Source organism: Aquarana catesbeiana, linkage group LG06, assembly GCF_042186555.1.
Source record: "Aquarana catesbeiana isolate 2022-GZ linkage group LG06, ASM4218655v1, whole genome shotgun sequence".
Classification (NCBI taxonomy): Eukaryota; Metazoa; Chordata; class Amphibia; order Anura; family Ranidae; genus Aquarana; species Aquarana catesbeiana.
In genome coordinates this window covers 76,772,059-76,844,147 of record NC_133329.1, presented here as the reverse complement: position 1 = coordinate 76,844,147, position 72,089 = coordinate 76,772,059, and the positions used below count along the sequence as shown (strand labels likewise).

Below are 72,089 nucleotides of genomic sequence, written 5' to 3'. Positions count from 1 at the left end.
TGCCCACTCTTCCAGTCTGACATCCACCCATCAAGGTGTTTTGATTTTTGCATAACTCCTCCCACTGCTTGCATCAGGATTGGGGGATCTTCAGAGAAGTACTGAGGCAGGTTGCTGGGATGTTTCCGGGAAAGCTATGTACAGCTCCCTCCCACTCCTCCTATCAGCCATGATCTGCCTTCATTGCACAGAGAACCACAGAGACCCAGTGATGACATCAATGGGCTTAAAATGAGGTATACAATAAGAATGGAAAGCTTTTATTTTAAAAAGTCATTAGTATGCTGATGAGGAGGGAAGGAGGAAGCGGTAGAGGAAAAATATAACCAGATTAAATTAAATGTAAACTTGAAATTCAGTGATTACTCATAGATGGAAAGTCTTTTTTTTTTTCCCTATAGGTGGAGTTTGTACAATAGATTTTGTCAGATGTTCACAGAGAAATGGCTCAGAGCAGCTTCATCAATAGGTAAAAGTATTGATGGTTGACATTTATAAGACAGATTAAAGATTTATTGCAGTGTTTTATATACAGGCCTCTAAGGGTCGAACCTATTGTATAATACAGTGCCTTGAAAAAGTATTCATACCCCTTGAAATTTTCCACATTTTGTCATGTTACAACCCAAAACATAAATGTATTTTATTGGGATTTTATGTGATAGACCAACACAAAGTGACACATAATTGTGAAGTGGAAAGAAAATGATAAATGGTTTTCAAATTGTTTTACAAATAAAAACTAAAATCTAGTGGAACCAATTGTCTTCATAAGTCACCTAATCAGTAAATAGAGTCCACCTGTGTGTAATTTAATCTCAGTATAAAAACAGCTGTTCTGTGAAGCCCTCAGAGGTTTGTTAGAGAACCTTAGTGAACAAACAGCATCATGAAGGCCAAGGAACACACCAGACAGGTCAGGGATAAAGTTGTGGTGAAGTTTAAAGCAGGGTTAGGCTCCCAAGCTTTGAACATCTCACGGAGCACTGTTCAATCCATCATCTGAAAATGGAAAGCGTATGGCACAACTTCAAACCTATCAAGACATGGCCATCCACCTAAACTGACAGGCCGGGCAAGGAGAGCATGAACACACCATCCCCACCGTGAAACATGGTGGTGGCAGCATCATGTTGTGGGGATGCTTTTCTTCAGCAGGGACAGGGAAGCTGGTCAGAAGAATCTTCTTAGAAGAAAACCTGTTATGCCCTGTACACACGACCGGTTTTCCCATCGGAATAAACTCTGAAGGTTTTTCCGACGGAATTCCGCTCAAGCTGTCTTGCCTACACACGGTCACACCAGATTCCAACCGTCCAGAACGAGGTGACGTACAACACGTACGACGGGACTAGAAAACGGAATTTCAATAGCCAGTAGCCAATAGCTTCCATCTCGTACTTGCTTCAGAGCATGCGTCGTTTTTGGTGCGTCGGAACAGCATACAGACGAGCATTTTTTCCGATAGTAATTAGTTCCGTCGAAAAAATTTAGATCATGTTCTCTATCTAAGTTCGTCTGAATTTTTGACGAAAAAAGTCCGATGAGGCATACACACGGAATATACGATAAAAAGCTCCCAGCAGACTTTTTCTGATGGACATTACGCTCGGGTGTACATGGCATGATAGTCTGCAAAAGACTTGAGACTGGGGTGGGGGTTCACCTTCCAGCAGCACAACAACCCTAAACATACAGCCAGAGCTACAATGGAATGGTTTAGATCAAAGCATATTCATGTGTTAGAATGGTCCAGTCAAAGTCCAGACCTAAATCCAGTTGACAATCTGTGGCAAGACTTGAAAATTGCTGTTCACAGACGCTCTCCATCCAATCTGATGGAGCTTGAGCTATTCTGCAAAGAAAAATGGGCAAAAATGTCCCTCTCTAGATGTGCAAAGCTGGTAGAGACATCCCCAAAAAGACTTGCAGCTGTAATTGGAGCGAAAGGTGGTTCTACAAAGTATTGACTCAGGGGGGCTGAATACACATCACACTTTTCACATATTTATTTGTAAAAAATGTTGAAAACCATTTATCATTTTCCTTCCACTTCACAATTATGTGCCACTTTGTAATGGTCCATCACAAAAAGTCCCAATAAAATACATTTATGTTTTTGGTTGTAACATGAGAAAATGTGGAGAATTTCAAGGGGTCTGAATACTTTTTCAAGGCACTGTACAAGATACATTATACATATTTATATATACAATCTACAATATTATATTATTATACAATATTTTTAATACTAGTACCGATATACTATTATTAACTTTATTATTATTATTATGTATTATTATTATTATTTTATTATTATACAGGATTTATATAGCGCCAACAGTATGTGCAGCGCTTAATAAAATGAAGGCAGACATTACAGTTACATTAGAATTTGGTACAAGAGGAATCAGAGGACCCTGCTCGCTAGAGCTTATGTATTATAACTATTTTCATATTAATGATACTATTATTATTACTATCATTATTAACAATAATACTGTATGTTATACAGTTAGTGGAGTGGGTCACATTGGTGCTCCTCATCCTGTACATCTTCATATAAATGAGATCAAAGCCTTGATGTAGACCTCATCCCATCTCCCACACAGCCAGATGACAATCACTCTACAGACAAGATCAAAGTCACTGTCATCTCGGGGAGGTCACATCCTCCGCCCCCACGTCCTCGCCCGCGTACCGTATCACCACAGCTGCATCAAGGATCTCATTATATACCGGGCTGCAGCTGGCACCCAACCATTCATCTCAGTGTTGAATAATAAGATATACACATCACTATTAAAATCCTAAGTTCTGCCTTAAAGTTTTGAATGGAATGGAGAAGGGTTGGAGCCTCTGTCAGGTTTTTGCTGTCTGTGTCCCCGTTGGCTAGATATATCCTCACTTCCTGTCCCAGTGTCATGGTGTTGTCAGAATAGGAAGTTGTGGGATAGCTCTCTGATGGAGACAGAAACTGCAATAAAAGCTAATTTATTTAGTAGCCGGAAGGGGCTACAGCAACTCTTCTAAATACGCATAGCTCCCAACTGTCCCTGATTTCGAGGGACTGTCCCTGATTTGGAACAAAGTCCCTCTGTCCCTCTTCCGTCCTCATTTGTCCCTCATTTTGGTCTGATCTATATAGATGTATATAAAATGCATTATTTATCTATCAAAAAGTGTTTCCCAGTGCTAAACCTTTCATCTGATTTCTAAATTGCTCCATTTGTAAATTTAAAAAGCCAATATAAAGGAATAGTGAATGGTAAAAAAAACACCTGTGGGTATAACTAATCTTTTTTTTTTTTTTAATTCACCTTTAAGTGGACGTGGCAGGGCGTGTGTCCTATGCCTACACACTTTTGCTAATAGGTGTCCCTCATTCCCTTCTCAAAAAGTTGGGAGGTAAGCATGTAGACAGGTGCAGTCTACTCTCTCCACTGCAGGTGGCGCTCCTCCGCAGCAGCACCGCAGCTGGAGAGGAAGTCAAGAGGAACACAGTTCCTCTAGGGTTTCCTGGGTCACTGGGAAAGCATCCAATTGGATGCTGCCACCCTATGTGACTCTGGCAGCCATCTTGGGTCAAGCAGAGTTTATTTAAGGCTGTGGCTCCCAGGTTTAGTGTGCTTTATGTGAGTCAGCAGTGCAGGGAAAGGCACCCAGCCTGCTGGGAACAGTACAAGCGGGAAGGGTTCCTGACGAGGAGTGAAAAAGTAGGGTCACAACTCCTTTGGACCTCTTGCTTAGGTCAGAGATGGCCAGGCCGCATTCTGGTCTCTTAAGAGATGCTGTGAACCCAGCTGATACTTCACATTACTGGAAACCATGAGTGCACCCGGTTGGGCAGGCGTCCCTCTAGGCTTGTTCTGAACTGTGGTTGCATTACTTCAATACAAGTTTTGTTTGTGAATTACTGTGTGATTTATTGCTACCGCACCACCCTCCACCCCACCGACAAGTAGACATGTGCAGAATGGAAAAATTAGCTTTGTTTTGGTTCTCATAGATTCGTTATGTTACTTATTTTGTTTTGTTAATTCGTTTCAGAATTCGTTTAGTTTAGATTTGTTTTATTTATTCATTTTCTAACAAATTCCAAATTTTAGGATCGATTCAAATTCGAATCGGTTGAAAAATGATCAACCGATTTAAATTCTGTGTGGAGAATAGCTGGTTGTTAAGGAGGGGGCCGGGAAGCCGGCCGCCATGTCCTTAACAACCGATAACTCATCAGTCAGACCTTCGGGTTTGGTATGGATTTTAACCAAACTGTGAGGATCTTGCGAGCTACCTGTTTTAAAAGTGACAAAATATATAGAAAACAAAATATAAAAGTCGAGTGATAATGATCGACAGCTGCTAGCACTGATCACATCCCATAAAGTCATGTGAAGACAATAAAAATAGAAAATTACTATGCTGCGCTTTCTCCTGATATTAGTTCCAACAAATACTTTTAAAGTGCCAACTTTGCAATAATGAGAAAAATAATAATAATAAAAACGCGTGCTAAACTGACAAAAATTATAATATATTCCAAAACTGTATATAGAATTTTATGATTGTTGTGATGATAAATTCTGTGTTAAGTGTCACATTCCACAGACAATATAAAAATAATAAACAAACTTATAAAAGTTATATATATGGTGCCATATAACAGTGACATTATAATCAAATGAAGATCAGCCCAACATAATCGGTATATAGTCCTTATTAAAGGTATTTTTATGACTTCATAAGAACGTGAAAATAACGTGTTGTGGTGTCCACACTCAGGTGCTCCCCACCCTCAGGCAATGGCCGCTCACCTCAGAGCGTGTGACCTCGCAATTAAGTTTCGTCAACCACGCATGTGAATCACCTGAATCACGATACAAGGAAAATTCATATCTTCCTCATCCCCCTGAGGAAGATATAAATCTCCCTTGTATCGTCACGCGTAGGGGAGGGGACAGAACGGTGTAGGAAGCAGTTGGTCTGTTTCACAGAGAACGGACATACGACCTCAACCAAAACCCAGCATTTTAAGGCACGTTACAGATTGGTGTACTTGATGCACCTAACCCGTGTGAGTACCCTGTACTGGGGCTTTTTTGTTTGTACAATAAAATTGTGTTAAATGGTATCACGCTATGGAGTCTCTCTCTACTGTTTACATATGAGGATACAGCATCAGTGTGCAGTTTGGATCCATACAGCTAACTTAGAATCCCTCAGGTGATTCACATGCGTGGTTGACCAAACTTAATTGCGAGGTCACACACTCTGAGGTGAGAGACCATTGCCTGAGGGTGAGGAACACCTGAGTGTTGATACCGCAACACGTTGTTTTCACGTTTTTATGAAGTCGCCATTATACCTTTAATAAGGACTATATACCAATTATGTTGGACTGATCTGCGTTTGATTCGAATGTCACTGTTATATGCACTATAGTACTTTACGATTCACGTTTGTGCCACCATATATATAACTTTTATAAGTTTGTTTATTATTTTTATTTTGTCTGTGGAATGTGACACTTAACACAGAATTTATCATCACAGCAATTATAAAATTCTATATACAGTTTTGGAATATATTATCGTTTTTTGTCAGTTTATCACGAGTTTTTATTATTATTATTTTTCTCATTATTGCAAATTTGGCACTTTAAGACCCCTTTCACACTGCCGACGCCCCCGGGCGTCAGCGGTAAAGCAGTGCTATTTTTAGCGCCTCTTTACCGTCGCTTTAGCGGCGCTATTCGGGGGGTTAAAACTGCCCCGCTAGCGGCCGAAAAGGGGTTAAATCCACCCGCAAAACGCCGCCAGGGTGGCGTTTTGACGGCGGTATTGCAGCGCTGCCCCACTGATTTCAATGAGTTCACCGCTCCAAAGAAGCTGCTGGCAGGACTTTTTTTGACGCCCTGCCAGCGCACCGCTCCAGTGTGAAAGCCCTCGGGCTTTCACACTGGAGTGAATGGAGCTGCTGTTTTGGCTCTTGGGTGCTGCTGCCGCCATCTTCGGTAAGGGAATCAGGACGTGAAGCCTTGCAGCTTCACTTCCCGGTTCCCTACTGCGCATGCGCGAGTCGCGCTGTGCAATCCGGATGGTCCCTGCTGTCTCTGGGACCCGTGTGTTTCCCAGCAGACAGTGGGGGGGGGGACGGGAAGAGGCGCAGACTCCCGCAGGAGTCATTGGAATGTACAGCATTGGAAGAATTTTCCTCTCTTCCTGCTCGGGTGACAACTGTACCATTTTCCATTTCCCATCCCCGATAGCTAGATAAAACAGAGAGGGTCAATCTCCCCAGCGAAAACACAGGCAGCAATAAAAACCTGGCAGGTGTTGTAACCCTTTCCTGAACTATCCAAATCTACAGAAATTTGGGGTTTACGTGTTATTTTTAAAAAAAAATGAATTTTCCTTTTTTTTTGTTTCCTACTTTTCTATGGTAAAAGACTTGACTGAGCCAAAGAGAGCACACAGCTATAAATCCAGGATCAGTCTCTCTCTGTTCTATGTCCTCCTCCCATAGTGATGTTTACACAGCCGGCACACCTGCCAGAGCCGTCATAGAGAAAGTGTCATGTGACCCCCATCCCCGGAATAACGGGCTGATGGCAGAAATAATGGATTTATTTTAGGAAGTGAAGAAGAAATAATCCCTTCCCTTATCTGTCATCACTACGGGAGACCCTCCGACCATCATCATCCCCAATCCTCCCAATTAATTACCTCCATCTATCTATCTGTTTGTCATTGATCGATCAATCTATCTATTTATCCTTGAACTATCTATGTATCGATCTATGTATCTATCTGTCATTGATCGATCAATCTATCTATTTATCTATCTATCTGTCATTGATCGATCAACCTATCTATTTATCTATCTGTCATTGATCTATCTATCTATCTATCTATCTATCTATCTATCTATCTATCTATCTATCTATCTATCTATCTATTTATTTATCCTTGAACTATCTTTCCATCTATCTATCTATCTATCTATCTATCTATCTATCTATCTATCTAGCTATCTATCTATCTATCTATCTCGCTATCTATCTAGCTGTCGTTGATCTATCTATCTATCTATCTATCTATCTATCTATCTATCTATCTATCTATCTATCTATCTATCTATCATCGATCGATCGGTCTATCTATCTATCTATCTATCTATCTATCTATCTATCTATCTATCTATCTATCTATCTATCTATCTACCCATTCATCACCCCAAATTGTTAATTTTCTAGCCTAGCTAAGCAGTAAACTTCTAGACTCTTCCTGCCATGTACCCCTCCTGTAGAGGTAATTTATGGTGTTGGTTGATGGTGAACATTTCAGGGTATTATTGGCAGTGCAATGACTGGACAGTCATAGATGGAGATGTACAGCTCGCTCCCCATGGAGGGTCACTAATAGCCTGTCTTGGCTTTTTCTGGCAATGGCCTTTAAATAACTTATTGTAGAAGCCGGTGGTGATACCACCCAAGAAGGTCTCCACACTGTTCCCAAAATACAGCAGACCTCCAGGAAGACGATGGTCATTTTCAGTGTCAGCAGAAGGACCAGCTGAATACTATAGCCGGCCTCAGCAATATGAAACTAGTAGGTCAAAAATTAAATAAACTGAATGTGCGTATTGATATTTTTTATATGGTATAAGCCAGGACGAAGGCCATCCACCATCTCCAGCCAGAAGCACCGTCATCTTCTCTCGGGGGAGATTGGAACATGTAGAGGGAAATGGTTGTTCCTTTTGATCTAGATTTCTGAACTATTAAAGCAAAGCTTGTAATAAATTGCATGTACACTTATAAGACACCAGCCCCACCTTGAAAACTTGCCAAATTAAATTAAAAAAAAAAAAAACATACTTGAAGATAAAACCAAAAAATGTACAGACGTTTTTCAGGCAAGATCCTTGGAACGCTGAGAAGCTCATGTTCATATGATGTTCCTACTGGAGCATCTTCTTTTTCATTTGGGTTCCTCAGCATTCCCACGATCTTACCTGTGATGTCACCCACACTTATGAGTCATGAAGCAAGATAATATTATTTTATAAGTGTTTTCCTCAATTTTCTTTTCTTGTTCCATTCTGTGGTTTTTCATGGGGAGGTGGGGGTCTATCTAATAAGGGGCTATTCTTTTGATGGAAGGTCCGCTTTAGAGGAAATGTTGGACAACTCTGTAGTCAAGGACTTTGCACTGACCTTACTGATCTGCAATAAGGGTCATTAAATTAAGCTAGGTTTACACTGTTAGTTTTTTTTTGATTGAACAAAACCAACTAACCAATAGATTCCCCCATCCACACAAGCGAGGTGAATGCAGGGATCTCTCCTGCTGTACTATTGTATTCTGACAGGAGGGGAGATCCCCATCAGAATACACAGATCAGTGCTGCAGCCATTGGCTGCAGCTGCTGATCAAATGCCGGTTTTCCAGCATGATCGTTCGGCAGAAGCCGGTATAATGATCAGCTTCTTTTGAACAGACAGGGCTACTCGCAGATCGAAATTCAACCGGTTCCTGCTGAACTGGCCAAAATTTTGATACATGTATAAGTGATGAAGCCAGCTTCACGGTCAGGCAATTAGCACTGTCACACCCCCCCTAGGGCTCATTTACACTTGCAGCAGCTCTTCGTGTTCCTCTGAAAAGCAACCTGTGATGGATCACTTTTTAGTAAGTGGTTGACAGTTGGCTGGGAGGTGATATGTCGCCTCCTCACTGCATTTTTTAACCTGGAAAACCCAACACCACTGTGCCACAGTTCACGCAGTTGCAACGCGGTTGTGGCGTTTTCCCATTCACTACCCGTAGAATGCAGCAAGGGGTATAATTTTTGTCACAGCATCTCTACAACTCCTGCCAGCCGCCATTGCAGCTTTTTTTTAAAGATCACTTTTGCCATTGCAGCTTAAAGAAGTATTAAACCCAAAACCAAACAAAAAATATTTTTACCGCCTCCCCATCCCTAGCCTAGCCATCCTAGCCGCACTGTGAACAGTCCATATGAATAATATTTCAGACAAAAAAAGGAAAAAATTGGGGACACCTGTTCCAGTGACCACAGTCTAAAGCTGACTATACACTAGTGGAATTTCATTCCAATATTTTAGCTTTTGCCATATTTGGTCAGTTTTCCAATCATTTGTTAGATTTTCCAATCAAATCAATCTTCAATTTTTGACTGTAGTGATGAGGAAATTTGAAGGGGCAGGATGGAAGATTTTATTCCAAACTAACATATTTCTTACAGTCTATGTGGTTTTCCTTCGGGAATTTCCATTCTTTCCAAAATTGTATGTTCAAACCAAACAAAACAGTAATCATCAAGTTTCTGTTGGTTTTATCGAATGTACTGATGAAATTTTTCATACAAACTTTTGAATAAAAAATCTACCGGTGTATGGCCAGCATAAGGTGCGATTTTTCACTTTTGAAAGATCTCCTTTAATTCTTGTTGCATCTCCAGGAAGTCTAGGAAAATCTCCCCAAAAGGGACACAGCGAAAAGAAAAAGACGGATGTTTTCACCATACCTACTCTAACCAAACCCAAAAAAAAATTTTGGCTTCAGATATACTTCAAGAATACAATTCTTCTTGTAGAGGACCTTTTGCAGCTCGCACGCCACCACTTGCACAGCTTTCGTGCATTAGCGAGGCGTCCAGTTAAACTGGTTTGACCAGGCAGGGTTTAATGAGCCAGCCTTGAACTAAGAAAAGAGCATCGGCACTCAGTGACTAAATGGTGTCCATCTTCACAAAGAGATCATATCAGATGAATATTTATTAAAAGAAGGTTAAAAACAGGACCTTCCAGTCATGAGGCCACAAGCCTGCACATGTCTACTCTGTCCCTGAATGTCTCTGGCTCAGAGCGCATGGCTTCAGGCGGATCATGGGATAAATAAGTCTTTTGTTCTCAAAAGGGACCTTCAAGGAGCTAAGATGGCCTTAGAGGGGTTGGAATACATTACTAAAAAAAAAAAATTAAAAAAAAAAAAACTTGTGAGTTTATTGGATGCATCATCAATTGAACATCTACAGTTTGGATGAATGGACAGTGGATCAGATGTGTGACCTCTTTTTAGAAATTCTGGAAGAATTACTGTTTGGATACTTGCCCCCTATGTATGTGTCAGGTATAGTACAGTAGGGCTATGGACAAGTGGTTCTCCGGCAAGAAGGTTTGAAAGTTCTGATACCTGCCTCCTATGTCCATATCAGGGAGACAGGACAGTCAAGGGGCAAGAGTCCTTACTCCAGCACAGGTGGTTCTCCAGAGAGAAAGAATGAAGGTTCTTATTCTTGCCCTTTGTGCCCATATCAAGGATACAGGATAGGTAGTCTATAGGTTTCAGACCCCAGCATGAGTGGTTCTCCAGCAAGGAGGAATTAAAGTTTTTTTACATGCCCTCTATGTCCATTTCAGGGACATGATATACGCAATCAATTAGGCTAAGACCTTTCCCCAGCACGAGAGGATCTTTGGCAAGAGGGAATGAAGATTTTTATTCTTACCTTCCATGTCCATATAAAGGACACACAATAGGCAGTCAACTAACTTAAGACCTTGCTCCAGCGATGGTTCTCTGTCCAAAAGGATTGAAGGTTCTTATACTTGCCCTCTATGGCAGTTTTAGTTACACAGGGCCAGCAGTCGATGGCCCAAAGACCTTATTACAGTATAAGTTGTTCTCTGGCACGAAGGAATGAAGCTTCCTTTACTTGCCCTCTAGGTCCATTTCAGAGACACAGAACAGGCAGTCAATTGGCCAGGGACTTTACTCCAGCACAAATAGTCCTTGGGCAAGAAGGAATTAAGATTCTTGTACTTGCCCCCTACATCCGTTATATGGACACAGGACAGGTAGTCTACAGGCCTGAGACCTTACTCCAGCATGAGTGGTTTAAGCAAGAAGGAATGAAGGTTGCTATACCTGCTCACTATATCCATATCAGGGACACAAGATAGCCAGTGAATTGGCCTAGGACCTTACTCCAGCAAAGTGGTTCTCTGGCAAGAAAGAATAAAGGTTCTTATACTTGCCATTAATGTCTATTTCAGGGACACAGGACAGGTGGCACATAGGCTTGAGATCTTAGTCCAGCACAGGTGGTTCTCTGGCAAAAGGAAAGGAAGGTTCTTATACTTGCCCTCTATGTCCATATTAAAGATACAGGACAGGCAGACAATTGCCCAGAGACCTTACTCTAGCACAGGGGTCTACAAAATTTCTAAAGAAAGGACCAGTATACTGTCCTGCAGAGTAAAGGGGGGTCAGATTGTGGCCAGAGGGGGTAGGAAATGTCCTAGATTCATAGCACATTTGGTCACTAGGTTGATATTTCCCATAATTAATACTAGTGTAGGGAATAGTGCCCCATTATTAATATGAATGGGAGAAATAGTGCCCCATTATTGTTATTAGTGAAAGGTATAGTGCCCCATCATTGGTATCAATGGGAGGAATAGTAGCCCATCATTGGTATCAATGGGAGGAATAGTGCCCCCATCATTGGTATCAATGAGAGGAATAGTGCCCCATCATTGGTATCAATGGGAGGAATAGTGCCCCATCATTAATGTCAGTGGGAGGAATAATGCCCCATCATTGGTATCAATGTGAGGAATAGTGCCCCATCATTGGTATTACTGGGAGGAATTGTGCTCCATCGTTAATATCAGTGGGAGGAATAGTGCCCCATCATTGGTATCAATGGGAAGAATAGTGCCCCATCATTGGTATCAGTGGGAGGCATAGCACCCCATCATTGGTATCAATAGGAGGGATAGTGCCCCATCATTGGTGTCAGTGGGAAGAATAAGGGCTGCATCTGGCCCATGGGCTACAGTTGGAAACCTCTGCTCTAGCACATATAGTTCTCCGGCAAGAAGCAATGCAGGTCATTATACTTGCCATCTACTTTACATCTGTACTGGGGACACAGAATAGGCAGTCAATGAGTAAGAGACTTTACTCCAGCACAAGTGGTTCTCTGGGAAGAAGGAATGAAGTTTCTTATACTTGCCCCACTGTCTGTATCAGGGACAAAGTACAGGTAGTCTATGGGCCCAAGACTTAACTTCCAAACCAGAGGTTCCCTGGTAGTCCTTGTTACTGAATCTCATTAGAAACTACTTGTAAAAGTAGCAAAACATCTTCAACATTAAAGTACAAGTGCAAGAGAATGTGACTACTACTATCTAATGGCAAATTTGTAAGGTTTGATCTCTGGTCAGCATCTACTTCCTGGACTGAGATCCAAACCCAGATCATGTCAAGTCTGATGCCTGTGCAGTTCTTGGCTGTGTACACAAATGTACAACACAGATCTCACCTTGTGATCGCCACAAAATTCCAGTATCACAGTCTAATCAATGGGGAAGAAGAGACTGAGGAAATGCTTCCTCCTGCCTTCAGCAGACTGCACCTGACTGCGGATGGCATTATCTCAGTCTAGGAAATCACAAAACTGAAAGACAGCTTTTTCTTATTATTTTTTTTATGAAATTGGTAATGTACACTGCTCAAAAAAATGAAAGGAATCCTTTTCATTCAGAGTATAGCATCAAATCAATTAAACTTCTGGGATATTGATTAAGTAGCAGAGGGGGGTTGTTAATCAGTTTCTGCTGCTTTGGTTTTAATGAAATTAACAACAGGTGCACTAGATGGGCAACAATGAGATGACCTCCAAAACAGGAATGGTTTTACAGGTGAAGGTCACTGACATTTTCTTTTCCCTCACTCATCTTTTCTTACTGTTTTCCACTAGTTTTGCATTTGGCTAATGTCAGTGTCACTACTGGTAGCATGAGGTGATACCTGGACCCTATAGAGATTGCACAGACAGGCCAACTCCTCCAGGATGGCACATCAATATGTGCCTTTGCCAGATTTGTTGTGTCTCCCAGCACAGTCTCAAGAGCATGGAGGATATTCAAGGAGACAGACAGTTACTCTAGGAGAGCTGGACAGCGCCATAGAAGGTCCTTAACCCATCAGCAGGACCAGTATCTGCTCCATTGTGCAAGGAGGAACAGGAGGATCACTGCCAGAGCCCTACAAAATTACCTCCAGCAAGCCACTGGTGTGAATGTCTCTGGTCAAACAATCAGAAATAGACTTCATGAGGGTGGTCTGAGGGCCCGACATCCTCTAGTATGCCCTGTGCTCACTGCCCTGGCATTTGGCATTGAACACCAGAATTGGTAGGTCTGCCACTGTTGCCCTGTGCTTTTCACAGATGAGAGCAGGTTCAACCTGAGCACATGTGATAGACATGAAAGGGTCTGGAGAAACCATGGAGAAGGTTATGCTGCCTGCAACATCGTTCAGCATGACCGATTTGGTGGTGGGTCATTGATGGTCTGGGGAGGCATATCCATGGAGGGACGCACAGTCCTCTACAGGCTAGACAATGGCACCCTGACTGGCATTAGGTATCGGGATGAAATCCTTTGACCCATTGTCAGACTCTACGCTGGTGCAGTGGGTCCTGGGTTCCTCCTGGTGCACCACAATGCCCGGCCTCATGTGGTGAGAGTATGCAGCCAGTTCCTGGAGGATGAAGGAATTAATACCATTCAATGGCCCCCATGGGCACCTGACCTAAATCCAATAGTACACCTCTGGGATATTATGTTTCGGTCCACCCGACGCTGCCAGGTTGCACCTCAGTCTGTTCAGGAACTCAATGATGCCCTGGTCCAGATCTGGGAGGAAATACCCCAGGACACCATCCGTCGTCGATGTTGACAGGCGTGCATACAAGCATGTGGGGACCATACAAACTACTGAGTACCATTTTGAGTTGCTGCAATGAAATTTCAGCAAAATGGACTAGCCTGCTGCATCATTTTTCCACTTTGATTTTTGGGGTGTCCTTGAATTCAGCCCTCTGTATGTCGATAATTTCCATTTCCAACAAACAATGTGGCATCCTTTCCTTCCTAACACATTACCCAGTCCATATCAGTATAAAGATCCAGCATGATACTTTTCCCCATTGAGATCTGATGTGTTTTCAAAGTGTTCCTTTCATTTTTTTGAGCAGTGTATAATGTGGCGTGTCAAGAATTTACTGTATTCATGCAGACTTGTAAAGTTAATGAGATGTCCACTTTAACCCCCTACAAGGTCTCAGTGCTTGCTTTAATCATGCTACGGGGTCACCACAGTCCTTTCTTTTATGTGACTTTATTAAATAAGAGACAGAGGAACCTGTAGGGGTCTGAGGGGTTTGCATAATCCCACCTGCAGAAATGCAGGTGGGAAGTGTGCACATTGTCTCGGGATCTGTGGAGTTTCACACAAACACACCCAGTTTCTGGCAGACACAGCAGGAGTGATAGACACACAATCAATAGGAGAGCCAGGAGTCACAATCTGAATTTGAAATGTCACAATACCTCCCCCAATTACCCAATAATGAGAAATGTGTAGCATTGTTATTCTGGATATGTGGTGTGATCCATTTAAAGTAAATCTATAGCATGATCTTAATGTGCCAGTCCACCCAAATGTCATATTTTATTTTACTTGGCAGACTGGTGACCCCCTCCCACCCTTTTCCTGGGGTCAGTAGTCAGAGGGACCAATACATTAATTGGCAGGTAAGATATTGGGAAGATTGGAAGATAAGACTGCAGGCGATATAAAACTGCCTAGACCCAGGCTAAAGGCTAGGTCTGCTTTATGGTGGCCATAGGCCAATAGGGCACTGGTGGTCAACTTATGTACTATAGGGAACCTGCAGCCGTTGACCTTGCCAAAGGGCCAAGCATAACATTCAGTAAATGTAATGCTACAGAAAGGTGACTGGGAATGCGGACATGCCACATAAATTAGTCATAGACTATAAGCATGCTATAAGAGCTCTTCAGAGATTGCAAACATCCTTCAGAAAATGGTCAAGGAAGGACCATACATGGTCCAACAAGCTATAGAAGTTATGGAGTTGTTGGAGATTGGGGACATGCTTCAGGAGACAGTCATAGACTGGAGACACATAAAATGGTCATAGATGACTTGAAATTTATTTTCCTGAGGTGAACGAACTTTAAGTGCCCTGCAAGCAGGAGAAAAGTCAATTTAACTGAGTCAAATGGTAAATTGTTGGTTGAGCAGTGAGTGCATCCTCTCAGATTCAGTCGCTGTTCATCAGTTCTGTTACATTTAGACAGCCAAGGGTGAGTGAATACAATAGTGTAAAAACAGGAAGTTACCACACTAAGTTTAAAATAAAATATAAAATAGTAAACTAATAAAATATGTTAACAGGACGACGTTATCTTGTGACGAAACGCATCAGGAGGAGGGATGTGCTGACGTCACCGCATTGTTTTATCCCGGAAGGATGGGTGGTTCACTTCAGCTCCGGAAAGTTTACCCCCCTTCATGACCAGGCCAATTTTACCGATACGCCACTGCGTTATTTTAACTGACAATTGCACAGTCGTGCAACGCTGTACCCAACGCTGGTGGTATTTTATCACCTCTGCGGTTTTTATTTTTGCACTATAAATGAAGAACGACCAGCAATTTTGAAAAAAAAACAAAAAAAAACAATATTTTTTACTTTTTGCCATAAAACACATCCAATAAAAAAAATGTAAAAAAAAAATCAAATTTCTTGATTAATTTAGGTCAATAATACATATTTTTGGTAAAAAAAAATCCTACTAAGTGTATATTGATTGGTTTGCGCAAAAGTTATCACGTTTACAAACTATGGAATATTTTATATGGAATTTTTATTTATTTGCTTTTCGTACTAGTAATGACAGCGATCAGCAACTTATAGTGGGACTGTGACATTGCAGCGGAAAAAATGGAACACTAATGCCTCGTACACACGATCGGACTTTCCAGCAGACTTGGTCCGACGGTCTTTCCGCCGGACCACCTGAACGGACGGACTTGCCTACACACGACCGGACTTTCCGGCAGGCTAGATCCGCCCGTCTTTCCGACGGACTTTCGCCGGAGTTACGGCGGACTTTCAGAATGAACGGACTTGCCCACACACAGCCAAGTTCGTTCATTTTGAACGTGACTCGGGTACGACGGGACTAGAAAAGGAAGTGAATCTCGCCGCTCTTATCGGCGAGATGGACACCTTGCGAGCCCCGTCGCGGGGCATACCAGGCCCTTAAGTCTGGTATGGATTATAAAGGGAACCCCCTACGCCAAAAAACCGGCGGGGGGTCCCCCCTAAAATCCATACCAGATCCGAGCGCGCAGCCCAGCCGGTCAGGAAAGGGGGTGGGGACGAGCGAGCGCCCCCCCTCCTGAACTGTACCAGGCCGCATGCCCTCCACATGGGGGGTGGGTGCTTTTGGGGAGGGGGGGCGCCCCCCCAAGGGCCTCTTCCCGACAACCCTGGCCGTTGGTTGTCGAGGTCTGCGAGCGGGGGGCTTATCGGAATCCGGGAGCCCCCTATAATAAGAGGGCCCCCAGATCCCGGCCCCCCACCCTATGTGAATGAGTATGGGGTACATGGTACCCCTACCCATTTACCTAGGGAAAAAGTGTCAATAATAAAACACACTACACAGGTTTTTAAAATAATTTTTTTAGACAGCTCCGGGGGCGGTCTTCCTCCGGCTTCGGGGGTCTTCTTCCGGCTTCGGAGGTCCCTCCGGTTCCTCTTCTCCCGGCGTCCAGTTGGTTCTTCTCCGCTCTCTCTGGCCTCTTCTCCCGGTGTTCCAGTTCTTCTGCCGGCTCCTCCGCTGTCTTCATGCTGCTCTTTTGCCAGCGGAGGCCCGGACTTCTGGCTTCTTGTCTTCTTGGCTTCTTCCCTCTTCTCTTCTCCAGATGTTGACACGACGGTCTCTCCGGCTGGACTGCTCTCTGAGCGCTCTGATGTGACTTATATAGGCAGAGACCCCGCCCCCTTATAACGTCACAGTCCCTGGACATGATGGGACTGTGATGTTTTGGGGGGTGTGGTCACCGGGTGATGTTGATCTATACCAGACCTAAGTGCCTGGGATGCCCCGCGCTTGCCGCAATAGGAAAATTAGTTTTTTCTATTGCAGCGAGCGCGAGATGCAATACCCTGTCGGTCGGACCAGCATACAGACGAACGGACTTTCCGTCAGGAACGGAGTCCGGCAAGTCCGGCAGACTAAGATTTGAAACATGTTTCAAATCTAGGTATGGCGGACTTTTGGGAAAAAAAAGTCCGCCGGAGCCTACACACGATCGGATTGTTTGGCGGACTCTGGTCCGCGCGGCATAAGTGACACTCTTGACCCTTTTTTGGGAACCAGTGACACTAATACAGTGATCAGTGCTAAAAATATGCGCTGTCATTATACTAATGACACTGGCAGGGAAAGGGTTAACCTCAGGGGCGATCAAAGGGTTAAATGTGTTCCTAGGGAGTGCTTGCTAACTGTGGGGGAGGTGCTCGTACTGTGGGAAGGCAGAGATCCGTGTTCCTGCTTAGCAGAAACACAGGATCATTACCTTCCCTTCCCACTTGTTTACATAGGCAGACCGCTATTCTGCTTCTCTCAGGAAAGATTGGCGGGTCCCAGTGGAGAATGAGTATACCGGACACACTGATTGGCTCCTGCTGTGTCCAATCACAGCGGGAGCGGGCCGCCCGCGGCGTGCCCCAGAGCCAGAAGTTGCGGTATATGCTTACCGTCCAACTTTCGGAGATAGGAATAAAGGACACCTCATCAGCAAAAGTATGTCGGCATAGGACACACCCCGTGACACACACCCCCCTAAAGGAGAAGTGTACAAAAAAAAAATATTGGTTAAACCCACAAGTGCTTTTTTTACCACTACTATTCCTTTATACTGGCTTTTGGAGTTTACAAATGCAGCAATTTAGAAATTGAGGGACGAATGAAGAGGAAAGAGGGACTTTGTTCCAAGTCAAGGACAGTCCCTTGAAATCAGGGATAGTTGGGAGCTATGGTATATGTACTGTATATGGTCGGCAAGCTGCTAAACAAAGGTAACAGTCTTTCCCTAAACAAATCCCTGACTCAGGTTTGTTGCTGCCCCAGCATACCTGTACTGGAAAGAGTCCATATCTGGTTGAAGTATCTAGGATTGTCATCTTCAGGGTGGGCTGTAAGTCCCAGCAATCCCCGTGTAGATCAGTGGCGGCTGGTGCTCAAAATTTTTGGGGGGTGCAAACAAACTGAAAAATACTGAACCCCCCCCCCATCAATTGCAGCCTCACTGTGCCCATCAAATGCAGCCATTGTGCCCATCAAATGCAGCTACTGTGCCCATCAAATGCAGCCATTGTGCCCATCAAATGCAGCCATTGTGCCCATCAATTGCAGCAATTGTGCCCATCAAACGCAGCCACTGTGCCCATCATATGCAGCCATTGTGCCCATCAATTGCAGCCATTGTGCCCATCAATTGCAGCCATTGTGCCCATCAAACGCAGCCAATGTGCCCATCTTATGCAGCCACTTGTGCCCATCAAATGGAGCTACTTGTGCCCATCATATGCAGCCATTTTGCCCATCATATGCAGCCACTTGTGCCCATCAAATGCAGCCACTTGTGCCCATCATATGCAGCAGTGCTCTGCACCCCGAGCCCACCCTTTTTAAAGACTATTAGAGTCTCTGGCTCTAATCATGTGCTTCAAAAAAACAAAAAACATTTTAATCCATGCGTCCGGTACCCCGCATGTAGATTAAGGGGCCGGACACATGGATGGGGCGGTGCCCCTGCGCTCTGTATGGACGGGCCACCACTGCTTACTGGCCAGTTCTCCAGGTGTAAATACAAGAAAGAAAGCTTAAAAAAAAAAAGAAAACTAATGCAGAGTATACATCTAAACATTGATAAGCTGCAATATAATAAATGTTTGCTTTTGGGTTTAATGCTGCTTTAAATGGCCTGATGTCTTAAAAAAAAAAGAATAAAACAGCCGCTACTTGTCCTGATGAGAAGTCTCGGCGTTTTCCCACTAAGTGTGAGAATCGGCTCCTCTTGGCTGATTTACTTACCATAATTAAATGGGTCGTGTCACTTTACACACCTTCCTGGTGACTGAAAGAAACGCACAGCTGTCTCAGGCTGTGAAACTCGCAGCGTCCCAGCGAACAGATGAGGTTTCATTGCAAACAGTCCTGGGTAAGGCGTGCGGGCCCTCGGGGTGTGAGGTTTATAGGAGAGAACGCCAGACGCACGCTACAATTTTATTGGGACTTCTGTACTTTATACCGGCTGCGGTTATGTACCAAGATGTCCGCCGAGCACCCGCCACCGAATGAGACCATTGCACCTGTCAGGGATCGATTAAAACCAAAGCTAGCCGCACGCTATCAGATAGACGTTCATTTTCTTTTTCCAAAGACGTTCATTCTCCTTTTATTTCCCGGTCGAAGGATGTTGGGTGGGACAAGGCCACCCACTAAGGGCCCTTTCACACCTGTGCGCTTAAAAACATGGAACGCGTTTTGCAAAAACGCATATTGTATTTTTAAAGGTATATTCACACCAGATGCGCTGGGGTGCGTTTGTGAGTGCATTTCTAACGCACGGCAACCCAAAAAATAATGGTTTCTTGCGAGTGCAATTTACACCAGAGCATTGCATTGCAGTGAATTTGCCCAGCACTGGAAAAAAAAAAGTATGGCGTGCACCACTTTTTTTCAGTGCAGAGCAGCGCAACATGTTAAAATGCACGCAAGCACCCATAAACGCAAAACCCTGAAAACCAAATCAAGGCAAAAAACAAGGTAAAAGAAAACCAAAAACAAATGCAAGGCATGTAAAATACATGCCAATTCATTACAACCCATTACCAAACACACAACGCAACGCCATAGCTCCCAACTGTCCCTGATTTGGAGGGACTGTCCCTGATTTGGAGCAATGTCCCTCTGTCCCTCTTTCCTCCTCATTTGTCCCTCATTTTGGTCTGATATATATAGTTGTATATAAAATGCACTACTTCTCTTTCAAAAAGTGTTTCCCAGTGCTAAACCTTTCATCCAAATTCTAAATTTCTGCTTTTTAACATTTTAAAAGCCAATGTAAATTAATAGTAGTGGTAAAAAAAAGCTCTTGTGGATTTAACTAATCTTTTTTTTTTGGATAATTCTCCTTTAAGGGGGTGTGGCAAGGGGCGTGTCCTATGCCTACATACTTTTGCTAGTAGGTGTCCCTCATTCCCATCTCAAAATGTTGGGAGGTATGCAACGCACATGCGTTAACAGATGCCTTATGGTGTGAATGAGCCCTTACACCAGGGCTGTCAAAACGCCATGTCATCGAGGGCCACATCAGCATTATGTTTGCCCTCAAAGGGCCGGTTGTATCTGCAAGACTAGATGTTCAGAGCACCCAACCCCCCTTACATCAGATGTCAAGAGCCCCCACCATCCCTTACACCACAGTGCATTTCCCCCTTACCATGTGCTGCTGCCAGAAAGAAGCTGGGGTGGAGCTGGGAAGCAGAAAGTGCAGGGTCTGGAGGAGGAGCAGAGGAGGGCTGGAGTCAGCTCGGGGAGACGGAGACAAGGGGGTGCTGTGGCTGCACAGAGAGGCACAGGATCTGTAGGGGGAGTTCTGTCCTTCTCTCTGCCGACTGCTGAGATGGGGGGCAGAGACGAGCCTCCAGCGGCTGCACAGAATTTGGAGAAGGAGCTCTGTCCTCCTCTCTGCTGTCAACTGCTGAGACAAGGTGGGGAGGAGACAAGGGCGGTACCACAGCTGCAGGAGAGGTGTGAGAGCCACATCAAGAGGCCTGGGGGCCAGATTGGGCTTGCAGGCCTTGTGTTTGACACATGTGCCTTACTTGTTTTCAATATGTTTTTGGTGGGTTTTCTGGATTCCTGACTCCTAGCATGCACCTGTGAAACTTGGACATATAGCTCAAAAATGCGCTAAAAACACACCATGAGGGCATTTTCGACGTGCTTTTTATTTTGGTGAGTTCACTATAGAAGTCAACGCGAGGTGCGTTTTTGATGCGTTTTTTTTAAATAGGGCAGCCAAGATGCAGCATGCAGCACTTTTCAAAACGTCCTGCATCCACTGCGCACTGATTTGAGGAGCTCCATAGGATTTAACAATAAATATTTTTATTGCATTTTAGCGCAGCAAAAGCACATTAGTGTGAAAGGGGCCTAAGTGAAATACAACTCTAGGATCTAATGTCAGAATAATTGTCCTGGTAAGACCACTGAGACACGGTTATGCATACTACTTCTGAGATGGGAAAGAAGGACACCTTACATCACAGAATATTCTGGCATGATCACAGCAATAAAGTAAAGCACAAGAACAGTCCCTTGAAGAAGTGGTAGACCTTGAAGTGTATTTATGCTCAGAACTTTTCTTCCAGTTTTGGTAGGGAAGGGGTAAAATATTTTTTGTTGTTTGTGTCCCATTGGAAAGATTTCCTTTGGCTTTCTTTCATGGAGACAGAACAGGAAGTGAGAGTAAACTTCCTTTCATGAAGACAGAAAAGGAAGTGAGAGTACACTTCCTTTTGTGGAGACCGAACAGGAAGTGAGAGTAAACTTCCTTTTGTGGAGACCGAACAGGAAGTGAGAGTAAACTTCCTTTCATGGAGACAGAACAGGAAGTGAGAATAAACTTCCTTTCATGGAGACAGAACAGGAAGTGAAAGTAAACTTCCTTTCATGTACACAGAACAGGAAGTTAGGGTAAACTTCCTTTCCTGGTGCCTCCATGGCAGCATACCTGTGACAAGCTCCGCCTTGGCTCCTCCCACAGGACTAGTGAATATCATAAAGGAAATGGTTAGCACAGCCCCAGCATTCTCCTTTTTTTCCTCATACCTCATGGCAGTGAATTTTGGTTGAACGTCTTTACCTTCTGCATTCGGCAGCTTCCGTCCGGGTTCAGCCTCTCCCGGATGCGGTCCCTTCTCTTGGGCAGCTAAACACGCTTATAAGGTTGGGAGTCCCTCTGTAGGATATTATGGGACAAGCAGTTTGTCTCTTAACTAAGAGCTTCACCTGCACTAGTATTTTTAGGCATTAGCTCAGGCCTGGCAACAGAGGTAGTAGCTACTTTCTGTTTTCTTTTCCTTTTTCCTTTCCAGGTTTCTTTCTACATTCTGTCTCTCTTCCATTTCCCTATATGTTCCTGTTGTACTCACAGTCTCCTTAGGAGCGGCCTTTTCATTTGTCCCCGGCGTCTACCGCTTCGTTCTGCGCATGCGCATTGGCCTCGGAAGCCACGGCGCCCATTCTGAAGAAGGGCAGGACACGTGTCTCTTTGCCCTCATGCACTAGGCTCAGGACAGAGGCGTTCCCACTGCCTCTGCCCCTCCCTACTTATCTCAGCCTCAGTGGGATGCCTCACGCTGCCCGAAGAGGTTGTCCTACTGAGAGCTCCAAGGAGTGGTACATTTCTTTTTATAAAGGTGGGTAAAAAAAAATCCTCAAAAAAAAAAAAAAAAATCCTCAAAAAAAAAAAAATCTTAAAAAAAAAAAAAAAAAAAAAACCTTTCTTTTTTTAAATAGAAAAGGGAAGGGGAAAGGGGGGAATTTTTTTTCAAAAATTACACAATATAGGAAAATATCCCCTTAGTCAAGTCAGAACCTAGCCCATTAACCTTTTCCTATTCTTTCTTAGCTGCTTCTTCTGCTAGCCGCCTAAGATGAGCCATTCGCCATTCCTACTCTACATTTAAGGTAAGGGCCTACGTCCAGGTAAGTTTACACATGTAAAAAAAAAAAAAAAGAGTGCGCTGAGGCTGGTACTCTTATGTATTTCAGCCCTGTACGACAGAAGACGTCCAAGAGGACCTCAAGGCGACATGAAGACTCTGATGATTCTAGTCCCAGCAGAGAAAGGTCATCCAGGCCCGGACATCATAGAAGTGGCAGGAAATCATCGGCCAAAAGACCGACATTCACGTTCTCCGACACCTAGATCCCCAAGATGTCGGGCCTGTGGGGCCTCTCCACTACCAGACAAACTGGTCTGCCGAAATTTTCTCAGGGACTATGCAGCGGACAGAGAGTCCTACTTAAGAAAGCAGTCAAAGATCCTCTTGCAGAGTTGGTAGCGACAATGCCATCGCAACGGCCAGCCTCTCCTCCTCAAGAAGAAACAGCTGATGCATCCCTACCCAGTCCGTCCACAGGTAAAACCTCCCACCCAACGGCTGCTTCGTCCTCTAAACATCTGGAGGAGAATGCCCTTTCGGGGGACTCCTCTGATGACCTAGATGCTTTCTCCATGGTCCAGCCTTATGTGCAGATGATCAAACAAGGATTGGCTGGGAAGAAACTCACACAGAGGCCAAGAAGTCAAAAACGTACTTTCCTTTTCTAAAACATCAGATTTCTTTATTCCCGCTCGTGGACGAGATCAGAGATGTGATTAAGGAGGAATGAAAAAAGACGGAGAAAAGATTCTCCCTTAATCGTCTGGGAAAGCTATACCCACTCTCAGAGACGGGACGGTCCACCAATAGTGGATGCAGCCGTAGTGAGGTTAGCGAACAACGTCACATTACCCAAGGAAGACTCAACTTCATTTAAGGATACACTAGACAGAAGAATAGATCTCAAGCTCAAAATGGCTTACCAGATGGCGGGCAATGCTTGTATACCTGCAATAGCCCTGATTTCAGTGTCCAATGCCCTACGTGTTTGCTCCACACAGTGATGGCCGTACGGGCCTTATGGCTGAAGCCATGGTCGGCTGATGTCGCCTCAAAACAAAACTGATGTAAAATACCATTTGACGGCAAAGCCTTTTTTGGAGATAAATTGGATAAGGCCATCTCTCGTGTCACAGGCGGAAAATCAGGCCTGTTACCCCAAGACAGACGACCCAGGCGCACCAGGGCATTCGGGCCCAGATTTCAACACTTCAAGAATAAGGACTTCTGGCAGTCCAGACAGAGGAAAGGCTTTAGACAGAATTGGAGAAACATGCAGTCCACCTTCCTCAAAACTCGTAGACAGAGACCCTTGCCTACCCCACAGGATCCTACCAAATCCTTTTGATGCCAGGCCTACCCAGGCGATATCAGTGGGTGCCACGCTCAAACTTCTTGAAAATCTGGGAACAAAAGTGCAAAGACCCCTGGGTGATCTTCACAGTCAAATATGGTCACTTTTGGACGTTTCTAGACAAACCCCCCAAGGACTTCTACTCTAACAAGGGTATCAAGATTTCCTCAAAAAGCAGAAGCTCTAAATCAGTTTCTTCTCTCCCTGCAGGAACAACAAGCAGTGGTACCGATGCCTCCATCCGAGAAGTTTTCGGGTTTATACTCTACCCTGTTTCTAGTTCCCAAGAGAAACGGAGGTTGGAGACCCATGATAGACCTAAAAAGACCAAATCGCTACATATTTCTAGAAAAATTCAAGATGGAGTCACTACAAACAATTATTTTTGTAATCCAACCAGGGGACTGAATACTGTTGATAGATCTGCAGGATGCCTACTTGCACATACCTACACTCCCACCATTTCAGAAATATCTGAGGTTTGCGGTGGGGCAAGTACACCTTCAATCCAGAGCCTCCTGTTCAGCCTCTGCACGTCACCCAGAGTCTTCACGAAGACCCTAATCGCTAGTATAGCCCCTCTAGGAGAATTAGGTCTCAGTGTATATCACTACTTGGATGATATTCTCCTACTGGCGAAGGATCCAACCCAGTTAGTGGAGCACAAGAGCGTTTTGTTGTCGACGCTAGCAGAGTTCGGCTGGAAGATAAACCAAGAGAAGAGTCACCTTTCTCTGACCCAGGAGATGCTTTATCTAGGCACATTATTCAATACACGTAAAAGTAGTGTAATTAAATTCAGCGCTGACTGATAAATAAAATGCAAGCAGACACTAAGGTCAATTCAAAAAAATACCTCAAAAGCATAAATGTATAAAAAAGTGCTGCGCAAATAAAAGTCCATAAACAACTGATAAAATTGAAATGGAGAAACAGGAACCACCGGTGACAGTAAATAACAGGATGGTGACTTAATCCCTCCACCGTTCTTGGATGGCCCCTCACCTCAGTTATTCGACCTGAAACAGGTCACACCACTTAAAGGATGGGATGGATCAATCAGTAGAATACTCCTTCACCTCTTCCAATTCACAGGCTCAATTCCCAGTACTCAGTATATGGCAGATGTTAAATATAAAAAATAAAACAACAAACCATAGTGTTCTCCGTGTATAATTTATTAAAATAAATATAGGCTAAAACAAAGCACATTGAAAACGGCACTTCGAAAACACTCACATATCACCGGCACTCCGATCCGAGTGCCGGCCAGCAGGCTTGTGATCGCGTCTGTCGGATGACCGCGGGTGACGTCACACGCTCCTAACCCCCGTACGCGTTACGTCCTATGGGCGGGACTTCATCGGCGTGGGGCGGGATGCGCAGTGACGGCCCGCATTGTTATTATTATAAACCATGGTGACGGCAGCACCAATCAGGAGGGCAGAAGTAGTAATCAGACCTCCTGATTACTACTTCTGCCCTCCTGATTGGTGCTGCCGTCACCATGGTTTATAATAATAACAATGCGGGCCGTCACTGCGCATCCCGCCCCACGCCGATGAAGTCCCGCCCATAGGACGTAACGCGTACGGGGGTTAGGAGCGTGTGACGTCACCCGCGGTCATCCGACAGACGCGATCACAAGCCTGCTGGCCGGCACTCGGATCGGAGTGCCGGTGATATGTGAGTGTTTTCGAAGTGCCGTTTTCAATGTGCTTTGTTTTAGCCTATATTTATTTTAATAAATTATACACGGAGAACACTATGGTTTGTTGTTTTATTTTTTATATTTAACATCTGCCATATACTGAGTACTGGGAATTGAGCCTGTGAATTGGAAGAGGTGAAGGAGTATTCTACTGATTGATCCATCCCATCCTTTAAGTGGTGTGACCTGTTTCAGGTCGAATAACTGAGGTGAGGGGCCATCCAAGAACGGTGGAGGGATTAAGTCACCATCCTGTTATTTACTGTCACCGGTGGTTCCTGTTTCTCCATTTCAATTTTATCAGTTGTTTATGGACTTTTATTTGCGCAGCACTTTTTTATACATTATTCAATACAAATAATGGAATGGTATCCCTCCCGCCTCAGAAGGTGACATGCATTATTCAAAAGATGAAGAAAGTGAGTGTGAGGTCCTGCGTGACAACTTCGAATTGCCTGCCTATTATGTATCCCCATGGTCCCTTGGGCCCATTGGCACCTGAAACATTTTCAGCTGGAATTCTTGAGGCTTTGGAACAGACGACATCTATCCCAACCCATACAGCTAACAAGTCTAATGCTCAGGATTCTACATTGGTGGATGAAGAAACACATGTTTAGGAAATCGCATCCATTAGGGCATATCAACTGGATCACAATTACCACTGACGCCAGTGCAGCAGGCTGGTTGGCACACTGCAACCAGATTTCATTGCAGGGAAGATGGTCATTCCGCACAACAGGCCTGGTATCAAACATCTTGGAAATCCGGGCAGCCTACCTTGTGTTACTAGCCCTAAAATTCGAGATCACGGGGAAGCCAGTACTTTTTCGAATGGACAACAAGTCTGCAGTATCTTACATACACCAACAAGGGGGGGGGACAGCAACTCCCTACTGAGGAAGGTGGAACCCATTCTTCTATGGGCGGAAAGGAATCTAAGAGACCTAAGAGCGGTCTATCTTCCCGGTCGTCTAAACTCAAGAGCCGACCGTCTATTTTGCAGGTTTGTGGATGCCAACAAATGGTCTTTGCACCCAAAGATTTTCGATTGGATTGTAGACCAGTGGGGTCTTCCCGAGCTGGACCTATTTGCAACAGCGATCAATACCAAGAGACCAAGGTTCATCTTGAGCTCACCCTCAGGCGGAAGCGATAAATGCTCTCTCAGCCCCCTGGACATGCGGTCTGGCTTATGCCTTTCCTCCCACTCCCCTTATCCTGAAATTCCTGGCGAGACTTATGATAGAAACCATAATGGTAATAACAGTCCTACCGTACTGGCCGAGACGCCCTTGGTTTCCCATGGCAATGTACCTGAGTATCCAGCCTCCAGTCAAAATTCCAATAATACCTTTTCTCCTGTCACAGGGATGTCACACCCATCCAGATCCCCACAGGTTGAATCCTCACATCTGGCGGCTGAGAGGCAAAGGTTCCACTCCTTAGGGTGCTCTACCAAAGTTATTGCAACCCTGCTCAGGCAATCGACAAACAGTATATATGACAAGATGTGGAACAAATTCAGGGCTTTCGCGGTTGGCAGAAGCTTCAATTCGGATTTGCCATCATCCTCTCAATTTCCTGAATTTTTGCAAGCAGGCCTAGACTGGGCCCAGCTGTTCCTGCCATCTTAATCACTCTTGCGATTGGATAGGTTGTCTCACATGTACCCTTATCTACCTGCACCTAAAGCAATCACTCGATATGCCGAGGAAGTGCAAGGTGGAAGCTGACTTTACTCACTTCAGCATGTTTGCAGGTATTGTAACCCTCTATTCATACCCCCTCTTTTGTTGTTGAGAAAATCAATGCTCTAATTTGTTGCTCAAGTAATCTGAGCAGCTTCATGGATACATGAATATTCTTATTGATTTCCATAATTTTTTGGATTTAGATTTATACAGCTTGTCAGGCCCACCATTAGCATGAAACTTATGTTTCCTAGCTATGAGTCCTTGTAGTGGAGCACTTGATGCCATTTCATTTCGGCCCTCCAGAAATCTTCCTGAGTGTTGAAGTTGTCCAGTTTGCCTTCCAAAGGTTTTCCGTCTTTCCCACTGGCTTTTCAGACATTTGCACTGCTATATGTATGACTTTGTAAGTATAGCTATTCTGTCTGTACCATGTTAAATTTGGTGTTATCGCTCTCACTCTCTCATACTGGTCATTGGAAGTTCAACATATAGTAGGTGAGGTCGAAAAAAGACACAAGTCCATCAAGTCCAACCTATGTGTGTGATAATATGTCAGTATTACATTGTATATCCCTGTATGTTGTGGTCGTTTGGGTGCTTATCTAATAGTTTCTTGAAACTATCGATGCCCCCCGCTGAGACCACCGCCTGTGGAAGGGAATTCCACATCCTTGCCGCTCTTACAGTAAAGAACACTCTACGTAGTTTAAGGTTAAACCTCTTTTCTTCTAGGTTTAATGAGTGGCCACGAGTCTTGTTAAACTCCCTTCTGCAAAAAAGTTTTATCCCTATTGTGGAGTCATAAGTACGGTATTTGTAAATTGAAATGATCCCCTCTCAAGCGTCTCTTCTCCAGAGAGAATAAGCTCAGTGCTCGCAACCTTTCCTCATAACTAATATCCTCCTGACCCTTTATTAGCTTTGTTGCCCTTCTTTGTACTCGCTCCATTTCCAGTACATCCTTCCTAAGGACTGGTGCCCAGAACTGGACAGCATATGCTAGGTGCAGCCAGACCAGAGTCTTGCAGAGCGGGAGAATTATCGTTTTATCTCTGGAATGAATCCCCTTTTTAATGCATGCCAATATTCTGTTTGCTTTGTTAGCAGCAGCTTGGAATTGCATGCCGTTGTTGAGCCTATCATCTACTAGGACCCCTAGGTCCTTTTCCATCCTAGATTGTATACATCCTAGATGTTTAATTCGAACTGTTGACACCACATGTATAGTGTTTAGTTTAATAAACCTTTGTACCTTATGTATAGTAGTTACCTTAATACTAATATGGAATATCTTTTGGTATTTTTTGCATTATAGAAACCCTGTTCTCAACTTGACTTAAATAACCTCTGAAGAAGGACTGTCTTGTCCGTAACATGTAAGGTGTCAACGCCTGTATGCATCACCACTAGCCTGCTTGTTCTTAGGGCAGTGGGTGTACATACCATTGCAACTTTGGGTACTTTGTATCGTTGTTTTTATTGAAGTCACCAGTGTTCTTACCTACTTTTTGTTTATATGTATTTGTAATAAAATTTACTATTTTTAGAACAATACTTGGTCTGTCTATAATAGATCCAATAGGGGTTCTCTCCAGTGCTATAGCACTGGTTATTCCAATTTGTTTCAATTTACCGGATCGGACAGACCAAGTCATTTGGTATACACACATCAAAGCCTTTTTTGCGTGAAAGTTATAGTACCAAAAAACTATGCTATATATACTGTCATTTTTATCTATTTATTTATTTATTTTTTACTGAAAAAACTGAAATGGTTAAGCTGGCCATAAACTGATAGAACGAAAAAACATCAAACAAGTTTCACCACTTACAGTAACAGCGCAGATAGACGAATCCCTCCTGGCAGGTTATTGAATTCTGCCAGCCATCACCTATTGGATGCAGCCACTGTTTGGCGGTCACTTTTCTGCTCTGCCTCTTTGGATTTTCCAATTGAAGAATGTCAGGAGCAAGGGGACTAACAAGGCCACCCACTGAGCAAACATTGACCAGTTCATCAGCAACCCAAAAAAGGGTGTAGTCAGCTTTAGACAGTTGTCCTCAGATCAGGTGTCCCCATTGGAAGACGTCTCCTCTATTTCTGTTCTGGGGACAGCTGTAAGCTTTTGGTTTTCCCATAATTTTCTATTTCAATGGCAAAAGCCAACAAGTCTAATAGAGATGTTCAGGGCCATTCTGTGGCCATGTAAATGTCCATTAAACATGAGTTGCCACAATACACGACACCATAGCTACTCTATGTGTAGTGGATTTGATGTTGTTTATTGTGAATATTACTCTAAAGCTGGGGTAGGCAACCTTGGCTGTCCAGCTGTGGTGAAACTACAAGTTCCATGAGACATTGCAAGACCCTGACAATCACAGGCATGACTAGAGGCAGAGGCATTATGGGATTTGTAGTTTCACCACAGCTGGAGTGCCAAGGTTGCCTAGCCCTGCTCTAAAGCATTACATACAGTAGTAGAGCTCAATTGCCGTGTGTTGTGGTGCACTGCATTGCTAAAAAAGGACCCTTTGCTATTTTTCATCCATTGTGGTGAATTGGTAGCCCATTCATAATGAATGGTCTGCCCTAATGCAACATATGTCGCTCAAAGTGCATTAACACACGCACATTGATGTGTTTTACCATGTGTCAACCTGCATTGTATTTTCTTTTTTTTTCTTTTTAATGAGCCCATGGTGTGCAAAAACAAAACACCATAATTGAACCAAAAAAGTAGAGATGCACTAATACCTTCAGTGTCACTTACAATTCTACTTCCTACTCTCCTCTTCCTTTCTCCATCGGGGTCCCCAAAGGTTCTGTTCTTGGACCCAGTGGTGGTGCGTCCATAAGGGCGTATGGTCGCCACCCCCTCTCTCCTTGGGGTATTTTTGAAGCACATGATTAGAGCCATAGGCTCTAATAGGCGTCAAAAAAAGTGACCTGCGAGCGCCGTGCCATTATGGGGCACAGTGGCTGCATTTGATGGGCACAGTGGCTGCGTTTGATGGGCACAGTGGCTGCATTTTATCGGGCACAGTGGCTGCATTTTATGGGGCACAGTGGCTGCGTTTGATGGCATAGTGGCGGCAATTGATGGGCGCAGTGGCTGCGTTTGATGGGCACAGTGGAGGCAATTGATGGGCACAGTGGCTGCAATTGATGGGCACAGTGGCTGCGTTTGATGGGCACAGTGGCGGCAATTGATGGGCACAGTGGCTGCATTTGATGGGCACAGTGGCGGCAATTGATGGGCACAGTGGCTGCGTTTGATGGGCACAGTGGCGGCAATTGATGGGCACAGTGGCTGCATTTGATGGGCACAGTGGTGGCAATTGATGGGCACAGTGGCTGCGATTGATGGCACAGTGGCTGCGATTGATGGGGTTTTTTTTCAGAATTTTTCAGTTTGTTTGCACCCCCCCCAAAATTTTGAGCACCAGCCGCCACTGCTTGGACCTCTCCCATTTTCAATCTACCTCTCCTCCCTGGCTCAGCTGATAGCCTCCCATGGCTTTCAATATCATTTCTACACTGACGACACCGAAATCTATCTCTCCACCCGTCAGCTCACTCCATCAGTCTCCTCACGTATCACTCATGTACTAACAGACAAATCTGTCTGGATGTCACACCACTTCCTCAAACTCAACTTGTCCAAAACCGAGCTCATAATATTTCATTTCCCATGTGCCTCTTCCAAATCTTGCCACCTCAACCTCCGCAACATCTCCAAACTACGTCCCTTTCTAACCAATGAAACTATAAAGCTCCTCATTCACTCCCTGGTTATCTCTCGCCTCGACTACTGCAACTCCCTCCTCATTGGCTTCCCTTTAAATAGGTTATCCCCCCTTCAGTCCATCATGAATGCTGCTGCCAGACTTATCCACCTTACAAACCGTTCAGCATCTGCTACCCCTCTCTGCCAATCCCTCCATTGGCTGCCACTCGCCCAACGAATAAAATTTAAAATACTAACAATAACTTACGAAGCCATCCACAATTCTGCCCCCAGCTACATCACTAGCCTAGTCTCATAATACCAACCTAATCATCCTCTTCGTTCCTCCCAAGACCTCCTGCTCTCTAGCTCCCCCATCACCTCTTCCTGTGCTCGCCTCCAGGACTTCTCCCGAGCCTCTCCCATCCTCTGGAATTCCCTGCCCCAATCTGTCAGACTATCGCCAACTCTATCCACTTTTAGGATATCCCTGAAAACCTTTCTCTTCAGAGAAGCCTATCCTGCCTCCACCTAACAACTGTACTTTAATTTTCTTCATCAGCTCATCCCCCCACAGTTATTAACTTTTGTGTCACTTGACCCTCCCTCCTAGATTGTAAGCTCTAACAAGCAGGTCCCTCTGATTCCTCCTGTACTGAATTGTATTGTAATTGTAGTGTCTGCCCTAACGTTGTAAAGCGCTGCGCAGACTGTTGGCGCTATATAAATCCTGTATAATAATAATAATACTAGTTTTTTAAGACCCAGTACCAATTACCGAATTACCGATATCTATTTTGCCCTTGGATGCATCCCTGGTTCACACCAGTGCGGCTGTGAAATTGTGCTACTTCAGTGTGATTTCAAAGCTGCAGATCAGTGCAATTTAGACCTCTGATTTCATTGCGGATTGTGACTTAACAGAACTCAATGCAAGTCGCAATGAAATCGCAAAAAAGTAGTACAGGAACCAGTTTCAATGTCGCTGCGACTTGAGTCGCAACAATTTGAACAGTTCCATTGCCGGCAATGGGTTGTGACTTGTCATGCGATTTTGAACTGTCAAATCTCATGGCAAATTGCATGGGTGTGAACCAGGGCTTACAGTCTGTAGACTTGAAGGTATCGTTTTCAGAATTGGAGCATTTGCACGAGTACAAGTACTCGTGCAAATTCTTAGTATCGGCACCGATACCGCTATCAGTGCAAAGCTACAAAAAAGCGTGATATGAACACAAAAAAGTGCAGTTAGGGCTTGTCAAATGCATAGGTGTGTGCAGGGAGTGTGCCAGGTGTGCCTGGGCACGCCCTGATCACTATGTGCAGTGCTGATTCCTCCTACTGCCCGGGTTTTCCTCTGTATTGGCCACACCCCATAGTGCTGCTAGCTTCCCTCCTTTCCACTCCGCCCAGGTGCTGCGAGGGTTTCAGGATAGAGAGCGGGGGAACCAGACCAAAAGGCCATGTGTCCTCCCCCCAAGAAGACTTTCAGGGCAAGTCCAAGGACCTACACCCCACTAGTCAGGGTGAATACGTTTTTTTAATCTGTCGTGGTGCACAATAACCCCTTAGTGTACCAAAAAAGTGCATGTGAAAAATATACATAAAAAGTGCACTTAAAGCGGAAGTAAACCCATCCATAAAACTGTTTCATTTCCGGTACGTGCCGGAAATATAACATTCCCATTGGTTGTGCTCTCAACCAAACTGTCAAACAGGGCCGGACTGGCCTACAGGGATACCGGGAAATATCCCGGTAGGCTGGCTGCACAAAGTACCGCTGGGGCCGCTCACTGCCTGTGTCAGCAATCTAAAGGGCAGCAGCCGCTGCTGCACTATGCAATGGCTGTGTCACTGGGTCACTCACTGCTGTCTGTGTCTCCTCCGTTCAGGCGCCGGCGCGCCGCCCACCACACTCATCATGCCTCTGTCTCTGTGCCTGTGTGCCTGTGGGGAGGAGCAGGAGAACGCCGTGCTGCTTCATTTTTGCCTTCATGACTCGTCCCATGCGGCGCCAGCCAGCACTGCCCACTATCTGCACGAGGAGAGAATAGAAGTGAATGGCCGGCCGTGCAGCTGCTGCAGCACAAGAACTAAGGTATTAAAAATATCTCTCTCTCTCTCTCTCTCTCTCTCTCTCTCTCTCTCTCTCTCCCCCTCCCTCCCTCTCTCTCCCCCCCCCCTCTCTCTCTCTCTCTCTCCCCCATGTTTTGTTCAAGTGCCAGATTATCTTTGAAAAGCTGTATACCATCAAACGCTGCCACTGTGCCCATAGATTGCCAACACTGTGCCCTGCCCATCAAATGCAGCCACTGTACCCATAAATTGCTGCCACTGTGCCCCATCAATTGCAGCCACTGTACCCATCAATTGCAGCCACTGTGCCCATTAAACGCTGCCACTGTACCATCAAACGCAGCCACTGTACCATCAAACGCAGCCACTGTACCCATAAATTGCCACCACTGTGCCCATTAAACGCTGCCACTGTACCATCAAACGCAGCCACTGTACCATCAAATGCAGCCACTGTACCCATAAATTGCCAACACTGTGCCCATTAAACGCTGCCACTGTACCATCAAACGCAGCCACTGTACCATCAAACGCAGCCACTGTACCCATAAATTGCCACCACTGTGCCCATTAAACACAGCCACTGTGCCCATCAAACGCAGCCACTGTACCATCAAACGCAGCCACTGTACCCATAAATTGCTATGGGGCTGGTATGACATTTTTTCCAGGGCTGGTTTTCATTCCCAGTCCGGCCCTGCTGTCAAACCATCCAATGGCTGGTGTCATAACTGATCACATGTGTAGCATCATGGCAGTTGTAGATTAAACAGAGGCAAAGATGGCAGCTTCCTTGGCTGAAAATGATAGGGAGGTTTACTTACACTTTAAGGGTGTGTCTCTTGTTTACCCCCTGAAGAAGTAGGACCTTACCCTGTGCCCCCTGGGTGCTAGGCTCCTGACAAGGGCAAAGCTCATCTTGGTCCACCTAGCCAAAAGGCCTGGCAGACTCCTCTTTTCATGGTCAGCCAGAGCCAACCCACAAGTACTAGGTGAGAGGCTCTCCTTAAAAGAGAACCTTAGCCTGCCTCACTCTCCAACCCCCCCCCCCCCCCCCCAGGTTAGGTGAGAAAGAAACCTAATGGATACACATCCTCCCCCTAGACTTCAGGGTAGGCCACGAAACCCAGACAAAAGTACAGTGACAAATGTGAAGAAAAATATAATCAAATGAATAAGTACCCATGCTAGTGCATAGGCTAGGCCCTGAGGTCTGGTAACAAAAATTGCACCAGACTTAGCCAAAAGGCCTAGCCCAAAGAGGCACAGTGTAGAAAAAGCTTTAGTGCCGTAGCCATCAGCTTGTTCTCACAATGGGGTTCCCATGCCTAAGTGATACAAAGAGCACCCCATGGGGCGACCAACTCCCAGGGGGCACCGAAACCATGGATTCTCTGCCAGCCCATGCCAGACAAGGTAGACCCATTGAAATCAGGAGGCACTAGGCCCCTCTAGGGAATTACTCTCATGTCCTGCATCCTGTGGGCACCCAGGTTTCAGTTCCAGCTGGTACTAGCCTTCACAGCCTCCATCATACAAACAGGGATACTATACAGCCAGCCATTCCTACCAAAAGGCCAAAATGATGGTGGGCACCCCTACTGGACGTTGATAAGAACAGATACTACACTTGATCTTAACCAAAAGACAGAGAAGTTGGGTTAAATAAATGCCAAAGTATATGTGCAAAATAATTAAAAAACTATTACTAACACGTAAAAGCTTATGTTAGCTAATTTGCTACTTTGTTAATTAGCTCATGGTGCATTATTTGTCATTTTGGTTGACTTGTGTGGTGTCATCTACTTTACGGGGCAAACAAAAACTTTGTCTGCTATTGAGAACCTCATCACACCTTTCTCCGCACATCTGAAAAGCAGCTGGTTAAAAAAAAGGAAACTTTAGCAAAACTGCTTGTTAAATGGGCCCATAATGGAAGAAAAAAGGAGAAAGCAATGAGACAAAAGCTGATGTATGTAAATAGAACACAAGTCAGCCATTGACGGTATGACCTGACTGTCCCCCCCTCCCCACCACCAACAACCTTATAGTACCTCCACCCTCCATTCCTCCTTTGTTGTTGGCCAGGAATGCGATGCAATTGTGTCTTGAGCTGCTTGCAAGCCCTTTTGGTGGGCTGTCACTCAGGGTAATGGAGGCCTAATTAATGATGGATAAGGTTTGCCCTCTCTGGACAATGCAGTCTGCAAAAATAAAATGATTAGGTGTTAGTTTCTGTGGCCTTAACAATAGAAAAGGGCTTTGGGGTGGGGGATAGTTTCATTAGAGGAGAGGGATCAATCTTCCCAAACACGGCCTCATCCAGACACTGTTGCTATAGAACACACTTGAGTCATTAAGATTTTTTTTTTTGTGTCACCTGAGAGGTAAAGTAAATATCAAGACTATGGAGGCCATGATAAGGGTCATCTTCTACAGGTTCAAATCATCTTTGACTAGTAATTACACATGCCTATAAAGACAATAGTGCGCTTAAAATGACCCTATGACCAATTTAGAAGATTGCAGGTAAAAGCACAGAAATGTCAAGTATTCCAAGTATTTACTTCCAGCATTTTTGCATCTGAACTTGCTACATTTGACTACTTCGGAATAGTCAATGGTCTAGTACAGCCTTCTAGTTCTGTGCACATCATAGTCCTCTCCTCTTCAAGGGTCTTATTATTCTCTGCGCTAGCCCAGCTCCTTTGCACCGCCGCTCACCTCCCTACATAATCTTTTTTGTAGTAGTCGGAGAAGAAGCGAAGAGGAATACTATTGAGCAGCCTTTCCTACCCAGGGTTCCTCTAAAGATTGCTAGAGGTTCCTTGAGCAATAAGTAGTAGACTGACTTCCCACTTGATAGGTCAAGGGCCAAAATCAATGGGCAAAGGCAGTGGCCCGGGATCTGTGGAGCCCCTCATCTTTTCTCACACATAAGTAACAACTGACAGAAATGGTCTTTTGGCTGTCTGAGGCTAGCTTTCTTTATGACCGCCAACGTAAGGTAATTTATCCCAATGACCACCAATGTAAGAGGAGCATTCTTCATACTGACCACCAATATATGGGGTATTCTTCCCTATGACCACCAATATAAGGAACATTCTTACCCCTGGCCACCAATGTAAGGAGCATTCTTCCCACTGGTCACCAATGTAAGGGGCATTCTTCCCACTGACCACCAATGTAAGGAACATTCTTCCCACTGACCACCAATGTAAGGAACATTCTTCCCAGTGACCACCAACGTAAGGAGCATTCTTCCCACTGATCACCAATGTAAGGAACATTTTTCTCACTGACCACCAACGTAAAGAACATTCTTCCCACTGATCACCAATGTAAGGAACATTCTTCCCACTGACCACCAATGTAAGGGGCATTTTTCCCACTGACCACCAATGTAAGGGGCATTCTTCCCACTAACCACCAATGTAAGGACCATTCTTCCCACTGAACACCAATGTAAGGAACATTCTTCCCACTGATCACCAATGTAAGGAACATTCTTCCCACTGAACACCAATGTAAGGGACATTCTTCCCACTGACCACCAACGTAAGGAGCATTCTACCCACTGACCACTAATGTAATACTTAAATAATATGAATTATCTCTATAATATATACACGTTTATTTTATAATAATAATAATTATTATATTAATAATTTTATATTAATAATTTATACACTTTACATACATGTTTTTGTTTTATTATAATAGCAATGATGGTACAAACAAATAAAATAATACTTGTATTAATAATTTATATACATTTTTATATAATAATAATAATTGACATACCATTTTTATTTTATTTTGTTATATTTTGTCAGGGATGGTGCCCCATAAACAGAATTACTCTGTAGAATGGATATACAATATATGCATGATCTTTTTAATAAGGATCAGTTCTGCAGCTGCCACCTATTTTATTTTTATTTTTTCCTTTACAAATCCTAGAAGGGGACCGAGCTGCACTAATTACACACTATATAAGACCTCTTCTCTCTCTCCCCTCCATCCTCTGACTCTCCCACCACCTTCATTATAGCAGAAATGTCAGAGCAATAAAAAAAAAAGTCAGCCTGGCAGGAGGAACAAAATTCCTCTCCAATTCCACAATCCCACTTCAATGCTGCTGAACATCTGGACAAGGATACTTTTAACATGTTTCCCCCCTTTCTCTCTCTCTCTCCCTGCTTTGCTCTTTAATTGCATTGTTCTCTGGTTACCCCTGTGAAGGGGGAAGGGACCGAAACTTCTGCACTCTCTCCTTCACTTCTGATTGGTCAGTCTGCTGCTTTGCTCTGGTTGGCCGCCTGCAAATTCCACACTAGCCCCTCTATGGTTACTTTTCAAACCCCCCCTCCACTCTGAATGTCCTGTCCAAGGATTTCCCAGAGCTAGGACTAGAGTGAAGGTATTCTGGACATGTAGGGGGTCCCATCACTCTAGGAACTAGCTTTTCCCATGGCTGGTGGACATTTAAAGGGACTGTTTAGAGGAAAGTCATACTAAGTCACCAGAACTGCTGGCCATGAGCTTCATTTACTGAGCTAGGAGAAGTTTTGAAGATGCTCAACCTTCTTCTGTGGATCTCCTTACTTGGGACCCTCAACTCTGTCCACTGCAACCCCCCTGAAAATCAGTGTAACTGGAGAGGAAGGTTAGTCACTGCCATTAACTGACTTACCCTACTAACTGGCTAAGCCAGAGACAGAAAAAATGACTAGCTGTAAATTATACTGTTATTTTTATTTTTAAAAGTATATATATTTTATATATATATATATATATATATATATATATATATATATATATATATATATATATATATATATATATATATATATATATATGCCCTATAACAATGGTTTGCTTTTTTTTGGGGGGGGGGGGGGGGTCAACTGCGTTTAAAATAATTACATGTAGTATTATGTTACTGCTGTTAAGTTATGTGTGGGGATTAAGTTACTTGTTGTTGTTGTTACATAAATGCTTTTGCTTGTTGTCAGTAACAGCTTATTTTATACAACAAAATCCTCTCGAGGTTACCTTTTTGCTTTTATCTTTTGATTATTTTGTTTTACATATATATATATATATATATATATATATATATATATATATATATATATATATATATATATATATATATAGTTTTTTTTTTTTTATCTTTCTTGCTTTTTGTTTGTACCTTTTTGTCAATTTGATTTATTTGTTGCTACTTTTTTTTTATATATAGATGGATATATATCTATCTATATATAGATAGATCTATCTATCTATATATATAGATATAGATATATCTATATGTATATCTATATCTATATATTTTTAGTTAGACATTCGTTTCCAACTTTCTCTATTTTTATGTTTCATTATTTGTTGCTGCATCATTTTTTAATGTATAATTTTTTTTTATTCTTTAGAGTTTCAGAACTCTGCTCAACAACAAGTTTTACAACCTTTGCTTTTCATTTGTAACTTTTTTCTTAATTTAATTTACTTGTTATTGTTGTCTAAAGTGTTTGCTGTATATTACACAGTGCAGATGCTTTGTCTTCCTTGCTGTATAAACAGCTTTTTTTTTGTTATGGCTGTAAAAAATGCGGTTTTGTTTTGCAACAAAACATTTTGAAGTTTATTGAAGACTACAGTCTTGGGGGGATCTTTTCTGTGGTTGGCCAATTGGCACAGTTTAGTTAAGGCAAAACATTCCAATGATTTTTTTTTTTTAGTTACATAAACTTTACATTTATTTTTTTTTTACATATGTCTTTGGAAATGAACACAGTATTGGACTTATTGTTTTGAAACATATTTTGGTGGCTTTTAGGTGCATTTTTTCTTTAAATTATTATTATTTTTGATCTGCAATACATGCAGGATTCTACATTTTTAAATGCTGATTCCTGTAGTATGTTTTGGAAATATTCTCCTGACCTTTTTTTTTCTTGTTGGTTTGCTATTGATTTTTTTTTTTTTTAAGTTGTAGTGATTTTTTTTTTTCTTACTTTCAGGAAAGGGTGAGTTAAATTGCTTTGCTATCTGGAAGCCAAGTTGTCTGACTCAATAGCCACCTAATGACCTTCTGTAGAACTTTTAAGACTGTAATACATCACTAGAGACAGGCAGACTCCCAGCATGCATCTCTCTGCTGGCCTGTTAACCCTTTCAGTCATGTGATCAGCTGATGCAGAGCTGGATATAGTGTGGGCGCAATTCTGTTGAAGCAAGCAGTGTGAACTTTTTATGTTATTGTCCCTTTTTCTTTATTTTTCTTTTAAGCACTATTTACAGTTATAGCTTTAGTTTGCCATTCCATTTTTTTATACTATAAACCATTTAATAATAATGTGTATATATTTTTGTAATTATATTATAATTAAATCATATTTTTTTTTACTTTTTGTTTTTCGAATATATATATATATATATATATATATATATATATATATATATATATATATATATATATATATATATATCAAATATATTTATATAAGCAGGTTAAGAACAGAATTCCAGGCAAAGATATAGACTAGAAAATAATAATTATATATATATATATACATACATAAAGATGTATCTATAGATAGATATAGAGAACAGAATTCCAGGCAAAGATATAGAATAGATAATAATATATATATAAAATATATATATATATATATAAAGATGTATCTATCTATAGATAGATATAGATATCTATATATAGATATAGATAGATCTATCTATATATAGATCTATATAACTATATATAGATACATATCTATATATCTATATCTATATAGATATAGATATCTATATCTATATCTATATATATCTATAGATATAGATATATATAGTAGAGAACAACCCTTAATTGAGTCATTCTCAGTTGTACTAAAGTTTTTTTTAAACACTGAGAAGCTACACTTTGGCATATCCGTACACATAAGTATGGTGGCACCAGAGGGGGCGGAGCCTAAACAAACTGGCACTGTAGTTCCTTAACAGGGCTTGAAATTATGCTGTCTTCTGCAGACTTGCATTCATTCTTAATGGCACCCCCACGCAGCTAGCAAATGTGGGTGCATTTGCAGCCGCCAAAACGCATGGTTACACCACGCCGTGCGACAGGGGCATTGCTAGGTCTACAAAAGATCTGGGGCTAGAGCTCATAGCAGCGTAGTAAAGAAAGTCATAAGCTTGGGTGGGCATACACATGTATATAAAGTAATATACGTGTGTGTGTATATATATCCCCAGAGAGCCCCCCACTTACACCAGGGTCCCCAGAGAGCCCCCCACTTACACCAGGGTCCCCAGAGAGCCCCCCTTACATCAGGGTCCCCAGAGAGCCCCCCCTTACATCAGGGTCCCCAGAGAGCCCCCCCTTACATCAGGGTCCCCAGAGAGCCTCCTCCTTACATCAGAGTCCTCAGAGAGCCTCCCCCTTTCATCAGGGTACCCAGAGGGCCCCCCACTTACATCAGGGTTCCCAGAGAGCCCCCCTTACATTAGGGTCCCCAGAGAGCCTCCCCCTTAAATCTGGGTCCCTAGAGAGCCTCTGCCTTAAAATCAGGGTCCCCAGAGAGCCTCTCCCTTGCATCAGGGTCCCCAGAGAGCCCCCTACTTACATAAGGGTCCCCAGAGAGCCTCCCTTCCCCTTGGGGACCCCTGCAGAGACTCGGGGCTATTGGCCCCAGATTCGGGGCTATAGCCCCAAAAGCCACCCCCTAGCGACGCCCCTGCCGTGCGATTTGGTGCAGCGCCATTAGAAAAAAAATTGCTCCTGCCCTACTTTTTTTTTTTCATGTTTCCCTGCATTTGGAAGCCTATTAAAATTCATGGGCCGCCCGAAATGCGTCACGTAGAAACGAGCAAAAAAACCGCAACCTCAGATGCGCTTTTATGGTGTGGACGAGCTCTTAAGGTGGACTACAGAACACCTCCCCTATGTTTAGGAGAACAGAATAGGGGAGGTGCTTTGCTTTCCCAGCAAACTTCCTGTCCCAGGGGTGACAACGCTGTTCCTCCAAAGATAAAGAGTGAGTGAGTGTTGTCACGCTAGGGCAGGAAGTGTGATACTGGCAGGATCACCAGGTGAAAATAAAGAAAAAAAATCTGAAATAAAGCCTAAAATAAAGTTTATAGCAGACATAGAGTTCAGTATGATGATACTCACTAGTCCAGGGTGCAGGGAAGGGGCAAGGCAAGTGCAGAACTGCAGTCTATGAAAGGTGTTGTCACCCCCCCCCCCCCCCCAGCCGTATAGCAGTGCAGCCTTGGGTTCATTGGTGGGTAAAGCAGTTCCTGTATTTGGTGTCAGTTTGGCCGGAGTTGTCCTATATTAGTCCATCAGATAGATCCCTCTTTCCGGAGCAGGAAGTAGAATGTCATCAATAACTCCTGTTGGAGGAATTAAAGACACTGGATGAGGCCCGGGGCCCCTGAGCTGATCTCACTCAGGAAGTCATAAGCGGCTGTTATATCATTTATACATCCGGGGGGGGGGGAGTCGGAGTTTGTTATTTTATCTTCCAGAAAATGGGATGGAGCCATGACGGAGGATGCGTCTGCTCCCTGTGGGACAATGACTGGAAACCTACTGGCCTCCTGCGCCAAACTATTGTCCATAGCATCCCCGCATCTCATGGGAGCACTTTTTTAGGGCTCCTTCACACAGGAAAATGTTTTCTGCACGTAACTCAGGTTCTTGCTGGCGGAAGATCCCACGTAAAATACGCATCTGGACGCATTTAGACACGTACAGTGTTTAGATGTGCGCAGTTCTTTTTTTCAATCAAATGAATGGCTATACATTTACGTGCATACACATTTAGTGACGCCAAGGCTATTCAAACCCAAGAACAAAAATGTAATACTACATTTCAGCTTACCAGTCCTTAGATGTGGTGGCGGCACCATTATTTTTTTTTTTCAGGCTTTCTTTTTAGGTTCACCTGGTGATTCTGCCAATATCACACTTCCTGTTATGTAAGGAAGAGCAGCGTTTTCACCCTGGGACAGAAAAATTTGCTAGAACTAAAAAAAACAATTCTGAAAACATAAGAAGGGGGTGTTCTGTAGCCTACAGCATAGGCATGCACACAGGGTATGCCGGGTGGGCCTGGGCACACCCTAATCGCCTAGTGCGCATTAGCATTATAACTCTGTGCAGCGGCGGGCAAATGAGAAAGATCTCCCTCTTACCGGCTTACCATAAGAGAAGTGCTTATGTACTTCTTTGACTGTGTCGGCTGGAAAATCAATGTGCCGGAGTTATATATATATATATATATATATATATATATATATATATATATATATATACATATAGACACACACACGCACGTGAGTTTGAGTTTTGGGGTGTACACCCTAATGCAAAAGGCTGAACACATCTATGGTCCACAGACATAGTTTGGAACAATGTTGACTGATAGAGGTAGAGATCACAGGAAGGTATCATGATGTTCACAAGATTTCTGGCAGGGTCAACTCCTATTTTTTTGTTTTCATTTTTGCACTTATGGAACAGATATAATAAAACACTTTCTATTGAACAGATTAAAAGGGATCACTATGATGTGTAACGCCAAACATTGCGCATTTCCTTTTTTTTTGCGCACTTTCATGCTACACGCATTGGGCAACCCTATGGCAGCTGATTGGCTGCTTTGGGTAATGCTATGTTTGTAAATGAATAATGGTACCTACAGATAACTGTTGCAGTATACTAAGAGAAAAAATCCTGGCCACACACCAGTCTGAACACCAATAAGCTTACCATACATGGTACAATGGGTTAGTACAATCTCCTTCAGATCTACCTAAAAATATTTAGAGCAAGAGCCTGCCTGATCAAATATATATTAAAGGGATTGTTTGAAAAGTCTTTTTCTGGCTGATAAATCTAATAGCGATTGTACAGAGATTACACAATCAAATTGTAATGTCTACGGGAAGCTTTGATTGTGGTCTGTTTCATTGGCTTTCAACCACTGGGCCATGGCCTCCCTTCTCCTGGGTCAACAGTGAGCTGCAGATCCCCTATCCTACCACAGTGCCTCCCAGCTCCCATAGTGCCACCCAACCTCCCACAATGGTCTGTAGTGCCCCCCATCCTCACAAAGTGCCCCTAGGCCCCCTAAGAGCCCTCAGTTCCCTCAGTGCCACCCGACTTCTCATAGTGGCCCGAAGCACCCCTCAAAATCACATAGTGCCCCCAGGCCACCTAAGAGCCCTCAGTTCCATTAGTGCCACCCAACCTCCAATAGTGGTCCACAGTACCCCTTAACCTCACACAGAGTCCCTAGGCCCCCTAACAGCCCTCAATGCCACCCAACCTCCCATAGTGACCCGCAGTACCCCTTAAACTCACACAGTGTCCATAGGCCCCCACAACATCCCTCAGTTCTCTTGGTGCCACCCAACTTTCCATAGTGGCCTGCAGTGCCTCTCAACCTCACACAATGCCCCCAGGTCCCTCAAAAGCCTTCAGTAGATGCAGTGGCTACCAGCCACCCACAGTACCCCTTAGCTCTCTAAAGTGTCCCCTAGCTTGCCGCAGAGCCTCTAGCCACCCCCCCCCCCTTCATAGTGCCCCAACAGTGTCTCACAGTGCCCTCCAGTCTCCCACATTGCCCCTGCAAAACCCTCACCCACCTGGAGAGATCCCCAGCCCCCTCCAGAGATCCCATTCCCCCACAGCTGCCAGTGGTTCCTTCCAGAAACCTCAACCCCTACATGGCCACCAAGTCCGCTGTAAAGTCCTCTAACCCCCTTCAGATACCCCATTCCCCACAGTTGTCTCCAGCTTCCTCCAGAAAACTCAAGCCCTTTAGGGCCACCAAGTCTGCTGCAAAGTCCACTAGCCCCCTCTAAGTACCCCATCCCCTAAGAGGTTTCTCAAAAACCTAGTGTACCACCAAGTCCCCTAAAAAGTCATCTTACCCCCTTCAGATACTCCACCCTCCTCATTTGCCCCCAGCTCCCTCCAGAAACCTCAACTCCTACTAGGCCACCAAGTCTTCTACAAAGTCAAATAACCCCCTCCACAACCCCTATCCTCCCACAATGATACCCAGCCCCATCCAGAACCTTCCAGAATTTCAGTACATATCTTGTGTTCCCATATATTTATTGTCTGAGTATTAACCTTTTTGTTACTGCTGGGGCATGGAAAGTTTTTGAAGAAATTATTGGGGCAATGGTCTCCTTGAGGTTGGGAACCACAGGTCTGTGTTACCAGTAAAGTCAGCCATGCATATCAGCGGGCATTCCGGATGCCACCATAATTTACAGAATAACTGATTGGGCACGGTCGGTTGCAGAATTTTATTTTTTTTTATCAACCAATCAGATTCCAGAGGCCATTTTGGATCTGTTGCTAGGGGTAATGTGTTTGTGGTCTTTAGCGGCAGTCTCTATCACTGGGGCCTATTGCCTCTTTTAAAGTAGATCTGGCATGAAGAAATACAGGGGTTTCCTCAACTGGCCTTTTTAAAAAAACAAAATGCTTCTTCCCTGGCTCTTACGCTCAGTCCGCTGCTTTCAGTTTTGACTCAGAATAAAAATGCAAATCCATCATGGAAAAGCCAGGAATACTTATTGTTTGAGGGGTCAGTTATGAAACTAGAGGCTCAGAATGACAGCCAGGCAGTTGGCATTTTCTGGAAAGCAGTGGTAGCATCCGCACTTCTCTGATGGCCAATTTCTTTTAATGCAGCATGTTGACTCCAGTGGTTATTTGCACCCTAGTTAATGTTTTCACACACAGCTAAAGCCTTTCACCCTAAATCAACTCCAACATCTGTCACGCTGCACCTTTAAGGATGTTGCCAGCTGCTGTGCATGTCTTTCATTGAAGACTGCGGCCAATTTCTGAGCTGACAACTCTGCGGGACCTGGGTTACACGCCAAGGGTCAATTGCTTTTCCCAGAACGCCAGGCAGCTCATCAGTAACCCCTTAGCGGCTAAAACCGCCCGCAGCTGTGAAAGTGATCGCAATATATATAGTATGTATAAAAAACAATACAAGTATCCCTTTGGGCCCATTCACTCTGTGGCCCTTTGGGGCATATACACTGTATTGTCAAAAGTATTGGGACACCTGCCTTTACATGCACATGAGCTTTATGGCATCCCAGTCTTAGTCTGTAGGGTTCAATATTGAGTTGGCCCACCATTTGCAGCTATAACAGCTTCAACTCTTCTGGGAAGGCAGTCCACAAGGTTTAGGAGTGTGTCTATGGGAATGTGTGACCATTCTTCTAGAAGCATATTTGTGAGGTCAGACACTGATGTGGACGAGAAGGCCTCTTCTTTAATTCATCCCAAAGGTGTTCTATCAGGTTAAGGTCAGAACTCTGTGTAGGCCAGTCAAGTTCCTCCACCCCAAACTCACTCATCCATGTCTTTATGGACCTTGCTTTGTGCTCGGGTCCAAATCATTTGGTGGAGGGGGATTATGGTGTGGGGTTGTTCTTCCGGGATTCCAGTGAAGGGAACTCTTAAGGGTATCAGCATACCAAGACATTTTGGACAATTTCATGCTCCCAACTTTGTGGGATGCATTTGGGGATGGCCCCTTTGTGCACTGGTGCACAGTCATGTTGGAACAGGAAGAGGCCATCCCCAAACTGTTCCCACAAATTTGGGAGCATGAAATTGTCCAATATGTCTTGAAATTGACGCCTTAAGAGTTCCCTTCGCTGGAACTAAAGGGGCAAACCCAACCCCTGAAAAACAACCCCACACCTTATCCCCCCCTCCACCAAATGATTTGGACACGTGCACAAAGCAAGCTCCATAAAGACATGGATGAGCCCCCCAATACTTTTGACAATATAGTATATATAATGCAGTGAATCTGACGTTCACCAAACATTCAGGGCCCATTAGTGCATGTGCGTAGAGGGGCATTATTTGTAGCATTGGCAGGTGTACTGTCAAAGTGCCTTTTCCTTCTTACGTTGACATGCTTTGTTGATGCACGTTGACACAATGTACAAAAATGCAAATAGTAAAAAAAAAAAAAAAATGATATTTTTCAGGACTTACTATACTGCTACAGAGAGATCGGAACAGCCACTATTTTTATTATAGGGAACCTGGGCATGTGGGTTTTAGCATACTCTAGTGCAACAGTGTAAAAAGGACTCCTGGATTCACATCTTTACATTTTTGCTTGATGCATTTTCCATTGAAATAAATGAAAATGCTTCAAAATGCATGCGTTATAATGTGTGTTGACACACCATAACACACCATGATGCACTAATGTGCATCATGGCGCTCGTGGACATTCAATATAAAGCACATAAATACGGGTTGACCTGTACGACTAAGCCCCTGTCACAGTGAAATGCATTAGAAGAAAAGGAGCAGGGACTGGCGGAGATCTACATTATTTGTTTTGACATGGTTTTGTGAATGTCTCCTAGTTGCAATAAAGCCTTTTGAAGAAATAAGAAGAAGAACATGGCTGATGTGTGGCTTATTCCATTTAAATTTAACCTGGGTTGTACATGTGTCTTAGAGGGGTAGGGTTGCCATTGCAAATCCTAAGGCCCCATACAGCCTGAAAAGGCCCCCATCTTCCATACAGCCTTCTTGACAGAGCCCCCCCCATACAGCCTGTCTGAGAAGGCTTCCCCCATGCAGTCTGCCTGAGGCCTGGTAAAGGAGGGTCAACTACAACCTCCCTATCGGTGGCCCTGTAGAGAGGTATCCCATTTGTTCCCTCTGGGCCCAACACATCAACACAGTAAACATCATGCCTAACCTTTCAATGTGCGCCATGTGCTTTGTGGTGTATTGGCCAAAAAATAAGTCATGCACTCACATTGAAGCTCATTAAAGTATACAGTGCCTAAAGGCCAAACTTTTTTTTTCATTTTTGATAGAGTAAGGAATGATTGAAACCCCTGTCAGGTTTTTGGACACCTATGTCCAGTTGGGGATATTTCCCTTTATTTTCTGTCATACAAACACAACAGGAAGTTAGAAGGAATCCCTCTAAAGGGCCACAGGAACAAGTGTCCCCATTGGAAGGTTTCTTTCATTCTGTTGACAACTCAGATTTCGGATTTCCCATCATCCAGACAAGAACAAAGAGTAATGCCGCGTACACACGAGCAGACTTTTCGACCGGACTGGTCCGATGGTCTATCCGACGGACTTTCGGCGGACTTCCAACGGACTTTCCCAACGAACGGACTTGCCTACACATGATCACATCAAAGTCCGACGGATTCGTACGTGATGACGTATGACCGGACTAAAATAAGGAAGTTGATAGCCAGTAGCCAATAGCTGCCCTAACGTCGTTTTTCATCCGTTGGACTAGCATACAGACGAGCGGACTTTTCGATAGGAACTGGGTCCGGCGGAGTTCCAACGTAAAGATTTGAAACATGTTCCAAATCTAAAGTCCGTCAGATTTTCGACCGAAAAAGTGCGCTGCAGGTCCGATGAAGCCCACACACGGTCGGATTGTCCGACGGACCAGTCCGGTTGAAAAGTCCGCTCGTGTGTACGCGGCAATAATCTTCCCAATGATGACAGAGACAGCAATAGAAACCTAATAGAGATTGTAACCCTTTCCTACTCTATCCAAAAAATAATAATGGTTTAGATAGACTTTAAAGGTCAATAAGAAATGAATGAACAGCTCCAACGCAACATGCGTCAATTTTAATTTTTTTTTAGATCTTCCATTTATTTTATACTGTAAGGAAGGCAACAGGAGTTAAAAAAAGTTCCTCCTGTAGTAAAAACAAGGTAGGCTGACCCACTGGGACTTTATGAAGCAGAGAAGCTTCCACCCAGACCCCAGTGTTGACTGACCCATTGATGTAGGAGTGCTGCAAACATCATTTAGGCCATAATTTCTCAACCTTTTTACCCCAGAGGAACCTTTGAAACCTTTGAAATCTTTTCAGATCTTGAAGAAACCTTGCTAAAACTAATTCTTTGGGGGTCAGTGGGAAAACACGCCTCTTACATTTGTGGTCAATGATAAGAATGTTCCTTGTATTGGAGGTCAATGGGAAGATTGCCACCCTTGGTGGTCAGTGTGAGGAATGCTCCTTACATTGGTGATCAGTGGAAAGAATGCTCCTTACATTGGTGATCAGTGGGAAGAATGCCCCTTACATTGGTGATCAGTGAGAAGAATGCCCCTTACATTGGTGATCAGTGAGAAGAATGCCCCTTACATTGGTGATCAGTGAGAAGAGCGCCCCGTGCATTGGTGATCAGTGAGAAGAGTACTCTTTACATTGGTGGTCAGTGGGAAGAGTGCTCCTTACATTGATGGTCAGTGGAAAGAATAAACTAATTATCATGGTGGCCAGAATGCCACTCTTACAGGCAGATAAAAAGATACAGTGCCTTGCAAAAGTATTCACCCCCTTGGCATTTTTCGCGTTTTGTTGCCTCACAATCTGGAATTAACATGGATTGTTTGAGGATTTGCATCATTTAATTTACAGAACATTTTTTTTATTGTGAAGCAAACAACCAATAGGACAAAATAACAAGAAAATGTGCATAACTATTCACCCCCCTAAAGTCAATACTTTGTAGAGCCACCTTTTGCGGCTATCACAGCTCCAAGTCGCTTTGGATAAGTCTCTATGAGCTTGCCACATCTTACCACTGGGATTTTTGCCCATTCCTCTTTGGAAAACTGCTCCAGCTCCTTCAAGTTGGATGGTTTGCGCTTGCGAACAGCAATCTTTAAGTCTGACCACAGATTTTCTATTGGATTGAGGTCTGGGCTTTGACTAGGCCATTCCAACACATTTACGTTTCCCCTTAAGCCACTCAAGTGTTGCTTTAGCAGTGTGTTTGGAGTCATTGTCCTGCTGGGAGGTGAACCTCCGTCCTAGCCTCAAATCACACACAGAGTGGTACAGGTTTTGCTCAAGAATATCCCTGTATTTAGTACCATCCATCTTTCCCTCGACTATGACCAGTTTCCCAGTCCCCACTGCTGAAAAACATCCCCACAGCATTATGCTGCCACCACCATGCTTCACTGTGGGGATGGTGTTCTTTGGGTGATGTGATGTGTTGGGTTTGCGCCAGACATAGCGTTTTCTTTGATGGCCAAAAAGTTCAATTTTAGTCTCATCAGACCAGAGCACCTTCCTCTATACATTTTGGGAGTCTCCCACATGCCTTTTCGCAAACTCAAAATGGTAATGTGCCATTTTGTTTTTTGCTGAAAGTAATGGCTTTCTTCTGGACACTCTGCCATAAAGCCCAACTCTATGGAGCATACTGCTTATTGTTGTCCTATGTACAGATACTCCAGTCTCTGCTGTGGAACTCTGCAGCTCCTCCTGGGTTACCTTAGGTCTCTGTGCTGCCTCTTTGATTAATGCCCTCCTTGCCCGGTCCGTGAGTTTTGGTGTGCGGCCGTCTCTTGATGTTCTTTCCATTTGGTTATGATAGATTTGATGGTGCTCCTAGGGATCATCAAATATTTGGATATTTTTTTATAACCTATCCCTGACTTGTACGTCTCAACAACATTGTCCCTTACTTGTTTGGAGAGTTCCTTGGTCTTCATGGCAGTGTTTGGTTAGTGGTGCCTCTTGCTTAGGTGTTGCAGCCTCTGGGGAATTTTAAAAAGGTGTGTATATGTAATGACAGATCATGTGACACTTAGATTGCACACAGGTGGACATCATTTCACTAATTATGTGACTTCTGAAGGTAATTGATTGCACCAGAGCTTTTTCATGGGCTTCATAACAAAGGGGGTGAATACATACGCACATGCCAATTATCAGTTTTTTATTTGTGAAAAATAGTTTTATGTATATATTTTTCTAATTTTGCTTCACCAACTTAGTTTATTGTTTTCTGATCCATCACATAAAATTCAGATTAAAAAAACATTGAACTAAAGGCTGTAATGTAACAAAATAGGTAAAAAGCCAAGGGGGTGAATACTTTTGCAAGGCATTGTAGGTGTAGGTGTCATGCTGCTGGCTCTACCAAGCAGTGTTGGCTCTGGAACTATGCAGGCACCATCAGATGGGAGGCCAAATAGCAGCTGCTATGGAAACACTAACAACTTTGGAGTGACACTGGTGACTCTGATTTAGGATAATGTCTGCACCAATTTCCATAACACCCATGGCATTTGACATTGTATTTATAATACATGTGCTTGTAAGCTAGGCTGAGGTTACTGTTCTATGTTATTAGCCATTTGCGGCTCAAGGAGGCTCAACAGAGAATGCCTCTGGTCAGTGGTATTGATCCTTGGAGGGAAGTCTTCTTTGTTTGAGAAAATATATTTTTCTGTGGCACAAATATTTTTGTATGCTCTTATAAACACCTAATATCCTCCTCCTGTTAATTGCTCTAACACAAAAACAAAGTTGTAAATCAGTTTATTAGTCAGTCTGCCTTGTTTCTTGACAGAATTGGTCAAACACATATTTAGTTGGACAAAAGGTATCCTTTGCTCATTAATTATCCCATATCAAGGATGAAAAAAATCTCAATTACTCAGTATTATTAACTACAATAATGTCCAAATTGGATTGGCTTTTGTCCTTTTTTAGGGAAACACTTTCTACTATTTTCCCTCTCTATCAGTGTTTCTTCCTGTTCCCTAGAACTCTGACTATTACTTGCCCCTAGGTAGAGAGAAAGTTAATGCTTTCATACACAAAGGCTGCTTGTGTGTCTGATAAATAGAAATCTTCTCCTTTTGTCTTTGCTCCCCTAGACATGGGAAGCATTTCAGAAGTAGTAACTGTAGACTTGAGACCTGGTACACTTGGCTGGAGACCTGGGACACTTGGCTATGGCTAGAGACCCAGGGGCACTTGGCAGGAGACCTAGGATTCTTGGTTGGAGAACTAGGGCACATGGCTGGAGACCTTGGGCACTTGGATTTAGACCTAAGGTACTTGGCTGGACACCTGGGACCATTGCTCCAGATGCAATGGCTTAGCAAAGTCCCTTGCATATGGTTACCACTGCAATATCATTCTTAGGTTGTCATTGACAAAACTAATACCTCTCCGACTCCTAATTATTTCATTTTGCCAGTTGCTTTGTTTTATTGTAACCAGTCTACCCTTTGTATTAGACTGTTAAGGATGATGATATAAGAGCTATGTCATCTCATTTTTTTAAGCTCTGCTCCCCTAGACACGAGCATTTCAGAGGTAGTAACTATAGGCGTGAGACCTGGTACACCTGGCTTGAGACCTAGCGTTCTTGGTTGGAGACCTAGGGTTCTTGGTTGGAAACCTGGGGAACTTGATTGGAAACCTAGGATACTTGGCTGGAGACCTGGGACGCTTTATTTGATTAATTCTTTATTTTTGCCAGTTGCTTTGTTTTATGGTAACCAGTTGACCCTTTACATTAGATAGTAGGATGATGATATAAGGGCTATGCTATCTCATTTTTCTGAAACAGTAAATGAAGCAGAAAGTAATTTAGTTTGGGACAATGATGATCATCAATTCAAATTCTTATGCTTTACCATCTTCTTTTATCTACAGTGGTCTGTCCCTGGAACCCAGATCTGTGGAGCAAGTCTTGCTGCGCTGTGCAGAGGGAACAGTAGAATGGTTGTACCCAACAGGAGCTCTACGCCTCAGTCTGGAACCCTGCCAGCCCTTAGGCTCTCCAGGGTCTGGGCCCAGCCGCTTCACAGCCTGTATCAAACCAGTAGCCACGTTCCGAGGGGCACAGCTGTACTTGGAAAAAGAAGGCATACTGAAACTACTGCTATCAGAGAAAGGGCCTTCTCCACATTCCAAGGTCCATTGCTTCAGTTGGCATCCCCACCAGAAGGTAGCGCTATTTCTGCAAGCCACCCCTCACCAGGACATTAGCCGACGCATCGCTTCTTTCCGATACGAGCTTAAAAGTGACTGGGATGGACAGTTAGCTCTACCTCTTAACAAGCTGAGCATGGAAGGTGAGTTGAGTGCTAACTTCTTCCTCTCTGCATTCTTTCGGTTTGCAATATATTATGTATTAAAGCGTATCTAAACCCAAGAACAAAAATGTAATCTATTGCAAGCTTTTTGGCCCCTTTCACACATTTGGATGGTTCGTCTGTTTTTCATCCATCCGTTACAAAAAACGGATCGGACAAAAAAATGCATGTGAATGGATGAGCAGTTCGTTTTTGCATGAAAAAATGATTTAGGGACTCAAGTGGTTAAGGACTCTAGTAGATGTAAAAAAACGGATGAAAAACTGATGTAAACTTCATCCATTTTTTCTTTGAAAAAAATTAACTGAGCTGATCAAACGAACTTTCTGTATGTGTGAAAGGACCCTTAAGCATATTTCTCTTGTTTTAACCTGGTGATCTTACCAGTAACACACTTCCTGTCCTAGGGTGACAACGCTCATTCACTGTATCATCTGTAAAGGAACAGCGTTGTCATCCTAGAATAGAAGTATAGAACACTTCCCCCTCTAATCTTCTAAAAAAAATGTGGGGGGGGGTTTGTCCTGTGGTTCACAGAGATTGCTGGCAACAATGTAAGGCTGGTCACACACTCATAGATCTCTCAGCATTCCCTCCATCCACACTAAACAGTACAAATGGCTGAATCTCACCCACATATAGTGTGAATGGGGGCTTAGGGTTTGCATAAATTTTAAAGGTCAACCTCACCCAAAACTCAAATTTCAGTTTTTCGTGGGTGTTGGTAATCTAAACCACATACTGAGTCCTGATAGCTTTCGGGGACCCCAGTGGTGAAATATTCCTAGCTATGCATGGGACAACAACAATAATTCACACAGTCGGGTGCAATGTACAACTTGTATTAAATTAATGTAGCAACAGTTCACAACAAATCCAGCGGGAAGGCTACCCAGCCAGGTGCACTCACAGTTTCTACATGAAGGAGCAGATTTCAGCCAGACTGACAACGTCTGTTGAGAGGGGGCAGAATGCAGCCTGGCCAAGTTGTGCCCAATTGGTGTCCAGAAGAGATGGGAACCTACGCTTTCCCTCCTCATCGGGAACCTTTCCCTAGCGCTAATACTGTCCCTACTTTACCAACTCGCTAAATGCTTGCCAAACCTGGGAGTCAGTGCCTTAGAAAGGCTCTGCACTGACTCAAGACGGTCGCCAGAGTCACATGATGTGGCAGCATCCAATCGGATCGCTTCCCCAGTGACCCAGGAAACCATAAAGGGACCATGTTTCTCCTAACTTCTTCTCCAACTGCAATGCCACTGCGGATAGAGCTATCTGCAGTGGAGAAAGTAGACTGCACCTGTCTACATGCGTGACTGAGGCAGCCAAAGCGAGAGGAGCGGAACCAAGAACCTTAGTAAGATTTCACCACTGATGTCTTTGGTGGAAATAAGAATAATGATTTGTCCAGAACTGAAACTTATATTATGATTATTTGAGTCTAAGTGGCAAATATGGGCCTACCAATGCTCTAGGAAGACTCTTGAGACTTTCCAAGCATGGGTGCTAAGGAAAGAACATAACCAAGAAGAAGATACAAAGTTTGCATTCTGCCCCCACACAGCAGAGTAATCCTTTACCGATACTGGCATCCTGGGGTGTGACTCTCACTAACATTAGTAATGCAAATTTACCACAGCTTAGTGAATAGGTTTGGGCTTTAGCAGCAGTCTGCCAAGTGAAGCCATCACAGCCTTTTGGGGGGAGGTAGAAGTGTTTTGAAGTTTCTTCCCTTCCCCTCCCCCTTTTGCTCTCTAAACAACAGGGCAGTGTCCTGCTGGGCCTAAGGATATAACCATTAACCCCATTAATTAGCCAGATAAGAAGCAGAGCAAGGGGCGTGCTACCATGACAACTGACAGGTCTTTTGATTTCCAGCACAGATACTTATTCAGTCCTAAAATTAGCCAACATGCAAACCTTTGTTTGAACATACAAACCCACTATGGTGTTTAAATGGAAGCTCAAGAGTTGACTAAAAATGTAATGTTTTGGCTCGGAATGTCAAGGCAATATGGTGTCTGTCATATCAAAAGTGAGGACCACTGAAAGCTGAATCAAGGATGCTCCTCCACTATCGGTGTAAGATTTTCTGAGAACCCCCAGCTATCAGTTCCTTATTGTTTTATAATCTCCAAAATGTGTAGAACCATGTAAAGTATATGGATGGTTTTAATATAAGGAGTGAAAACCACAATGCATTTACTGTGCCTATTACTTTACTGAAGCCAGAAAAGTAGGCTGGATTTTGATTGGCTGATGCGCTTTGCTTCTTGTTTTTTGGTTTACTGGGTAAATGATCCAAAATCCCCAAAAAAGGGCCCCCAGTTGGTGTCCTGACTATCAGGTTTAGCTCCTAGATGGGCATGAGGCCTTGAGTCCTTCAATGAGGTCACGTTACACCAAAAAGTTGCCAGTATTGTTCTTCATTGCTCTAAAATTGATCCACAGAAACAGGCAATTCAAAAATAAGACAAGAGTTGAAATACGTAAAAAAATAATTATTATAATAATAATAGTAATAATAATACTGTGCACCATACAGTCATTTATCCAAAATGTATCCAAAAACAGAAAAAAATATTTGAAGTATTTAAAGCCCAACTCAAGACTATGGGCTAAATTCACAAAAGGTTATCTATCGCATGCAATATTTGGGTCATGTGACACATTTTTCCCAAATATCTCATAGTTACTAGTTACATAGTTGGTGAGGTTGAAAAAAAGACACAAGTCCATCAAGTCCCACCTTTGTGTGTGCTTTTACAGTAATATTACATTGTATATGCCTGTATGTGGTCGTTTAGGTGCGTATCTAATAATTTCAAAAAACTATCAATGCTCCCCACTGAAACCACTGCTTGCGAAAGAGAATTCCACATCCTTAACGCTCTAACAGTAAAGAACCCTCTACGCAGCTTAAGGTTAAACCGCTACTGTTCTAATTTTAGTGAATGGCCGCGTGTCTTTTTAAATTCCCTTGCGTGGAAAAGTTTTATTCCTATTGTGGGGTCACCAGTACGGTATTTATACATTGAAATCATACCCGCTCTCAAGCATCTCCTCTCCAGAGAGAATAAGTTCAGTGGTTGCAGTTTTTCCCCATATCTGAGATCCTCCAGTCCCTTTATTAGCTTTGTTGCTCTTTTCTGGACCCTCTCCAGCTCTAGCACATCCGTTCTGAGGACTGGTGCCCAGAACTGGACGGCATACTCCAGGTGCAGCCGGACCAGAGTCTTGTAGAGTGGGAGAATTATCATTTTATCTCTGGTGTGAATCCCCTTTGTAATGTGGTTGTAAACTCAAAAAAAAAAAAAAAAGACCTGCAAGACATACTAGCGCAATATGAAATACTTACCTTAGATCTAAGTTGTTGCAGCGGTTCCCGCACACCGCTGTGACCGGTGACATGTCTCCCTGAGTCATTTCCGGGTTCGCGGGCTCCGACGCTGTCATTGGGCGGAGCCGCAATGACATCACTCCTGCGCATGAACGCGGGAGCCGCCGGTCATGGCACGGCTGCTGAAGAAACAGCACGAGCGGCCGTTTCTTCAGTGCACATGTGCCAATGACATCGACACATGCGGATACAGTGAATATCTCCTAAACCGTGCAAGTTTAGGAGATATTCACGGTACCTACAGGTAAGCCTTATTATAGGCTTACCTGTAGGTAAAAGTGGTGTAACAGGGTTTACAAACACGTTAATGCATGCCAATATTCTGTTGGCTTTGCAAGCTTGGCATTGAATGCCATTGCTGAGGCTATCATCTACTAGGACCCCCAGGTCCTTTTCCATCCTAGATTCCCCCAGAGGTTCACCCCCTGGTGAGTAGATTGTATTTGTATTTTTGGCACCCAAATGCATTACTTTACATTTTTCTACATTAAACCTCATTTGCCATGTAGTTGCCCACCCCATTAATTTGTTTAGATCTTCTTGCAAGGTTTCCACATCCTGCGGAGAAGTTATTGCCCTGCTTAGCTTAGTATCGTCTGCAAATACAGAGATTGAACTGTTTTTCTCATCCTCCAGATCGTTTATGAGTAAATTAAATAGGATTGATCCCAGCACAGAACCCAGGGGGACCCCACTACCCACCTCTGACCATTCAGAGTACTGCCCATTTATCACCACCCTCTGAACTCTCCCCCGTAGCTAGTTTTCAATCCATGTACTCACCCTATGGACCTTAGTTTGTACAGTAAACATTTATGGGGAACTGTATTGAATGCCTTTGCAAAATCCAGATAACCACGTCTATGGGCCTTCCTTTATCTAGATGGCAGCTCACCTCCTCATAGAAGGTTAATAGGTTGGTTTGGCAAGAACGATTCTTCATGAATCCATGCTGATTACTGCAAATAATACCCTTTTTCATTACTAAAATCTTGTATATAGTCCCTTATCATCCCCTCCAAGAGCTTGCAAACTATTGATGTTAGGCTAACAGGTTTGTAGTTCTCAGCGATATATCTTGGTCCTTTTTAAATACTGGTGCTACATTGGCTTTTCTCCAATCAACTGGTACCCTTGCAGTCAGTAGACTGTTCGTAGAAATTATTAGGAACAATGGTCTGGCAATCACTTGACTGAGTTCCTTAAGGACCCTCAGGTGTAAGCCACCTGGTCCCAGTGACTTATCAATGTTACGTTTTTCAAGTCTATTTCTAATTCTATCCTCTTTTAGCCATGAGGTGCTTCCTGTGATGTGTCATGAGGACCTCATGCAACACTGAAAATTTCATTTCAGTATCCCTTAATGCTTTATTTACCTCAAAAAGCAAAAACACTGGGTAAATACCACATAAAACAGCGTTAAAGTCAATTCACTTAAGGAAATAATTAAATGCATGCATTAAATAAGAAAATGGTCCAGGCATGCGAAACTTAAGAAAAGTATAAAATTTCAGCTGGTTGTTAAGGAGCCGGCACCCTCCACGTCCTTAACAACCAGCTATTCACTGGTTGTTAAGGACACCGGCAGTTGCCGCTAATAAAATACTGCAGGTTTATAATAGAGCATGCAGTATTTTAGTAGCGCTTTTTTTTTAGTAAATGGCAAAAAAAATTGAAAAACCCTATGAGCTATTTTACCTCTGATCATAAAGCCATAGATACCATTTCGTGAATTGAGCCCACTGATGTTTTATTTTAGACCTATTTACTGCTTAGTGGTGCGTTGATGCTTGTTATATCGTGCGTTAGGGTGCATTGAATGGGCATTGAATGGACTGCCAATGCACCCTAACGTGCTTAAAAATGCAAATTACCATTTTTTTTGTAATGCAACACATTACTACGCCATACAAAACTAATGGCAATACAACGCATGTTACCGCAATGCCAAACTGTGAATCCGAGCTTATTGTTGGATGGGGCTGGAGGGGGGGTTAGGGCCTTTGCACGACTTTATAGCCATCTATATCCCTATTGGGAAAGGTCTGTGCTGAGACAAAAATCTTAAAAAAAAACACAAAACAATCAAAAGCACAATAAAGGGCAGAATCTATGGACTACTTAGTCTTAATCTGCTGTTACTTTTCTATGTTCCTAATTCACCCTCACATCATGAAAGGACAGGAAGTGATGGGAAACATCTCTAATGGGGACACAGAAGAAGAAGAACATTTTTTTTTGGTAAAGCAGAGAAGTGTAATGCCGCGTACACACGGTCGGACTTTTCGTCTACAAAAGTCCGACGGACGCCGACGGACAAAATACGGCTGACAATCCGATCGTGTGTGGGCTTCCCCGGACTTTCAGCTGACTTTTCCAGCCGCAAATCTGACGGACTTTACATTTGAAACATGCTTCAAATCTTTACGTCGTAACTACGCCGGACCCAGAAATCCGCTCGTCTGTATGGTAGTCCGACGGACAAAAACCCACGCTAGGGCAGCTATTGGCTACTGGCTATCAACTTCCTTATTTTAGTCCGGTGTACGTCATCACGTACGAATCCGTCGGACTTTTGTGTGATCGTAAGTCCGTTCGTTAGAAAGTCTGCCGCAAGTCCGCCAAAAGTCCGTTGAAAGTCTGTCGGACAGGCTGTCGGACTTTTGTAGACGAAAAGTCCGACCGTGTGTACGCGGCATTAGACCTTTTTATTGCTGCCCGTGCCTTCTTGTCATGGTCACAACTGCTCTCCCCACTTCCTGTACATGTTTTGCAAGAACAGAATGTGGGGAAAGATCTTCCTAATGGGGTCACAGATAGAAATAAAAACCTGGCAGAAAGGTTAACTCTTCCCCCGCTCTATCCATAACCAAAAAAAAAAAAACAACCTATAAAAAGGTTAAAAAAAAACAACCTATAACCTCCCAGAAAACATCAGTTTGTTATGTCTGCGCTAGAACAATGGGTGGCACAGCCAGACTATTGTAGATGTAGATTTTTCTCTTACACATCAGCTCCCATCGGACATATGAGTTGTTTATTGTGAAGTGGGTGGAAGCAACTGCATTTGTGTGCTTTTGAATTGTAGGAGGAGATCATAAGTCAGACGAAACCCCTGGAAGCTCACGATCTATAATTAAACACGCAACTCATTTTACTGTGTATCCTGGACTTAATGTCTATTAAACTCTGTTTTTCTTTACATTTTTATATAGGTGCTTGCCGCCCCTGCAACGACACAGAAATCCTAATGGCTGTCTGCACTAGTGACTTTGGTGAGTAAATATCAAGTTCACTTCTTGCATAGTTTCAAAGTAAACCTGTGATTGGCCCATACTAGGATAAGATACGGGTGCCCTTTACAGGAGGGGTCATAAAGACATACATTTAACTTCTCACCACCTCGCTCTGCTGTCAACCCACCTAACTTTGCTGTGTTCTGATTTGATTAGCAAGTTGAAACTTGGGGCCTTCTGACTGGCCACTCTAGCACCAAGCGCTATATTATGGGAGGATATTTTTTTCCCATCAGGTATTGTTCATCCATTCTAAGGGCAAATTGAGGTGGTGTGGAGAATAAACTCCTTATGGTCCCTCCTGTAATATGATACTTTGCCTAGTCGTATGTTTCTCTAATACAGTAGAATTTGGGGGCTATGGTGTTGGCCAAAACTAAAAGATTTAGTGGTACTTTATTCAAATTATGGCAAAATGAGCAAACGATGTGACAGTAGAAAACAGTGAAAACCTGACAGTGGGGAAAGCGAATTTCTGGGCAGGGCTTTTTTTCTCAGAAAATAGGAACAGGAACTCACCTTTTCAGAGTCATCCCTTTTCTCCGCCCCTACCCACCTCCAAGCACTATTCCTTGGTTGCACCCCTGCCCACCTCCAAGCACCGTTCCTTGGTTCCACCCCTACCCACCTCCAAGCACTGTTCCATGGTTCCAACCCTACCCACCTCCGAGCACCGCTCCTTAGTTCCACCCCACCGACCTCTGTTCATTGGTTCCACCCCTACCCACCTTCGAGCACCATTCCTTGGTGCCACCCCTACCCACCTCCAAGCACCATCCCTTGGTGCCACCCCTACCCACCTCCAAGCACCGTTCCTTGGTGCCACCCCTACCCAACTCCAAGCACCGTTCCTTGGTGCCACCCCTACCCACCTCCAAGCACCATTCCTTGGTTCCACGCCTAATCACCTCTGAGCACCGTTCCTTGGTTCCACGCCTACCCACCTCTGAGCACCATTCCTTGGTTCCACCCCTACCCACCTCCCACTAGTGCTCTTTTAGAGAATATAGAACCAAGTATAATTTTGTGGTGCTAAGTAATTTGTATGGAATATGGTATTGATAACAAGAAAAGCAGTAAAATAGATCCCCTGCAGCCAGTAACAATATAGCCCCCCACACCAGCAACAGTAGATCCCTCTAACAACAATGGACTACTCAACAAAATTTCCCACCTAGCAACAATAGACTCCTGGCAACAGGGCTGGACTGGGACAAAAATTTGGCCCTGGACTTCATCCAGACTGGCCCACTTTGACAGGTCTCTCCCATGCCGGCTTGCCACCCGAGCCCCCCCCCCCACACACACACACACTAGCCATTAGCCGTTCTACATTATTTCTCTTATAGGCAGTACCAGTGGGGAAGCTAGACATTATTTCACCTGGGGCAAAGAATCAGTTTGGCGCCCCCCCCCAATGGGACAAGATTAGGCAGGAAAGTGAGGCCGCCCTCCTTCCAGATCGTATGATGAGCTTCTCAGTGTTGACTCCTGAACATCATGTCTGTATTCAGGCGCGCTGCATAACTAGCCAGGGAGAGGAGGTGAGCACTGGGGGGGGGGGACAGAGGACCGGAGGGAGGCAGCGGTCCACTGTCACTGAAATCGGCCCACTGAGCCATCGGCCCACCGGGAAACTCCCTGTAGTCCCAATGGCCAGTACATGCCTGCCTGGCAACAACAACAAATCTCCCCACAAGAACATTCCTCCCTCAACAGTAGATCTCTCCCAGCAGCAACTGACCCCCTAGCAAAATAAGACCCACCCCCAGCAATGGTAGGTCCCCCACCAGCAACAACAGACCACCTGAGCAACAATAGATCCCCTCCTGCTGAAATAAATCCCCCAGCAGTCAGCATCAATAGACCCTGCAGAACACCCAGCACCCCTTGCCATTGCATACAGTCAGTGCTGGAGGTGCCGGAACTGCGTTCCCCCGCATTCCCGCTGAAAAAAAGCCCTGATTCTGGGGTGCATCACTTGAGGTGTCACCAGCAGGAGGAAATAGGCCCTGATTCCCCTATATAGATCTTCAGTTATCACTAGAGTGGTCACCAGCAGGGGAAGGAGGTCCTGATTTTCCAATACAGAACTTTAGTTATCACAGGAAAGATCACCAGCAGGAGGAAGCAGGTTCTAGTTCCCTTAAACAGATCTTGAGCTATCACTAGTGGGATCACCAGCAGGAGGAAGGAGGTCCCGATTCCCCTAAACAGATCTTTATATCACTAGAGGGATCACCAGCAGGAGGAAGGAGGTCTTGATATCCTTATATAGATCTTTACCTATCACTTGAGGGATCATCAGTAGGAGGGAGAAGGTCCTGATTCCTTTTTATAGATCCTTTGCTATCACTAGAGGGATCACCAGCAGGAAGAAGGAGGTTCTGATTCCTCTATATAGATCTTTAGTTATCCCTTTAGGGATTAACAGCAGGAAAAAGGACATCCTGATTCATCATATATAGATCTTTAGTTAGACCCCGTTCTATTCTAGATCAGAATATTCAATATTGAGCTAAGATCATGGACATTGAGACATGACCACAAACTAGCAGGAGTAGAGTTCAAAAGTATTAGAATTATCGAAAGAGTCTTAACGGGTATTATTTTATTGAAAAAATAAATCATTCAACAGTTAGTGAATTTAAACATGCTTGGACATTCATAGATCTATACTCGGACATAAAGGTTAGAGAGCACTTGTTCTTTTTCTGCTGTCACTCTTCTATGGTTCTATGTTCAGTTTAAGCCAAGTTTTTATAACATAATGAAATTATTTTGCCCACTAAGCATAAAAAATGTTGGATGCATCGTTTGACAGGAACAAAGAGTATTGCCACCATTCTCTCATGATATCCTGCATAATTTTTAATACAGCAAATACTGAATGAGCGATTTTTAGGAATCTCTACAAATTAGCTACAAAGCAAGTTGTCCTTTAACGTCAGTAAAGCCTTGAACACCAACGTTTTAGCTGTTATCTCATCTCCAATCTCATACTGTGCTGTCGTCCACTTAAAAATAGATTTAACATTAGTTGTTAGGCATTTTTTGACAAAACCCTCCAGCATGAGTAGCATATTTTGTAGTCTTAACTCATGGGCTTGGCTTGGCTTGACTCAGTGGAATGCAATAATGACTTAGTCAAGCGTTCAGTCCATCCCCAACCCCCTATCGCCTATTTTCTTCTGAGCTCTTACCTAAGCCTCCTTTGCCCCCTGCTGAATCCTAATAAAGAGTGAAGAGAGATTGTCTGTGCAGAAGGGGGGTATCTGCAGAGATTCAGTTTCCTTGGCAATGAGGCCTGAGGGAAAGGCTTAAACCTTCTATGTAGGCCTCAGGTCTAGAATGTCTGGATGGTGATGCTATAAGTCTAAAAATTAGATTTTCTGTTTTGTTTACTAGTTAGGGCAGACAAGAGAAAGCAATTATTTTTTTTTTCTTTAAAGTAGATCTAAACTCATTCTCTAAAATCTCATATAAGCCTTGATATCTTAATATAATTTCAAAGGAGATGATAATCTTATTATATATGCATACCTGATTTTATGTTGAAGACAGCAAAAGCAGCAATCTGTTGAATATTTCAAAAGCTTGCAATTGGTCATGTGCTTACTTTGTTTACTTCTTTTCACAGTTGTGCGTGGCAACATCCGAACAGTGCTCAATGACAGGGACATGCAAGAATCTGTGATCGCAGTCAGTGTCACGAGAGTCTATCGCCAGAAGTTCACATTATTTCAGCCCCGAGGACACTCTGTAAAATCTCTCGGAGATATTAGGACACCTCTCAGCTGCGGGGTCCGACCGGGACCAGGCACTTTTTTGTTTATGGGATGGGTACACTTTGGTGATGCCTGGTTAGGCTGTGCACCACGTTACAAGGATTTCAAAAAGGTATATGAAACAGCCACGGAGACCCACGAAAACCCATGTGAGATAGCACTAGAATGAGGTTACCATGAAAATTTGGAACATTGTCTAATCTCTACAGAAAAGGAAGGAGTCTATTGTATGGCTGGATAGAATGTTGGCCATCAACTTAATCTTCAGAAGCTTGCAAGAACTTCACAGCTTTCATGAATCCAAGGCTAACACTTCCCAATGTTAGCTAAAGTATGACTCTTCAGGTCTCCGGACATTACCCCTACTACACAAGTCTTGAAAGACTGGATAGTTTATCAAGACATCCTTCAAAGTCATGCTATATTGTGATTCAAAGTTTTTCAGAGTGACTCCAACTATTGTGAAAAAATGACCTGGATCATTTTCTGGGCTTAAACCAACCAGAAGAATTTATGTAAAGCCTAGAAAGAAATGAAGGACTTTGAAAGGTCTTATTTCTCTGATTTCACAAGTGGTGGAGAAGCCATGAACATGGAGTCTTCTTCAGGACCAACTGATTTCCTTCTCACAATTTGCACTCCTAAAGAGACGTTAGAGAGAACTGAGCCAGTTCTTATATTCCCTTTATTTGTTAGGGAGTACTTTATTGCTTATAACCACATGCGTCCACCTCCAAGATGGTGGAATGGCATGTATCTCTTCTAAGAAACCTAATGGCAGCTTAAAACGAACACTGAACATATTGTGGGTGCCGAAGCCCTCAGTATCCATGTAGCACTCCCTTTTTTTTGTGATTCAACCAGTATTAAATGAAAGCTAAAAGGGAAAATAAAATACTAGTGTGTGGACAGGCCCCTGGTTGGCAGGGCATTCTGGGAATTCAGAATTGGTAGCATAACTGGGATATCGAGCAATATTATTCCCCACTGCTTTAAACTGGAGTTTCTGTGGCAGTGGAGTGAAGGGGATAGTTTTATATTCCCACCTTTCTTTTTTCTAATAACATATCATACAAATATCAGCATGTGACTGCTTCAGCTTTAAATAAACAGATGACCAGTCATTTACGATCTTCTGACTTGCTAAATAATGAATTGGTCTTTTACAAGAGGAGATAATTTTAACTGCCCATTTTCCATAAATAGTGATCAGTCTTATATTATCATTGAGCATTAATTGACTAATGGTGGAAAGATCAATATTAAGAATATCTGGCCTGTGTTGGAGACTGCGCTGGACTGAATGGATCAGTCACTGGTCATGGGTGGATATTTGCATGGCCAAATAGGAAGAAATCCCTTCCAGTGGGTTGTGCCCGATGGTGGATGGTGGTGATGGACACTCTTAGGGCTTGGACCTTTTCTGTACGACCTGATGGTCGTTTCAGCATGTACACTTGGATAAGAAGGAAGGAGCACCCAGTGTCCAAAGGAATGCAAATTCTAAAGTATATTTCAAAGGTGTTTATTGAAAGTAGCAATATGTACATCAAACCAACATGTTTTGGGGAAAAGGAGTCCTTTCCCCCCGAAATGCGTTGGCTTGATGTACATGTTGCTACTTTTAATAAACACCTATGAATCATCCTTTAGCTACAAATCATGTTTAAGCTGTTGCAATAAGCCACAGCTTAAGCAACCTCTCGAGGAACCCTTGGGTTTCACGGAACCCTGGTTGAGAATGGCTGGTCTAGCCTAATATAACTATCGTAATTCAGTACTGTATTTCTCAGCAAACAAAAACACTGCTTGTTGAATATGTAGGGCACAAAATATCAGGAAAATAGTACTGATTTTATGAGTAAAAAGAAAATGTTAATTTACCTTTGGCATCTAGGAATTCTTCAAACACCATGTTTAAAGCGGTTGTTTTTTTTTTTTAAACAAACACAATTTACTTACCATGCTTTGTGCACAGAGCAGCTCCAAACCTCCTCTTCTGGGGCCCCCCGCCAGCACTCTAGGCTCCTCCTCTCCTCGGTGCGCCACCATAGGAAGCTGCTTCCTATGGTGGCGTACCTAAGGGCAGCTTCTGAGCCAGGATGTATGTGTCCATTGCCCTGCCCCTGCCCCCCGCTCCCTCCTCAAATTATTTGACTGACAGCAGCAGAGCTAATGGCCCCCACTGCCCCAGCAAAGCTTATGAGAGTGGGGATAGGGGAGAGATATGCTACAGATGGGCAGCTGGATTAAATGAGGACTCGAGTCGGGGGGGGGGGCAATACTATTACTGGGACATTTTTTACCTTAATGCAGGGAATGCATTAAAACAGAACTATGGACTTCTTTTTTTTTTCTGAATCATACTTACCTAGGTGGACACTGCATCTATCGCCCACCGGCTCTAACACTGAGAACTGAGCGATCAAACACTGCAGATCGATTGGTTCTCACAGCTCCCTAAGCAGAGAGCTACTGCTCCCTCCCCACCCCCCCCACCCCAGGTGCCGGTCCAGGCATGTGGTTTGATCCAGACTTCATTGTCGTGATCTTGCCCGAGCCTGGACTGTCTCTGTGACATCAACTGACAGCAGGCTTCAGCCCGCTGTCTGCTGAAAACGGGTTCCAGGAGTGCAGAACGAGAGATGTACAGCAAATGAGCTTTGGCTGTACTTCTCCTTTAAGGTGGAAACTGTCTAGTCTTTAGAACCACTTTAATGAGGCTCGGTATGACTAATTCTTATAGTAAGATTGGTCAGGGAACCAATTAGCATATGTGAAATGCTTGACATTATTTTCCATTTTCACGATTTTTATTTCCAGAATGAAATATTTTCTTTCAGATTGATACCTCCCAAAACTTTCATGGGCAAAACTGGGACACTACGAAGTCAGAGTACACTGTTGTCTTGCTGAAATCGGCACAGTTGGGAGGTTACAAATCACACAACCCTTTTAGGGCGGCTTTGGGTATATCTAAATCTGACAGTAACTTTTGCAGAAATAAATCTAAAAAATATTAAAAAAAAAAAAAAAATTGATGCCATCCTTGGCTCGGTACATTTTTATGCTACAGAGCAAAATCTCAAAGAGGTTATTTTTTTTATAAATGCATTTTTATTTATTTTCTTTTATTTTTGTTTTCTTTTTCTAAATTCGAAAGTGCACTAAAAGAGTTTTTTTTTTTTTAACAATACCAAAATTTGTGTTTTTGTAAAGCAGATTCACAGTCATCTTTTTGTATTTATGTCTTGTGATTGTTGCCTTTGCATTATAAATGTTAAACAGGGGCATTATACCATGCCAATAAGAGGCTTTTTTTATAATAATGAATAAGAGGTTCTTTTTGTTTTGATAAGTCTCTTTTGCATTGTGGAACCCTCTTGAAAACACCGGTCATCTCTTTACTGTACATTATGATGGATCTGCTGGAAAAAAAATTGTATATTTGTAACAAAAAAAAATGTTTTTGATACTGCTGCAATGAAAGCTAGGTCACTGCCAGACTTGATTTCATGGCCCTCCCATGCCCCACATTGACAGCAGAGCCTTGTGGGGGCACGGAGGGTGGTCATAGGTAATCCAGTCACGTAGCCTGCAATATATATGAAGAACCAATGTAAATAATTGTTCAAAAGACAGAACTTTATGTAAATGGTTTGTACATTTAAATGTGATTTTTATATGTTCCTTCATACATGCTTTGTGATATGCGTTTTATATATATATAAAAAAAAAAATTGGCTCTTTTGTTTTTATTTTTTATATTTTCACTCCAATATTTTTCAGTTACAAAACAGTATTTTGAACAAAAAAACAAAAAAAGAAAAACTTTACTCTTTATAGAGTTTTGATAGATATTTATGTGCAAGTATGAAACACAAACTCAAGAATTATATTAAAGAGACCTTGTTACTAACTTACCGTATATACTCGAGTATAAGCCGAGTTTTTCAGCACATTTTTGTGCTGAAAGTGCCCCCCTCGTCTTATACTCCAGTCAAGCACTTTTCTGCAGCAGAGAATGCCACTTGGTGCTAGGAACCCCATATTTGGTGTGCAAACCCAGTGGAACAAGCACTACAACATATCAAAAGCTGGGGTTCCTAGCACCAAGTGGCCCAGAGATAGGGGGCCCCAAAGTCGGTTTGGAAAATGTCATACTCTGCTGCAGAAAAGTGCTTGACATTTTCCGAACTGACTTTGGGGCCCCTTATCTCGGGGCCACTTGGTGCTAGGAAACACAGCTTTGGATATGTTGTAGTGCTAGTTCCACTGGGTTTGCTCACCAAATTTGGGATGCCTAGCGCCATGTGGCCCTGAGATACGGGGTCCCAAAGTCGGTCAACTGTGCCCATCTGCAGCAATGTCATTTCGGGACCCTTTGGGGCCAGAGACCCCAAATTTTGGCTGCAGCTAGGGGGCAACTAGGAACGAGTTTGAAGTTCGGGGGACCTATGGCTGCAAATGGGCACAGTGAGGCTGCAAATGGGCATTGTTGACTTTTCCACTTATGCCCCGTACACACGGTCGGATTTTCCGATGGAAAATGTCCGATCGGAGCGTGTTGTCGGAAATTCCGACCGTGTGTAGGCTCCATCGGACATTTTCCATCAGATTTTCCGACACACAAAGTTGGAGAGCAGGAGATAAAATTTTCCGACAACAAAATCCGTTGTCGGAAATTCCGATCGTGTGTACACAAATCCGACAGACAAAGTGCCACGCATGCTCAGAATAAATAAAGAGATGAAAGCTATTGGCCACTGCCCCGTTTATAGTCCCGGCGTACATGTTTTACGTCACCGCGTTTAGAACGATCGGATTTTCCGACAACTTTGTGTGACCGTGTGTATGCAAGACAAGTTTGAGCCAACATCCGTCGGAAAAAATCCTAGGATTTTGTTGTTGGAATGTCCGAACAAAGTCCGACCGTGTGTACGCCCTATTACAGTAGCTGCGCATTTCTCACCCTAGGCGTATACTTGAGTCAATAAGTTTTCCCAGTTTTTTGTGGTAAAATTAGGTGTCTTGGCTTATATTCGGGTCGTCTTATACTCGAGTATATACGGTAAGTAAAAAAAAAGTTAATACACAAACAAATTCAGTATTTTAAACACTTATGCCGCGTACACACGAGCGGACTTTACGGCAGACTTTGCCCGGCGGACGGGATTTCGTCGGACAATTCGATCGTGTGTGGGCTCCAGCGGACTTTGTTTTCTCAAAAGTTGGACTGACTTAGATTTGAAACATGTTTCAAATCTATCCGACGGACTCGAGTCCGGTCGAAAAGTCCGCTCGTCTGTATGCTAGTTCGACGGACAAAAAGCCACGCTAGGGCAGCTATTGGCTACTGGCTATGAACTTCCTTGTTTTAGTCCGGTCGTACGTCATCACGTACGAATTCGACGGACTTTGGTTGATTGTGTGTAGGCAAGTCCGTTCATTCAGAAAGTCCGTCGTAAAGTCCGCCGGGCAAAGTCTGCCGCAAAGTCCGCTCGTGTGTACGCGGCATAACACTTCTTTTTTTACCATACCTGATTTTTTACAGCATGTTTAAACTTCCTAGAAAATTTGACTACTCCAAAAAAATTATTCCCTAACACAGCCCTTTACATCTTGCATGCCATAGCCCTAAATGTATTTTTTATTTATTAAAACTTTTTTTAATTTATATATACAGCATCTCACAAAAGTGAGTACACCCCTCACATTGTTGTAAATATTTTATTCTATCTTTTCATGTGACAACACTGAAGAAATGACACTTTGCTACAATGTAAAGTAGTGAGTGTACAGCTTGTATAATAGTGTAAATTTGCTGTCCCCTCAAAATAACCCAACACACAGCCATTAATGTCTAAACCTCTGGTAACAAAAGTGAGTACTCCCCTAAGTGAAAATCTCCAAATTGGGCCCAATTAGCCATTTTCCCTCCCCGGTTTAATGTGACTCGTTAGTGTTACACGGTCTCAGGTGTGAATGGGGAGCAGGTGTGTTAAATTAGGTGTTATCGCTCTCACTCTCTCATACTGGTCACTAGAAGTTCAACATGGCACCTCATGGCAAACAACTCTCTGAGGATCTGAAAAAAAGAATTTTTGCTCTACATAAAGATGGCCTAGGCTATAAGAAGATTGCCAAGACCCTGAAACTGAGCTGCAGCACAGTGGCCAAGACCATACAGCAGAACAGGCCTCGCCATGGTCGACCAAAGAATTTGAGTGCATGTGCTCAGTGTCATATCTAGAGGTTGTCTTTGGAAAACAGATGTATGAGTGCTGCCAGCATTGCTGCAGAGGTTCAAGGGGTGGGGGGTCAGCCTGTCAGTGTTCAGACCATACGCCGCACACTGCATCAAATTGGTCTGCATGGCTGTCATCCTAGAAGGAAGCCTCTTCTAAAGATGATGCACAAGAAAGTCTGCAAACAGTTTGCTGAAGACAAGCAGACTAAGGACATGGATTACTGGAACCATGTCCTGTGGTCTGATGAGACCAAGATAAACGTATTTGGTTCAGATGGTGTCGAGTGTGTGTGGCGGCAACCAGGTGAGGGTACAAAGACAAGTGTGTCTTGCCTAAAGTCAAGCATGGTGGTGGGAGTGTCATGGTCTGGGGCTGCATGAGTGCTTCCGGCACTGGCGAGCTACAGTTCATTGAGGGAACCATGAATGCCAACATGTACTGTGACATACTGAAGCAGAGCATGACCCCCTCTCTTCGAAGACTGGGCCGCAGGGCAGTATTCCAACATGATAACAACCCCCAACACACCTCCAAGACAACCACTGCCTTGCTAAAGAAGCTGAGGGTAAAGGTAATGGACTGGCCAACCATGTCTTCAGACCTAAACCCTATTGAGCATCTGTGGGGCATCCTCAAACAGAAGGTGGAGGAGAGCAAAGTCTCTAAGATCCACCAGCTCCGTCATGTCATCATGGAGGAATGGAAGAGGACTCCAGTGGCAACCTGTGAAGCTCTGGTGAACTCCATGCCCAAGAGGGTTAAGGCAGTGCTGGAAAATAATGGTGGCCACACAAAATATTGACATTTTGGGCCCAATTTGGACATTTTCACTTAAGGGTGTACTCACTTTTGTTGCCAGCGGTTTAGACATTAATGGCTGTGTGTTGAGTTATTTTGAGGGGACAGCAAATTTACACTGTTATACAAGCTGTACACTCACTACTTTACATTGTAGCAAAGTGTCATTTCTTCAGTGTTGTCACATGAAAAGATATAATAAAATATTTACAAAAATGTGAGGGGTGTACTCACTTTTGTTAGATACTGTATATATATATATATATACACACACATATATTTAGAAAAGATTACAATATGAAACAAACCACATAAAAAAACTATATAAATACAAAACAGTACACCTTAAACCCGACATTACATAAACAAATACAAAACAATACACATTTTCATTCATCCAGTCCCATCCTTTTGGTCCAGGAAAAGAAAAAGGGAATATCTAATTTTTGTCTGTACTGGCCCAGCTCTGCCCCTCCCTTCCTCCACCACCCTTATTGGATGCATTTCAACTAATCAGACCTCATTAGAGATGCCCCTGACGACGTCTGATTGGACAAAATGCATTGGGTGGAGCCTGGACACTGCTGTATTCATGGACCGCGGTCATCTTATTGGTTGGAAACGTCCTAAGCTTTTGTACATGACATGCTTTCACCATTATTGTGTGAGTATTCTGGATTCGTTTTGATACATTTTTGAATATTACTTACCTTATACGCTATGAGGAGGTTTCTGTTCTTACTTTTGGCACAGCTAACCTGTGGAAAAACGGGACAACTGTTTTTGAGTTTGGTGCATTATCTGGTGAACAGGAGTGAGCCTGAGGAGTGTTAAAGTGTTGTCAGACCACCTATAATCTAGTGGTCCACGCTTGAGGGTAAGAGGCCTGGTGTGCTGTGGTGTCGGTAGAGAAATATTATCTCACCAACAACTGTATACATGTGAACACATTTCGGGTTTTCTATAAGATTTATGGACTGCATTAGAATAACACTATAAGCACTCAATAAGTACAGAAAAATACCTCTGCCTGAAATCCGCTCAGCTCTTAAGTCCTGTTGTGGACTGAAAACAGACAGCTTTTTTTGTGGAATAAGTGGCGTCAGCCCTGCAAAATTTTCTTCGGATTAACTACTCTGACCCACCCACTCTTCCATTTCCACAGCTAAAAGCTAATCCTTCTGTAGTCCCGAGGTAAAAATAAGGAGGGACTAATTACTCTCCTTGAGATAACACAGGAAGTGATTGTAGGCAGGTGCAGTTAGCTTGTATTTCACTAGATGGCTCTGTTCACACTATAGTATGGTAAGGGAAACTTGTAAGTGAATGTTAGGTCCCCTTTCAGAAAAGTCCCTCCTATAGTGATTTCATGGGTGGAGTTAGTGCCCAAATAAATTCCAGTTGTAGAAGGAGCCTAGTGGTAGTCGGGGCATGGAAACCAAACACCCCAGCACTGATGAGATACAGTCCCCCTACAGAGTGGATAACAAGGGCCCTTTGTAGGGCTGAAGTCTCAGGCGCGGTGGTCCAGAACTCCGTAGGAACAGCTGTAGTTGACCTGTCTACCCTGACCTTCTTCTGCAGGTCCTGCAGTGGGGTGCATAAGGCCTTGGAGGCCAGAGTCCTCTGATTTGAGTAGTAGTGAAGTCTTGGAAAGACTGTGCCATCTGGGAGAGGGCGTGGCTGGGAAGAGCTATGGAAGGGACAATGGAAGAGACTGGTATACTAATGAGGGCACCAAATTCATGGTGCTCCCAAGGAGAGGAAGTATAAAGGGAAGATGGCTTAAAATGATGTGCTTGTGTTCTGAACAAAAATGGCAACTACAGATTGTCTATCCCTGTGTATGGCATTTCGCACTGAAAAATGTCGCTAGTATGTCAGTGTGATGTCAGATGTCACCGAAATCTTTTGAAGCTACAACAAAGTGTGGAAAATGCAATTTATATGTGGACATTTCCTTTATTCTTACATATTAAAGCCTATTTATTAGATTGTAAGCTCTAACAAGCAGGGCCCTCTGATTTCTCTTGTACCAAATTGTAATGTAACTGTAATGTCTGCCCTCCTCTACATTGTAAAGCGCTGCGCAAACTGTTGGCGCTATATAAAACCTGTATAATAATAATAATATGGTCGGGAGTATGGCACAATATGGCAGAGGGCACCATCACTACAGGAGGTTTGCTGTCCTATTCAAGAAGAAGTGGAATGGGGGCTTACTCAGTTTGGCACCAACACCTGCCCACTTGTAGTCCCCCTTATATGTGCACAGGACACAGGGCAGCTCTGAATTTCTCAGCAGTTATTTTTATTTTTTTTCATTTATTGAACAGATACAACAA

The 72,089-nt window shown here is 43.5% G+C and overlaps 1 protein-coding gene across 1 annotated transcript; it reads left to right on the top strand.

Moving 5' to 3' along the window:
- The first annotated feature begins 37,570 nt into the window (after window positions 1-37,570).
- Window positions 37,571-66,428, top strand: METRN (meteorin, glial cell differentiation regulator). Its single transcript, XM_073636275.1, has 4 exons — window positions 37,571-37,900; window positions 51,769-52,190; window positions 58,827-58,886; window positions 62,548-66,428. Exons 1-4 carry the CDS (start codon window positions 37,809-37,811, stop codon window positions 62,862-62,864), a joined length of 891 nt encoding a protein of 296 aa, XP_073492376.1. The 5' UTR covers window positions 37,571-37,808; the 3' UTR covers window positions 62,865-66,428.
- The last annotated feature ends 5,661 nt before the right edge of the window (window positions 66,429-72,089 follow it).

Coding starts and splice junctions, on each gene's coding strand:
- METRN (XM_073636275.1), top strand. CDS start 37,809: ATGCTCAACCTTCTTCTGTGGATCTCCTTACTTGGGACCCTCAACTCT. Junction 52,191..58,826: donor TAACAAGCTGAGCATGGAAG/GTGAGTTGAGTG, acceptor ATTTTTATATAG/GTGCTTGCCGCCCCTGCAAC. Junction 58,887..62,547: donor TGTCTGCACTAGTGACTTTG/GTGAGTAAATAT, acceptor TTCTTTTCACAG/TTGTGCGTGGCAACATCCGA.